Genomic DNA, 63,263 nt, shown 5'->3' on the forward strand with positions numbered 1-63,263 from the left:
TGTTTATCAAATTGCACATATTGAAAATAATTAGGTAACTACCAATCTTTTATTATTTTTTTAACTGAAAAATTACTTATGTCTGGTATAAATCTGAAAACTCTTAACAAATTATTTAGTTTAATGTGGGATATATAATTTAAAAGATATATTTAAATCCTCTTCAGATGTCTTTCTTAAAAAATACCTTCATAATAGTCTCATTGATTAGTATTTAGTAGTTACACACTTCCACTTTCAGCCTACACACGTTTTGTATCGGAGTTCGCTAAAAATAGGGTTTAGTCAAATTTTATTATATTAATGACCTATCACCTATATGCATGCATGTAAGATAAGTTGTCTTTCAGAGTTACTACTATATGATGCACCACAAGAATAATTAAGCAGGAGTGGACTGGGTACCAAGGGACCCAGGGTGTTAATTAACTGAACCTATTATTATCGCATTTCAACTAATAAATATTTTTAGTTATTATTACTTAATTCATCAATGTACAATGTTTAACACAAATTAACAAGTAAAAACAGAAAATATATCGATGGTGCTTTGTTGAAAGGGCGTATACCACATAATTGAAATTGTTCAGAAGGAACAAAATAGTGTTTTTAAAAATGATACCGCTAAGGTCGGTTGATCTTGGATATACCTTTATATAATAGGCATGTTGATAATTTGATAACAATTATCATTCAAATGCTTAGTTTATTCGATAAAACCACTAGCAATTCCTGTAGTATACGCCCTTTTAAAATTCTCCGTTAAAATATATATATATATATATTCTTTAGGGCGTTTGGATAACTTATATCCGCTATATAGAGAATAATTCTTAATATTTTTAACCGCCTCAATATTACAAATTATGCGCCTATTTTTTCTGAAAATTTTGATACCAAAAACTCATTTTTCGATTTTTTGTGATATACGACCTTTTAACAAAATGCCATTGATATATTACATTTTGTATACGAGTATTATAATCAAAACCAATCCATTATCGGCGTTCCGCGCCCGAACTATTTATAGATTTTATGTATAATTACTATAAACTTTGTACAGCCGTACTACTAGCACTACAAGTAGTCATTGTACACATTAATGTTATGATATTATTTTACGCGCGGTAAATGAAGCTAAACTATACATTTATTAAACTATAATAATAGTATATTATAATATTAAACTAATATTTAACATCTTTGAAATTAATTATTTATATTATTATAATCAATACTTCAACATTGGCGAACCAGTATATGATCAGCCGATGAAGACATGGAGTGTAATTTCTCTACAAAATATCTTAAATCATGAATATTATGTCCATGATTCTAATTTTCTCTATTATTGTTAGTTGGCATTAATTTATTGACCACCATCTAATCAATATTAAACAAAACAAAAATTACTCTAGTCTAATATTAATTGTGTGTAGTGTGTGTTAAGATGGGCGACATTTTAATTACATATGGATTTCAAACCATTTATCTATAATTTGATTTACCAAATAATAAGGGACAGCATTTATTTGAAAGTGGACACGTAAAAAATTTTCAAGAATTAAAATTAGCAAATGTTTTTTCAATTATCAGTGGACATGTTATAAGGCAGACTTCAGTAACATTAACCCCCTGGAAAGTGACCCTTGAAGTAAATACAAAGTAAAATAGATAGAACAGTAGCTATTTTTAGAATGGTTAATGAATGTCTACTAACGATTTCATATTCTGTACAATTTTAAATTGATAATTTAAGAAAAGTTAACCACACAGATTGTGGATGCCCTGCAGGAGCAGGAGGTATATGTAAACATATATGTGCTGTATACCATTATATTAATAATGAAGAAATTTCATCAAAGACTGACTTACTACAACAATAGGGCAGACCATCCAAAAATGGAGAAGAAAAATATAAAAAAGGCAAACGACTTAATCAGCTTTTTCCAAACAAACATAAATGTTTATTGATTAATGATGAAGTCCCAATTGAACATCAAATGTTAATTGATAATTATAATAATTTGAATATTCCCTGTAGTCTTAGCAGAATGATAAAATCAGAAAGTATTACTGAGGTTGAAAGAGAATGTAAGTTATGTATTGGTAGTATTATAGATAAATTAGAATGTGAAATAATAATTAAGAGAAACAGAGTATTCTTATCATCCATATTTTACAAACAAAATCAACATCTTGAAACTCAAAATTATGTTATATTTCCCCTCAATTTTAAAGAACATAATCTTTTCTATGAAAAATTTTTGGTACTCGTCTAATATGCTACCTACCGCTACTTCGTTGGTGTAATATGCTACCTACCGTAAAATAAGCTACCTACCATAAAATAATAACAAATTAACAACAATTTATTACTAAATAATTTATTAATTTACCGTTGTCAAGTACTTCATAATATTTCAATACGTCATTATATATTATTATACATTATATACTATTTTTTTATAATATTTCAATTCGTCATTATACATTATTATACATCATATACTATTTTTATATCATTCCAGAAAACTTCTAATAAATCGTGTTGGGTATTAACGGACCGCCACCATTCTTCTATTGATTGTCGGTCTAACAAATCTGTCGCTCCTCGGGTTTTAATTCCGTATTTAGTTTTAACATGTCTCCATATACACTCGATTGTTTGTGTTTGGGCGCCCGTTGTAGGATCAACAAAAAACTCGGAATGATTGACGGTTTCGTGATGATAACCTATATCTTTTAAGGTACTATATGCTCGCCATTGATCTGAATAAATAATTGATCCTAGTTCTATTTCATTTTGTATTATTGGTAATAAAGTTGCCTTATCTCTTTTTTCCACTTTAAAAAATCTTCGTTCTATAACCCTATCAACATTTTTACAACACATACCAAAAATCCATGGACTTTGAATGCGAGTACCATAATTTCTTTGAGTCGAATGATCATCATCAATATCGTCAGCATCACTTGATACATTGTCATCTACATTTGGAATTATATCTCCATTTCTCAATCGTCCTCTATTATATTTACGCTTGCCTTGAAATAGTGACTCGTCAATTTGAACAATTTTCCCTGGACCACCCATTTTCTTACGTTTATCAAACATTGCAACTGCTACATTTCTATATAAATTATTCCAATCTACAATTGTATTACGAGTTTTTGTTGTAAATTTTTCGGTCATTGAAACTGGTATTTGATACACCCAATACCATACTAATTCAACAATTTCATTTAACGCTAAACCACTATTACTTTTACCATTTTTATCGTAATATGTAAAAAAAGGATTTTTTTTTCTTAAAGAGTGATAAGTTTGACAACCTTTTTATTGACATCGTAAATAAATAGTTTTTAATAAATCACCATTTGAGTTTCTTTTACGATTATTTTTTTGATATTCTTTCAACGTACCTCCACAAATAACACCAACTTTTAATTTGGAACAACTACCAAGTTCTGGGAGCAAGTTTCTCTCTTGAAGATATTTAACACATGTTTTCTCATTACATATTATATGCCCGTACAAATAGCACATTGATTTATTCATTTTATAATAAAAAGTAAAACTCGCAACGAATAGGATACTTACACGAACACAACACAGATACAATATAGACTAAAATAATATATCTAACAGTAAGTTATCATGAGTCTTGGTGGATCAGATATCATAATGGCTATTAAGATATAGTTTTGTACAACTGCTATATGTTATTTATCTTAATGACTCAAATGTACTTTCCTGTAATAAAATGAAATAAAATAAAAATAACTATGGTAGGTAGCATACTACACGCATACAGTGTTTTGGTAGATACCATTTTATGGGTAGGTAGCATATTAGACGAGCACCAAATTTTTTATAAGTAAACCTATTATGTTCAATATTTTTAATCAAACAATTAGCGCACATGGACATTAAACTTACTCAAAACGATTTATTGCTCGAATCCATTGATTTTTCAATTCTCTTTCTTACGGTCTATTAGGAAATCTAAAAAATTTACATTAGAAATATTCTTGTATGTGTTAGAACAATTAACAACACAACATATACGATTACTCATATTTACTACGGTTTTGAAGAATTTAGCATAACAAGTCGAATTAGGTAAATACTAAATTCGTACAATACCTACACATTACACTCTTTTGAGTGCTCCCAAAAATGTTATTTTATTGAAATTATGATATTATCATAAATATATTTATACATAAAAATATCATAAAAAGTACAGTCATAATTAAGGATGTGTAGTTCATGAGTGAGTTTTTTTGATTCCTACCATATGATAGTTACTACATGAAATAAAGCGTATACCCACGATTTATTTTAGCAATACATCACTGAATGTATATAGAACGTAAAAAACATATCAAGTTTTAATAATATTTATTACAATAAAGTAACGAAAAGGGAACCGTATTTTGTCATTTATAATATGGAAACATATTTGAATCAACAAAATTATTTCTTTAAATAATTATAATCAAATAAAAATTATTTGTAAATTTTTTTTTGATAAAAATATTTGAGTAAAATGAAACAATATATAAATTGTATTTAGATAAAAAAATAACTTTTACATTTAGAATTAGTAACACATATTTTAGTTTTATAATACATGGAGAATTATGTATGCTAAATGTATAAAAATATTAATTTCATGTAAGAAAAATAATTAATCGTAATTACTTAATGAAAATCATGCATAAAATCATAATTTTTTACAATTAATAAAAATTAAATTAAGACATTAATAATGCTAAACAGGACAAAAGTCCACACAAATATATATAAAATTATAGGTTAATTAAACACATTTCATCAGATTATAACTATTAAATTAGGACTGTCTTTAAGTATTTAATATTTCTTCAACTTGTTATAGCCAATTTCGTTGCCTGAAAAAAAAGTTTAAGTTAAAATGAATTGTAAGCTTATGAAATATGTTTAAATATCATAAGCAAATTATGAATAGATAAAAGAAACAAGTGACAGTTTTAAAATTAACAAAATAAACATATAACATAAAGAAAAAAACATACACATATCAGATTTTTAAAAATACAGTAATTAATCATAAAAGCTGAGCACATTCACCAATAGTTATTTCAGGTTTTTCTGTAAACTGTTAATAAACCAATACAAATTATTTAAAAATAAAGAATTTTAAAAATAAGAAAACACTATTAACTACTAAATAAAATTGTATTATTGTATATTGTATAAATTAGTGTTAACTAATAATTATAATTTAAATGAGTATTTTTTTTTTTTATTTAAAAAGTTATAACTAATAAAAGACAGAGTAAATAAGAATATATTTTCAAAATTTTTTCACAAAATACAGTGAATACTTATTTATAAGTATAACAGATTGTATTAGCAAATTATAGAAAATAAATAAAATTATATTTTAATATGAAAACCTTATGGATCTAAAATACTGTAAGTAATAATTGATTTAGAAACTATTTTAATTTTACTACAGTAGCAATTAAAAGGGTCATTTTTCCGAGTGTTTAAGTATAATAATAATTAATCTAGAACAATATCTATACTAATAAATGTATTTATTCTTTTTTTGATTTTCTCTTTGGAGAATTGCATGTAATTATAATTAAACAAATCATAACTCAATTATATAGTGAAAATAAATGAGAATTAAAATAGACTTAAAATACAAACTTAGAAATTGCAATACAACTGTATAAATAATGTACAAATTTAAGTCATTATATGATCTATAATAATTTGTTTTATTTTTCTTTTTTTAACTAAAAATTTATTAAAGAGAATTAAGTATTTTTTTTTTTTTTGCAAAGCCTTAACTAAGAAATATATATTTATAAAATCTCACTAAAAAAAATGAATATTATAATTTATTTAGATACCTCATGGTCAATGTAGGTTTTTGATTTTTTAAAATAGATGTCTTATTTGAGTCTTGTGTAGTTATCCTTGTATTTACTGTAAAATCAAAAAATATACATTATAGATATAAAGGTGAAATTAATAATATTATTTGGGTATATAAGTATTAACAACTGTTGAATAATTTACATTAATTATCAGTTTTAAAAATTATTGGAAGATGTAAAGTTCAATAAAAATAAAGAGCATATTTTATTTAGTAATCAACTGTGATAACTTTAAATTTTATTTAGTAGTCAATTATGATAATTTTTTAAGTCACAGTATATACAATATAGTCTAATATTTGTGTAGTTTATTTACAACAAATTTTATATTCAATTTAAACAAATTAATATAAAAAAACTCATGGTTTATTAATTTACATAATTGATTAAATAATTCTGATAGAATAAAATTTTACTATACATAATTTATAAACGATAAAATATATTCCATATAAATACCATAGAAAATGTAGTATTTATTAATATAAGTTGTTCAGTTTTTTGACATATTCTATGAATAAAAATAAAAATTATATCATTTATTTACTTGTCAGTTAGTTTTAGCTTTTTGCTGAGGAAAATATAAACTATAAGAAATGATTTAGAGTGAAGTATTACTTAATAATTTACTTACAACTATAATTTAGGTGTTTTAATTTGATATCTTTAGTATAGTACTATTTTGATTAAAATTTAATAAAAACCAAATTTTATTTATTTTTAATCAATTTGCTAAGACATAATTGTATTGAAAATTCTTAGAATCATTTTAATTTTATAACTTAAGGATTAATTTAATTAAATTAATAAGGTTTAACTACATTTGTCTATTTATTTAAATATGACCCGGATATTGTTATTGGTGAGTAAATGCCTTAGAAAAATACATAAATCAATTGCTTAATCTTATAATAAGTAATGCATAACAAAAAAAAATTTTTTTATGACCATTATTTTTTGGAATAATTCCTATAAAAAATGGTATGGTCCCAACAACCATTTTCTTGATTAATACATATATAAACATTTTTTTCTCCATAATTCATCAGTTATAATTTTAAAATAGTATAATAAAAATGTTATAATGAAATTTAGTTCAACTAATTTATTAATAAATATATAAAATTTTCAAACTTATTACTGCTTTTGTTTGCACAAAATACTATATTGGAAATACAAATAAGTGAAGAATCAATATATGCTGACCCTAAAATATAGAAATAAGTCCGCATTTTATTTATTATATAATATTGGATAAAATAATGAAAATGTGTATTGAAAATAGATGATATGACTATATAATAGTTAACACACAATTTAATAAATATAGCGAAAAAATTATTTTTATAAGCCAAAAATCAAAATTTCTATATTCAAAATATCTGTTCCAATAAAGTTAATGAATAAACACATATATTAATAAAAATAAGGTTAATTTAAAATACATATATTGTTAATCAAAACAGTATTATTTATTTTTTTATTTTTATTCAAGCTTTTTTTGTTTTTTTGTTAAAATAACTAATAAAAGATGCATAATACTAAAGAGTAGTTAAATTGAATAAAAAACAGACATAAAACAAAAATATTAAATTTAATTTGCAATATTTACACAGACTCAAGTATAATACAATTAGTATAACTTACCAGATTTAGGAGTTAATATATTGGTATTAATTCTTGATTTAGTTACAGCTTTGGCAAGAGATGGATCAGCCAATGTCTTAGTTGCAGCCATAATAAGAGGTAAATTTTCTTGGTTTATTTTTCTATTAACAAGTCCATTTTTATTATTATTGATTATCAATTTTTTTCTTTGAATGGCAGGCTTGGTAATAGATTTGGTTAGACAACGCATATCAATAGGAGGTTTATTCCGATGAGGTGTGGTTGTAGCTGACCGGTTAGCAGATACTTTATCTAAATTTTGTTTTAATACAAAAGTGTTATTTAAACTTTGTGCTTGTGTCGAGATAACTACAGTTTCATCAGATATAGACTCTGGTGATTTATCCATAATATTAATTTCTGGTGATGTATCAATTTTATTAATTTCTGGTAATGTATCCATTTTATTAATTTCTTGTTTTATTGTAATTTGCTGTAATTTGTCTTCAACCACCTGTAATGGACTCTAAACAAGAAATAAAATACATTTATAAAATACATATTTTAATTAAATATTCTTATTAATTTATAAATATTATATATGCTTACCATGCATTCTTCCAAATTTAATGGTTTTGAAAATTCAGGTTTAACACAGGTTCTTAAATTTTCAATATTAAGCTGATTTAAGTTTAAAAAGACATCTCTTTTAATTTTACATTGATTTGCAGGTGAAAAATCCCAACTAACCGCTTTCAAACCACCCAAAAATGATTTTGTTATACTCTGTATAAAAAATTAAAAATTTTATTTTATACAAAACTTTATGTTACTAGATATTTACTAATTGAAATAAACTAATAAATAAAAATGCATTATATCTTACAATATAATCTTTTTTCATATCTTCCGAAACTTTATTAGATGCTTCTAATAAATTATAATACTGAGTAGCTTTTTCAGCAAGCATGGTGATTAGTTCCTGACTTATATTAAGATTACTGTCTAGTATCATACCAATTTCATTTCTATGATCACTAAGATTTACTTCTTCTTCTATGATTATCTGAAAAATTATTCAAATAATTTTATTACTAATATTATATTTTAACAAATATTTTTCAATACATACTTGAGAACTACAGCGAACAATATCAATGTCCAAAAATTGTTTAACATTATTTGTTTCCAGTTGTTTTATAAATAAATTTAATTCATTGTTAGCTGCGATTGCTTCGTCCCACAAAATATTCAATTGAGCATTTAAACTAGTCATACGCCCTTCAAATTGTTGAATAGCTATGTTAATTCGATTCAACTCACTTATCTGTAAAATATATATAAGTTTTCAATAATATTATTAAATTAAAATATTAAGTAATAATAATTACAGACCACTTCATGAGAATGTTGTGCATTAAATAATGAAGCACGTTCAAGTAAATTTCTTTTTAAAAATATTCTTAATTCAGTTTTTTTCTGAGCAGATTCCAAATGAAGAATTTCAATATGTTTTTTTAATTTTCTGGTGAATAAAGACTCTAATGTTGATCTTAGATCTTCTATATTATTTGGAGGTACTGGTGCTTTAGACAGCAATGTTTCTTCATATCTTATTTTAAGATTTTTAATTTCTTCTTCTAGACCAGATATGATTTTTGTATAATGCGATTGAGGATGATTGACTGACATAACGTTTTCCTTCAACTTAAATAGTAAAATATGTAATGTAAAACCAAGAAACTAAATAAGCAAATAGAATAACTTACATTAGATTTAATTTTCATAGCTCGAGAAGCATATTTTAAGGTATTATGAGTATCCTCATAGGATGATAAAGCAGGAGATACACATGATATCATCAGAGTCTTACAATTTCCACCAAGAGAATCTTTTAATAATCTTGTTAACTTTGAGTCTCTGTAAGGTATATGTCTCAAACCATCTGATAAGTTATTGATACAGTTTCCTAAAAAAATATATAAATATTAAATATGTTTTTAGACTGTTAAATATATATTTGTAAACAAATACAATGTCTACAAGACTATGTATGTAAAATATTATAGATCTATCAAAATTATGCTATTGGCTAATATTAGTTTTTATTTAAATTAAAACAAATGATTCATTTAGAAGTATTATTTTTAAATGTGATTTTATGATGGATAAAGTATGAATACCATCAAACTGCTGTAATATTTTGTTTAATGTTGTTTGAAATTTCATTATAGAAAGACTTAGCCCAGCATAGCTTCTACAAATTATTCAACTGTTTTACAAAAATTAGCGATCTAAGAGAACTGTTTTTCATAAGTTTAGAGGAACTTATGGTTCACATTATCATCCTACAGAATAATTCTTATTATGAATAGAATAAACTTTTTTTTTTTTGTTTCACTAGGACTTTTTATAGCTGTCAAAGTTAACACATGAAATTCATGATAATTGTAATTAAAATGCTTATTTCAACAATATTTAACTGTTTTATTATATTAAGTGTCATAATAAAGAATAATATTTAAGTAAGAATGGATTTGTGAATAAAAATAGATTGAATATTATTTTAGAAATTAGAATAAATTAAGTGAAAATTAATCATTATAAAATACATAAATCATAAATAAAATGTTAATATTTCAACAACTTGATATTCCAATCTTTATTTTAAAGTATTCAGATAATATAAAACTAATATTAACATCATAATCTAATATTGTTTCAAAAAAAGTTCAAAAAAATTATTTACCGTTGACAAAAATATATTGCTATATTAGGCTATCATAAATGTTATATCTTTAGAATTAATTTTAGTGCATATATATACAGAATACATAATATTATTTAGTACTTAAAAATATACCAAGAGCAAGAAGAGACTTGTTAATATTTGATCCTTCTTTAAATCTCATTCCTTTATTAGATGAAGCCCTTTCAGAGCCAGCCAGGTCAACCATGGAGAGCTTAGCCATTTTTACTTGGTCTGTATGTTTATATGTCATTTGTATATAGACTTGAAACAAAGCATGTGATCTAGATGATTCTGCATTTGCATCAGTAGGATGTTGTGTACGATTAGCATTGCCTCTACGTAGCATTTCAATGAGTTCATCAACATTATTTACCATTTTTATTGTAATACCAGCAACAGAAGTTGTATTACCACATTCACGTAAAAATAAAGGTTTTTTATCACTTATCAATAAGTCATACACCATTTCATTATATACCTAAAATAAAAATATTATAATATTATTTAAATAAATTATTAAATAAAAATAGAATAAATTACTTCAAGATAAGAGACATAAATTTCAAATTTTTTTGAATCTTTTTGTTCATTTACTTTTGTATACAAATCTTTCATAGTTAAATAGGTAATACCATAGTTATTTTCATTACCCAACATAGTAAATGTTTTTCCAGCTCCTGTTGCTCCATAAACGAAAACTAATGCAACAAAAATTAAAATATTGATATAATAATTTTTATATAAATGTATACATATTTATATAGATAGTGAATTATTGATAATACAAGAATTATATTTCAAGTTCTACTTTAATTTTAAGTTAATATTAATTGAGTATAAATAAAATCACTAATAAATAATTTATTTTAAGGTAAAAGTTATTACAGATTATGCTTAAATCATACATTCAATACTATTATTAGTATCTATAATATATATATATATATATATATATATGCCTTAGTATTTTAATTAAATACAAATGCAAAAATATAGATTCGTAACATATAAAGAAGGCTCCTTTTGATTTTTAAACAGTAATTAATTATTAATAACTTTAAAAATATAATATAATATTGTTAACATGAAAAAAAAAAAAAATGTTTAATAAAAACTTTAAGTAAGTACCTAATAGAATGACATAGGACCAAAACAATATGGTAGTAAACTCTCAATTATTTTCAGTCTTTCATGGCATTGAATTATTTTAATTAATTAAAAATGTATACACTTAGCATCAGTATCAGACAACTCAAAAAATAAATGATAAAAATAATAACAATGTAATGATGTTATGTTAAAAAAAACACAATAACATCAATTTTGTGTTAATTTTCGGTCTATTTTACTTTATCTGCATTATTTAATTCAGCAGAGAATCAATTGCATTTAAACAAATTTAAGATTCATTAATTACTTAAAGTATTTACAATTTAATTAGTAATTTAATTCTAATAACTTTTTTTTTTTAATAAGTTTCACTGTACTTATTTTATACATACCAGAACAGTTATAACCGCTTAAAAGTTTGTCAAGCAAATCTTTAGTACTTTCATTATATATATCTTCATTGGTGCTCTGTGGTCCAAAAACTCTATGAAAATCATATTTAATTGATTTATGTTGTCTTTTTGTAATGTCTCTAGGATTTTGCTTAACACCATGGAAAAAAAAAGGTGTTTCATCTTGTCTTGGATCAAATATTAATGCATTTTCATTTCTTATTCGTATGGTCTTACTAAAAATTACAGAATAAATGTATAAATGTATTAAATATTTAATGACACACTCTTATTATCAATCTATTTATATTTTCTAAGTTGAGTGATTTCAACAAATTTTTATTTATATATAATTAATCTTTCTTTTTTGTCTATCAACAATATTTTAACCAGAAAGAGCTATCTGGTTTATTTCTTCATTAAAGGTCTATTAGAAAATAATGCACTTGGGTGGCCATTTAATGAATTGTTTTTTTTTTGATTTCATTAATAACAGAGAAAAACTGACGAAAAATAATAATAAAATAACAAAATTTAGTGGATAATTAACAAAACCAGATTTTTTTCTGACGTAACTTAAACAATGTAACGAGACTAGAAATGTACACTCATTCATATTTTTAATTTGTTTGTAATATTGATAGATTAGCATTTTAGATTCATTTGGCAAGATGGCATTTTTATGTTTTCATAGCTTTTCATCATAAATAGTCTAAAAAACACTTTGGTTCAGCGAAAATTATAAAAAATTGAATACAAAGATCCTTAGAATTTTAGGGTTGCAAGACTTCAAAATTCAAAATAGAGGACAAAAAAAGCATAATGTCTGTCCCGAAAAAAAAAACAACTGATCTTGTAGCATGATGCTTGTAGGTCGTAATGTTATAGATAAAATGATTACCATTGCATATTGTGATAACTTAATCTAAATTTAAACGAAATTGTAAGGATGAGTAGTAATAACGAACTTACTAATAACTAACAATAACAACTAATAAATTCAACTAAACGGACAGTGGTATTTTCACCCTAGTTTGAACGTCTTTTAAATTTATACTAAAATAGTAAATTTAAATGCATAGCACCACAATCAGGGGGGTATTTAGGGAGGGGGGGTGATATGGGTGTTGGAACACCCCCCCATCGACCGTATTTTATGGTATTTCATCAAATTGCAAACTTAATTACAGTATAATTTAACTAAATGTAGGTATATGTAAACATAATCATTTTCATTAATATAATAATTTATATAAATACATGGTATTTATAAATGTAAGGAGTAGGGGGGCAGAACCCCCACTTACTATAAGTCTATTAAATTTTAAAACATCCCCGTTAAATAAATCCTGGATACGTCACTGACCACAATCAACAGTTTTATCCTCCACCTTTGGTCACCATCACCACGACAGCTACAACGCCGTCGTACCTCATAAGTTAATACAATATAGTTTTGAATGGAAAATAACGCTTTGCGATAATTCACGGTTTATAAAAATTAAAAATTAAAAAATAATGACAGGTAAATGATAAAATATGTCGTTTAAAAACAATAAAATGATATTATATTTTATTTATGGGTAATTTTATGAAAAACGGGACATTTTGGTGTCTCAAAGAGTTGTTGGGACGACGGAATATTAAATTTAAAAACAGGATGTTCCCGTATTATACGAGACGTTTGGCAACCCTATATAATTTCCATACATATTGTAAAAACGTTATGAAATCTTTTCTTTTAAATATATTTTGTATATTACTTAAACATAAACTATATACCTACAGGGAAGAGGCCGCGCGGACGAACTAGAAATAGATGGTTGGATAAATTGGAAGAAGACCTCGAGAAAATTGGAGTAAAAGAGTGGAGAACAATAGTTCATAAAAGGGAGAAATGGATGCAGATCATGATGATGGCAAAAACTCTTCAAGAGTAATAAATGCCAGCAGAAGAAAGAAGTTATACATAAGCAAATATTTTAAAATTATTGAACTTGGTCACACTGCAAATTATCAATCGAGTTTTTATCGAATATGGAATCTAATAACAGTTACTATACGAAATAAATTTAACATTTTTATTACAAAATACTTAAAAATTTAATATTATGTAATATAAATAACTTTCTATATTAATGATCTATTGATACCAGATAAAATGAATATTCTAAAAAAATCAGCTATTAATAAAAATATAAAATTATCAATAAGAAAGTTAAATTCATTAAAAAATGCTAATGAACCTTCTTCAATGACTGTATTTGACCGAAAAGCTAAGATCATTCAAAAACAACGAGCGGCAATAGCAGAAGATAGTTCAGTTTATGATTACATCAAAGATGAAATTGGATATCGTTTATCAGATCGTCTTTTTGATATAAAACGACAATTTAATCTAGTTGTGGATTTAGGTTGTGGATATGGTCATGTATCCAAACACATTTCGATAGACAATGTAAAAGAGTTAATAATGTGCGATGTAAGCCAAGAAATTCTGGATAAGTCCCAAAATCCTGAACCTGATGTTAAGGTTAGTAAAATAGTGGTAGATGAAGAGAAATTACCATTTGATAATGATAGTATTGATTTATTAATTAGTTGCTTAAATCTTCACTGGGTTAATAATTTACCATCAACTTTCCTCCAAATTAAAAATTGTTTAAAAAATGATGGAGTTTTTTTAGGAGCTATGTTTGCAGGCGATACTTTATATGAATTAAGATCATCATTACAATTAGCGGGTATTGAGCGTGATGGAGGTGTAACACCAAGAATATCACCTTTTGTTCGTCTCAGGGATGTAGGAGCATTAATGCAAAGTGCAGGATTTTCAATGCTAACATTAGATACAGATGAACTGATAATAAGATACCCATCTATGTTTGAACTAATGTGGGACTTAAAAGGCATGGGAGAAAATAATGCAGCTTTAAAACGACCGTTGCGACTTAACAAGGATACTATGTTTTCTGCAGCTACTTTATACAATAAGCTTTATGGTAATCAAGATAAAGACAATAATACTCAAGGTATTCCAGCTACATTTCAAATCTTATATATGATAGGATGGAAACCAGATCCATCACAGCCAAAACCATTACCTCGAGGTTCAGGACAAATATCAATTAAAGATATAGGAAAGCTTGATAAAATTGTTAAAAACATGGGAAAGATAGAATATTAAATATAGTAAGTCTTGAAGATTATGTTTTCAATTTATTTAAATTACAACTAATCTAAATCACTTTTATACATATTTATAGTTAAATTAATATTTGTTTTAAATAAAGAAAATTATTTGTAAAGTTAAAAAATTGTAGTTAACATTTATTGAATTTAACCACTTACTGCTTTTATATATAATGAATTACTAATCAATGTATAGTTCTTAAAACAGATGATTTTGTACATAATAAAGGTATTCAATATCACTATTATAAATATTTTCCTCGTAGGATCCTTAAATATATTATAATACATATTGTTGAATAAAAATTATTTATTTGTTTACTTTTTACAGTTGAAGATTTAAGAATAGAATCTTTAATCATTGTAGAATATCAAAATTTTCTAAATATACCAACTGGCCATAAATATTTAAATATCTACTTATTTACTTTTTTTATTTTAACCAAGTTTATATGCACCTTAGTAGTTAGTATTTTTTTTTTTTATATATTACACACAATATATATTTTTGCAGTACATAATTTATTTTTAATTAAGATACTTACAATTAGTTATAATTTTTGCATAAAAATAAACTAAAATAATTTAATATTTGAACAAGAATATAAAAATTAAATTAAATATGATAAATATTTGATGAAACTCTGAATTCCATAATAATGCAGCGTTTCTCAAATAGTGGGTCGTGACCCACTACCAGACTACAAAAATATATTACCGAGTCGCAGAATTTAATAAAATTCTCATATGAAATTTGTTATTTATCATTTCGTTTGATAATTTGAACTTTTTAGTAAAAATAAATTCATTAATATGAATAACTATTATTTACAACATAAATAATAATTATTTAGATTATCATCTAGACTTCATGAAAATCCTTATAATATGGCATTCGCCATATATATATATATATATACAGTATAATAGTAACAAATGAATGCTTCAATTTTATTATAAAATGGAATGCAGACATTCAAATGTGTTTTATTTTGTCTTTTTTTATACAATGATAAATGTATAATATTTCGGTGGGTCACGAAAAAGAAAAATATTAATTACCGGGCCAGCCTCAACATGAGTTTGGGAAACGCTGTAATAATGTATTTAATATTAAAATAATTATTGTTTGAGGTATTTTAGATACATTAAAACCTGGCGTTTAGCTAACATTGGAATTATATGCATAAAAATGAAAATAGTATATGACATATCAGGGATTAATTAATAACTGATTTCTTAGATTTAACTCTTTTGCATATTTAGGTGGTAGATAAATATATTAAGTATTTAGTTAATAACCAAATATATTTACAAAAACTTTAAAATAAATTTTAAAATATTTATTTGAATTAATTTAATATATAAAAAAAGTGCTTTGTATTTACTAGAGTTTATTAAGTACACATCAAAAACTTCTGTATCATCACAATGAAATCTAAACTATTATGTTTTTTAAAACTGTTAAATTATATTGAGTTCCTATATTATATAATCAATGTCCATATTAACAAATTCAATAATTTATAAGGTTATAAATAAATATATTATATAAATACTGTTAAATTATAATTTGAAATAATTTATAAGTATAATATGTTATTTTAATATAGGTAGGTAGGTATGTAATATAGGTATATTGAATAAATAGGAAATGTAAGCATTTTAAAATTATGGTTATTTTTAGATCAATAAAAATTAATTTTGTTGCACTATGATTAGGTAGCCTATTTTATGTATATCAATGTTTTTAAATTTACTTATTTACATTGTGTTAAATATACACAAGTTTGGACAATAATTATTAATTCAATTTGTTAAATGGTAATAATAATCTTACGGTTTAGGTACATCATCTTCATCAGACAAAGGTTTAATTCGTACAAACACCCGCATTTTTTCTTCCTGAGTTACTACTCGTCCTCGGCCAGGAGGAGCTATTCTTTTTAAATTTTCCAAACTTCTTCTGTTAAGAACCATTGTAAATCTGAGCTAGAATAAAATAAAAACATTTTAAGGTAAGTAAAATATCTTTCATTTGTATTAAATATCCAATATAAGAAAACAGGGATTCCAATTTTTTCAAATTCGTTTTTGTTTAAAATGTATTTGAATTAAGCAATACGTTTAGAATATAATTTACAAATTGGAACATCAAATACGTATGTGTTACTGACGGGAATTACCAACTATAAACTCGAAAATAGCAAAAAAAAATGAATATAGATGTTCAATCAGTCTCAAATTAAACCAGTCGCAATCATATGAATAATGTAAAAAAGTAACTTACGATTAATACAGTGCTTTGTTTTTTTTTTATATTGCAGAAAGTTCTAAAAGTTTTAACAGTTTATATCCTGTTCATTTCCAAACATCAGTTAAAATAGATTACTAATAAAATTTGAACAATTCACTGTAAGCGAACAAGATTGACACGTCAAACTTAGATAGTATTCAACATACGGTTGATTTCCGTCAAGGAGCAATAAGTTAAAAATTTTCTATAATCGTACTACAAATTTATTAAAAATAATAATTCACAGTAATATTAATAAGCTCTAACGATGCGCGGGATGAACCACTATACTGTTATAATAATATACGTTATGTTTAAGATTTGAAAACAACGATTACGATAATAACAGATGGTCCAACTGACTAGTAGACAGTGCTGCCAGCAAACATTATTCGCCGGATCGCTTACTGGTTAGGATAAGCCTGCATTCTGAATAGTGATGGGAAAAATCGAATGATTTTAACAATCCAAATAATGATACCAGACATATTTATCAAAAGCAAATTAAATTATTAAAAATTAATTATTTTTAATTAAAAATTGCGTGTTTTACTCATTGGGCATTATTTCATTTAAGTACGATCTTTAACCTTCATTCTGATGGCTAGTGATGGAATATTTCGTTCTTATTAGTGAATAATTCCTTTCGTTCCAGGTCTACAAAAGGAACGATTCCTAGTAACTCGTTCCATCGTTCCTTTCTATACTTTTTATTATTAGTACTTATCGTGTTCCGGCACCGAACTTAAATACTGTTAACTACTTCAGATAGCGCTGCTATCGCTGTCTCAACTATAGATATTATATTTGGAATGAAATAGTAACATTTTCTTTTAAAAATAATATACAATATGTAAATTAATTGGAAAGTCAGTAATTTTTACTCCTAATATAATGCAGATATTTAAGTTTCATTTTTTTTAACATAATTTGTGACTTATAGCGCATTTTTAATTCAAAACCGCCTACATTTTTTTTTTGATTTTTCAAAAACAGCCACTTTGTAAAATTACTTTAAGATACCAAAAGAAAAAAAATTTGAAATTGATTGAATTTTGAATGTATGAGAACATTTTATATTTTTCAAAAACACAGCAAATTGTAAAATTTTATGGTTTTTAAACTTTTAAATAGATAACTAATATGATATTAGGTAATGAAGTATACACAACTCATTAATATTTTTCGTAATATTTTTTTTTATTTTTATAAATGTTCAAAATGCTCCCCATTGACTGCTATACAAAACTCAATTTAATACAACCATAATCTTTGTAATGATGTTAATGTACCTCTGAGAATATCTCTTACATTTGAATTGTACCTTCAACATAAGCGGATATTTGATTGAATTTTAGGGAGGGCTTAAATGTTTCTTTGCAAAATAAACCATGGGGACTTAGCTCCCACGCCCCCACTCTAATATCAATATAACCTTCACTCTTCAGTATGCATTAAATTACTAAATTACAAAATTCCTAAACACGCATTACTAACTATATATAATGCACTTTAAAAATCATTAATTTATTATACAATAAATATTTTATTATTTTAGTACAATAAACCTATTTTTATTAGCAAATATATCAATAACGTTCTCAATACTGATATTGATATCTTTTTCAATGTATAATATTGAAGAGTTATTAAATTTTTCTTGCAGCATACTCGTACGTAACCATGTCTTTGCGCATTGCAGAAAAACTTTGTTCACATGTAGCCGAGCTGATTGATGTGCTATATAATGGCTACCTGTAGTAGTTTGTATAAGTTGGGAAACACATTTTTAGAAATATTTTGTTTAATTGTTTCATAATTAATTTCATTTTTTGATTGCAAGATGCTGTTTTTTGCTACGGTCATCTTTGACTGAATATTGACATTCGATAAATCCAATAATCCCTGAAAACAGTTAAAATGTACTAATGACTTTTATCATAAAACTAAAAACTGAAGATTTAATTGATAATGATCAATAAAACATTGACTCTTCAAATTTTAGTTGAAAAAAATTATCAACAGATATATCCATTTGTAAACTATCATTCAAAAATCTTTCATTTAACTTTGTAACTAGTGTGTCAATAATCACAATGTATGCATTTATTCTGTAGAAATCTTCAGTTGTCTGTATGTACTTTGTGTAGGTTCTGTATACTATTCTCTAGTGCTAACCTAGTAGTGATAATACAATTTTTAAGATCATTTGGTTCTTTGGGATTCTTAGTGATATGAAGCATTAAAACTAAGGTTTTGTTGACCAAATTTTGTCATTGGATAAGACTGGAACATAATTTAAAAGTAGTAATCACTATAGTCACTCTCTGTATAATATATATAATATTATAATATTATATATTATTAATAGAGTTCATCATTATAAAATATAATTCAATTCAAATTAATCAATCTAATTTTGTTTTAAATTTCAATTTATTTATTTTTTTTTTTTCATCTACCTAAATCAAAATGTTCCAGGAGCTGGGGATCCCCCTTTTATTTTTACCTTTTCATTTTAAATGGTATAAATATGATAGTTTTGTAATATACTTAAAATATTATAGAAATCTAATAAAATATTTAAATTAATGCTTTATATCTAACTATTTATAAATCAAGTTTAAAAATTCTAAATAAATTTATAATCTTTGTATTATTACTCTTATTTAATAATCAAACAATAAAATTTTAATTCAATATAATAGCTACTTCTGGATCACTTTGGTTACTTAATATACCACTACTTGCCAAATGATATATCACTGCATCGAAGACACTTTGCACAGGAGCATTTCTGAAAAAGATTATTATTGATCAATTATTGCTGTACATGGTTCAAGGAGGATATAAAATTATTTAATGGTATTTTTTACCTTGTATGGTATAACAAATATATATATTTACTTTCTTATTTTTAATGGAAGATAAAGTTTAATATTTACATAAATTATCTCAAGTTGTCATTATACTGAAGAGTTGACATTTTAGTCGTTGAAGAAGTAAAAATAATTGTAAAATCAGGTGTAGAGGGAATAGAACGCAAGTTCTGGTATATCATGTGTGATGTTTTGGCCTTGTTCCTCTTCTGCTGTCCAAAAGGTATACTTAGTCAGTGACCTATAGATGGGCCGCTATGAAACAATGTTGGACAACAAGATTGGTTGACGAGGAACCATGATGTTTGAAACATCACAGCAACATAATCATACTATCGGTGTCCACGAAAAGACAATTTACGAAAGAGACCACGTGATTATGAATGTTGCAATACTACCCATACCAAAAAAGTATCGATCCTTTTCTTTCGATACAAGTATTTTTGCATTCGATAGCATGGTTTCGATACTTTTATCTATAAGAAAATACTGGTATCGAATGATCAGTATTGATCAATTACTAACCGCCATTTTTGTTCAAAAATCAAAATACTCGAATGGTATCGTACAATAATTATTTTCTAGTAAAATGGTTTGCGCGCGTTGTAGTGGATTTGTTTACATAGTTCAGTCATCACACTATAGTCTGTACTCAATACGATTATATTGTTATTTACACGGACCAGAAACCACGGTCCATAATAGAATAGCGTCAATAGGTCCTCTTAATCAGAACGATTATTGATATCGGTGGTTTTTATATTTTTAATCTTATCATTATTTTAATTCGATTCGATACGACGAAGTAAAAGGATCATTACTTTTCTTTCGATTTTACTCATATCGGTATTTTCATTCGATTCGATACCAAGTAAAAGCATCGATACTTTTCAATTGATACCACGTCCTTACCTACTGTGTCTTGTTAGTAAGTCTTAGATAGCAATGGTAATTTAAAAAACTCTGTCCATAGTAGCCCCTCCCGAAAATATTTTCTGTGTACGCCACTGCCATGTGACATCACACTACCATTGATTAAACATATTTGTATGTTTATACAAATGTGTTTAATCAATAATAGAACCGTGTCTAATTTCGCCTGTACCATGGTGACATTCGTCAAGAATAATGATCATGTGTCATGCGTCATGCGTCGTACATCTAGACTTGGATTCTTCAGTCGCGACTTGGTGAACGGGAGCGAACAATTACGCGGTCCAGACACGATCGGGTACCGAGACCGCGAACGGCGCAGTCGCACTGTTAACGCGGGGCTCATCGCTGCGCTCTCGGTGCGTTTCCCGATCATCGCGTTTCCGTTGCAGTGCGCATGCTTTGTGCTCCGGCGCATAAGTGGGATAGTGTTCTGCCGTTCAAAATACGAGAGAAAAACATTCAATCGTTTACGTTTCGATTGTCTAGGCGCCGCGCGGTCAACGCTGTGGTGTTTGCGTCTTTATAATGCGTTCCGTTGTAACAATATTATTTTTAACAAACCCATAACGTCGTCGTTGAAACACGACAGAATAGGTTGGCGATTGCTAGTCGGTTGCCCTCAACTCGTAAGTATTCAATGCGGTCGACCCAAATACACTGTATCATGGGAATGCTAAGCTTGAGTACAAATCGTCATACTTCAAACATCGTAGAGCACCACATAGGAATGGTAACGATTGGACGAACTTCCAAAACTTTACTTTTTATTTCTATTGCGTTCTGCATACTACGTTCATTTGGAAATCATTTAACATTGATTAGTTGCTGTTCAAAGTAGTTTCACTAGTTTGCCATTTATTTTGCATACCTTTTATTTCACCACGTAGAAAATATTATTTTAATAATAGGTACTCTGCTTACTACCTCGTAATTAGGCCCTGCTCAAACGTTTACTCACACCTAGGCAAACTAATGTTTTGCCGCCGCCCCCCTTACATGTAAATACTACATCAGATATTTGTTTCGTATTAGCAACACTAAAATAGATTTTATTCTGAATTATTTTTGTTTATTTATATAAATAATTGATTAGATCAATACATTTGTAATGACAAGTAAACCACTACTAATAAGACAAAACAATTTATAGTCATATTTTTTACTACACATCATTTGATATGAGTAGCTACTAGGAATTGTAATATTTTTTTTAAAAATTATCTATAGTTTAAAAATGATTAATGCCGCTGCCCTAGGAATGATCCTATGTCGCCTACCCTTTGAACCGTATCTGCTTATAATACAATATTATTTATTTACCTATAACTTATCTTTTTATTTATTATTTTTTTTTATGTAGAAACTAATTAATTAAATTTTATTTAAGTGAGATACTTTAAATAAAATATTTTAATTATTTGATGTATTTTAAACTTACAATTGTTTGTATATACATGTAATACATTTTTTTGTATCATTTAGAATTTATAGTCATTTTAATCAATTAGTTGAAATTATATTTATATTTGCCATTGTTAATTTAGGATACTTTTTCATAAAATTTTACAGATATATAAAAACATGTAGCATTATACAATTGTAAATGCGCCATCAGAATGGCAGTCGTGGTATTGGATAAATATCATTTAGGCATTAGTGCCATTATTGTTGTGGCTATGCAACTTTTATTTTTCACCATTGCTGTTACATTGCAGTATGATAAAGTTGCTGATTTTGCTGGTGGTATAAGTTTCATTTTAGTGGCTGTGCTAACATATGGATTAGCTCAGGTAAAATTTACTAAAGTAATATAATATTTAAGTATTTAATTGTATAATTTGTTTTTACATAATTCATTAGTATATCTAATGACCATTTTATCATTCCATACACTTAAGAATTGAGATAAATATTCTACTAGTATTTTTTTAATTTTATAGTTTCTTACATTTATTCTATTGTAATATTATATTGTATTGCTTTAAATATTATTATTTTTAAAGCTTCTATTTATATTTTAACTTGTATTTGAGTAAATTTCTAAATACATAAAATTATGAAATCAAGTAAGAATTATATTAAGTTGGTAAATATTAACCTTTATATTTCTTATACTTTTTTTTTAAATATATTATCATTGACTTCTTAACATGATTTGAGGAATTTTGTTATATTTTTACTTCTGTCCAACAAAATAAAAACTATATCAGGCTAATTGTGTAGGCAACTAAACTTAATTTAAAGTATTGCATATCTAAAATCTACATTTAAGCAAATATTAATTTTTCATACTAAATAATTAAGTATTAAGTATGATAAATAATATTTTAAAGTAGATTTTATACTATATTTCATTAACTATTAAAGATAAATAAAATAATTAAATTATTTAAAATTTTAATTTATTGTTTTTATTGTGCAAAATGTTTAAAAAGATTTATTGTATATTTGTGGTTATATTAATTACTATTTGTTGTTATTTAGACTCATGATAACCGACAATTTATGGTTACATTATTTGTATGTATTTGGGGTGCCCGATTAAGTTCTTATTTGTTTTATCGGATAATGAAAATTGGAAGAGATGCTACATTTCCAGATCGGCGTAGCAATATGATTCGCTTTGCTGTATTTTGGACATTCCAAGTAAGATCCAATTTTATTTTTGACTGAGTTTTTCTAAATTTAATATTATTATTTTAATATATTTTAGGCATTATGGGTACTAATTGTTAGTTTGCCTATTATTGTAATCAATGCACCTCATAATTCCATCAAAGCTGGAGCACCTAAAACTATGACAACTTTAGATACTATTGGTTGTTGTGTGTTCATTTTTGGTTTCATTATTGAAACTTTTGCTGATTTACAAAAATATGCATTTAGAAGTGAAGAAACAAATAAAGGGAAATGGTGTGATGACGGTGAATACACATTTATTTTCTAATTTTGAATTTATGTATTTGAACTAATATATATTATAAATGGCTTAATTATTATTTAAGTTATTCTCTATAATCTTATTATTATGTAGTTTTAAAAATAAGAATGAAACAGTGTTAATTGCAATAATCAAAACTTACATATTCATCCATTAATGTTGTTTTAAGATGAAAAATAAAACTAATTTATAAAGTTATATTTTTCTACAGGTTTATGGAGCATGTCTAGACATCCAAATTATTTTGGAGAAATAGTACTTTGGTGGGGTGTTTTTATTGTCTCGTTGAATGTAATTAAAGGTCCTGAGTACATTGTTGTTCTATCGCCAATATTCACAACATTTATAATACTTTTTCTTTCTGGTATACCTCACTTAGAACGTGTTTCAGATCATAGATTCAGGAAGTATGTAAATTAAATATTTAAGTATATAGTTTTATTTTTTTATTTTTATTTATAATAATTTATTGTTTTATACTTTTTAGTAATGCTCACTATCAGCTGTATAAACGTTCTACTTCACCGTTAATACCTATCCCACCTTCACTTTATATTGAAGTGCCTGGTTTTATTAAAATGCTCTGTTGTTGTGAATTACCTTTATATAACTGGATGAGAGCACACCCTTCAGATCCACCAGAAGCAGCTCCTGCACCAAAATCATCCTAGCAAAAAAAGGGAGCGAATGTAACAATGGTTCAGATTACAGATCGCTCCCAAGAAGGTCCTGTATACTCAACAGCTACTACATATGTCTAAAACATAAGTATTTATTAATACTATTATGTAGATATATATTATGAAAAAATAATTTATTTAGGTAGAAATTAATAACATTAAATGGATTGACTAAAAGGTTGTACAATTTTTGAGACTTATTCTAATATTATAGTATATTTCTATTCTATTCATTACCTTAGTAATTTTTGGTTTATGATAAAAGAATAATGAAAATCACAATTAAACAACTATAAACCATTATTATTTTGTATTTCAATTAATATTTATAATGTTAGATAAATAACAATTACTAATTATAATTAAAATACTATGATACAGTTACTATTGTTTCATCAAAGTTATGAGATGATGATACTTAATCATGTTTATTAAGGTAATAGATTTATTTATTGTAATACAAGGGTTGAAAAAATTACCAATTATTTTATTATACATATTTTGATAGTAAAAATAATTTAAGATTACCTCAATAATATTTATCTTACTGGTCAAAAAAATATTCTCTCTTGAAAATGAGATTAAAACATTTTTAACAATCTTAACTATTCACTGAACTTGTTATAAATAATTATATTGGAAATTACATTTTCATTTTATTAATTACTTTAAACCTATCAGTTTTCAATTAAAATAAATAAGATATATAAATATCAATGTATTGAAATATGAATAACATTGGCATACATTATAAAATATATATATATATATATATATATTTAAGTAGCCGTGTAAATAAAGATTAAATTATAAGACATTGTCACTAAACAAATAAAATAGATGCTTGAATTAAAAAAAAAATAATAGTAGGTATCTACTGAAATAGTTGTAGACAATTATTATTTAGTTAGATATTAAAATAAAAAAGCAAACCTTTTAAATGCAAATTTTTCAACTACTGTGAAAAATGATACCTAATTATTAAATTAACTTGTTGCTTTTTTATTAAAGAAGTATGATTATCTACTATTAATTTTAACATTAATATCAATTTAAAAAAAATAAAGAAAGTAACTATACACTAATATCAAAATGAGAAATATTTCATACAAGTAACTATTGTGTGTTTCACTTTATAACTACCAAACATTTTTAATTAAAACTTGGTATCTTATCATAATTACTTAATTAAGTAAATTGCAATTCATCAATAACTATTTTTAAAAAAAAGTACACATTTCATTAATAGTTCCTACATAGTCATATAGTTACTTTTCAGTATTTGAATAGAGTAAATAAATAGCTTATAATAATAATCTTATATTGAATTTTATAAGATATAACTATAAACTTTTATTTTTAATTATTGAAGTAGACTATATAGCCTACAGTTTAAATCAATTTCTTATCAGAACCTTTAATAATAAAAAATAATTAATTATTCTTGTAGTTATAAATATACTTTAAATAAATAAATAATTATATCATATTATAATAATATGCCTTAGTTATTAAAATGCATTGCACATCTATAATTTTAAAAATCATATTTATTTTTTATTTTCAGCAAATTGAACTGGTATTAAATTAATTTTAATTTTACTATATCTATTTCTTGGTTAAAGTTTTTTTTTTATGTATACTTGAATTAGTTCACTGAATTTCCAATGTTATGTAATGTTGTTATATCTATATTTATAAGAAGTACACTTACACAGTACACTCTAACGTATATTACGGGACATTATTATTGAGATAATTAAATTATAGTACCTTTAATCTGTTCATAATATAATAGTATAAATTATTATAAAAATATATTTATAGCTCAAAATGAATTGTTTAGTAATGATAATTTAGTTAGTTTTAAATGAGTTATGTATAATTTGTGATATTAGAATTATTTCTTGATCTGTGATTTTATAATTACTTCCTGTACAATTATTTTCGATACTTTGGAGAGTTTTTGTTAGTATATAATTTATCATGTGTTATGAATAATATGTTACCTTAGTTACAATACAATTTTAGTCAAATTAATGATAATATTTTAATTAAAATAAGAATAAATCTGGAAAAAACCCAAAATGGATCTGATGATTAACCCGTTCACTGCTGATGACCTAATTGGCGTCATTTAGCATTGTTCCCGTATGCCGATGACGCCAATTGGCGTCATCAATATATGATTTTTCTTTTCTTTATAATTTTATCAGCGTTACGGATAAACAAATAAGTTTTCATTAGCGTTATCTTCAAGTATCGTTTAATGGTTTTGTGCTAGTCGCACCTTGATAATTCTAATTTTAGATCTTGGTTTATCCAGTTGAAGTAGGGTAGCGTCATTAAAAAAAACATCCCAATTTTCGTCAGCGTAGTAACTGATATCTCAAATTATGGTCAGCAGTGAACGGGTTAAACTTGTGTGTTGAATACAGGGATTATTAATGATTGAAGTTCAGCTTATAATAATTATTAATATGATTTAATTAAAGCATAAATTATTGTTTAATTCTCTAAAAAATATATTTTAAAATTTTATCTACTTAATATATATATATTACATATCTAATATCTACTTTTTCAGCTTATTTTCACTTTAATGATAATTTATGATATAAAATTATAACTTCACTTTTATATCACATTTAAGCTTAAATTGACACCATAAATTGCACCATATATTTTGTTAGAATAAGAAAATGCAAATATATTATAAATAACAATTTTATTTTTTCGATTAATTATTATGATTAGGAAAACCACACTAATTTAAATACATTTTGAATTTTTTATGAGTCATGTCTTACAATTAGTTGTACTATTTTAAGATTTTATGTAATTAAAAATAGTTTAATAACTTATATATAACTATAGTTATATTGTTATTTACAAATTATAATTGTTTTTACTTTTTAAATAATTTCTCATTTTTTTCAAATATACCAATTGTAATATTTAAAAGTTCTATAATTATTTTTCTTTGTAGAAATTAATAAGGTATATATGTAATTACTTTGATTTTGATTGCTCTTTTGGTTGTAAATCATATTTAAACATTTTTATTTTATTGATTTGTATTGATCTAATAATTCAAATTTTATTTAATTTAGTTGTTATTCTATTTTCCTTGATTATTATATAAATGAAACAATATGTATAACTTAATTATTGATGTTCCTTAAATAATTATTAAAATTCCTATTTTTGTTCCTTGAAAATTATGACAGGAGTGATTTTCTACTGTATTACCCTAAAACAAAAGTAAAATTGTTATTTTGAATTATTATTGTCCTCTCAAATCTACATTGTTAACAAATATTTGTTATTAATATTTTAAGTTAAAATGTAAAATATAACCATATTTCAATGATTGGCTATAATGAGCTTAAAAATAGTATACATTTTAATTTTGGATTATATTAATTTAAAATGAGAACTTTAAAATTTTTAATTTATTAATTAATGATTTGTTTTAATACTTATTGACTTATTTAAATGTTTCTTAAGATTGATCTTTAATTGAAAAATTAAAGAACCTAAAACTGCAAAAGACTATTGTAAATTAAAGTTTTTTTCTGGTTGTACCAATTATCAAAACAAAGATAAATAAATATATTAAACATTATTCAGAGAAATATAAATGGATATTGAATACTTTTATAGTGTAATATTTGTTGGATTGTATGTTTTACAGCACAAGGACTCCACAAAAATTGTCAAAAAGGGATATTTTAAAATTCAAATCAATAACCGATAGTAAAATGTTGATATTTAATTTTTATATTAATTAACAACTTATCTCATTATTACAAACGGTAACAACTACAAATTATGTTTTTAAATACCTGTCCTTAGATTGCCTATACATAGCGCCGTTTAAATACCTTAATTTTGCAATTTAAATTATTTTGAACAGATAACATGTGAAATTTAAATTCAGTACTCGTATACTTTAAGAATTGATATGATTGGATTTTAAGTGACAATGAGTGAAAACTTACGTAAAAATATATTAAAATATACTAATTTAGGATTATAATATTTATCTTTTTCGTAATATTAGTATTTAAGAAATAATAGGTATCTACCATTAATGTATATTTACAATTTTTTTTAAATCACTTTATACCGATAAATTATTAACATTATATAACTTGATCAGTCAGTCACTTATAAAATTATACTTTACTTTATAGAAAAAAAAAAAATGTCCATTAGCACTAAATATAAGTGTACCTACTATAGATATTTCGATTTATTATAAATAATACCATAATATTCATACATGCGTGTGCGCCACGAGGAGGGTGTACTTATACGCCTTGGCTTTTTAAAAATAAGAATACAAATAAGTGATCATTAAAATATTACGTTTTTGGATGGTCTTCTTCAATTATTCTCTTGTTATTCATCTGTTAATTTTTTTAGTATTTGCTTATGGTGCGTTAGCACAAGTTGAACATATTGTTATTTTAGTAAAAACAAATTATTACAAACTATAATTTATTTTGTACTTAAAAGTTTTTTTTACCATATTAATGATAATTATAATTACAGTTAAAAATATTACAACAAGCGTATTTTTATTATTCTATGTAAGTATATTGTTATGGACGATCCTTATGGACATATCTATACTCGTATATATGTATATATTATTATTAAATAATTGATATATTTATATTTATATATACATTAAATATATACTTGCTTACATAGTATAGATACTATGTAAATATCTGTTATTGTATATAAGTGTATTATAGTTTATTTACTTATGCCCAAAAAAGCAACAAGTATAGTATCAATAGTTAACACATTTTAGATTAAAATTAATTTATAATCATAGCAGAAAAATATTATAATATAAAAGAAAACAATCAAAACAGTAGAGAAAATAATAATAAAAAATAAAGAATAATAAACTACATAAATAATTATTTACATGAATAGCAAATTATAATTTAAAATTTATTTAATTTTTTTTTTTATTAAATATACGGGATAAATCTTTTAGAACATATATACATATTATTTTACAATTTATGATAAATATTAAAATTAATAACTAGACAGTAATTTATAGCTAAAATACTCCCTCGTTAATACGAACACGATGGGACCACAAAATAACCTGTTTGTGTTAAAAAAATTTGTGCAAACCGATACGTTTAACACGAATTTGTTCGTGTTATCAGATAAGGTCAAATCTAATATGTTATTTTACTCACAAATAAATTTTTTTTTTTATTTATGTCATCTTCAAAATATAAATGTGCATTATTTTGGTACATACTACATATAAACAAATATTTTTAATACATTTTTTCAAAAAAAAATTTTTATTACCTAATTTAAACCTCACGTCGGTTTAAAAAAGTCAGTGATACAAATATTAGAGCCCTGTATGGACCGGGCTGGCTTATTCCTAGCTTAAGCCCGGCCCAGCCCATTTGATACACTGGGCCGGGCAGGGCTGCATATTTCTTTCAAGTGTACGGGGCTGAGTGGGCTTTGCTTTTTTAAATTAATTTTAGATGGACTCTGGTATCAAAAACTAGAATAGTGTTGGGCTTTAATGGGCCGGGCATTTTATATCAGGATACGGGTTGGGTTGGGCCTATATTCTGTAAATTATTTTAGTGATTGTATTATTTGGATTATTTTTAAATTTATTAATTTAATACTCCCACTACATACTAATATCTAATAGCTATTAAATATAAAGTATAAACAGTATAAATATACCAGATCGTTATTAGAAATAGTGTTCGTAATCGTAATGTAAGGATATTCTAGAAATAATAATAAATTATTAACTATAAACTATAAATATCACTACCTAGTACCTAATAGCCATATGTCATATCATTATCGTTGTATGGCCATTATGAATAATAATAATTTTATATTAAAATATTATTATAATAATATAGTTTTTTCATTAACGACTTAACGTCATTACTCATTTGTCGTTTGACTATTGAACATCGAACTACATAGTACATACTATCAGTACGGACGTATGAACACGAACAGTCGAACAAGTAGGTAAGTAACAAGTAACTTATTTTTATAATATATTTTAATTAATTAGAATTTAACGGTGGTGGGTATGTGCTACTCTGTTATTAGTATTTATTTAGTATTAGATTTCTGAAATTATTAAGCAACTTATGGCTTGTGACGGCTGTAAACATATCGCCATTTGCGTGTTCAAATAAACCATCTAATATTAGTTGTAATGATTCTGTTATTTATATTTATAATCAATTCGTGTGATAATATTTAGCAGTGACATATTTTGTATTAATAAAAAAAAATTGCTCGTTATTGCTTCATGTTTGAGACGTCCTGAGAAAAATCTGATGTAAAAAGACATCACAACACTAAAAACAAGTTTGCTTAGATTTAAAGCAGCAGTTCTCAAACTTTTTTTTTCGCGTACCACATGTGTATATTATCAGTCACGTACCATTAATTATTAAAAATAGAAGCATACAAACTTCACATAGTTAAATATATTTATTTTAAATAAAAAGGCAGTAAAATACTAAAATAAAATTATTATTTATGTATTACTACAAATTTATTAGTGTTTTAAATTAATATATTAGTTAAATATTGAATTTTTAATATCCGTTCTACCACCATGCGGCCTTTCGCGTACAACCATGTAGTCTTTTGCGTACCATTAGTGGTACGCGTACCACAGTTTGAGAACCACTGATTTAAAGTATATAATATAATATGGTATTGAAATTTGAAATATGGTGTGGACTGTAGTAGGTTTCATACTTAAACAATAATTTTTCAATGAGACACAGGCGTTTGAAAATATGCATGTGACGTCATAGAGCAGAAATCGGAATTGCGGCGTATGTTTTACGTACAAAAGTGTCTAGATTAACACAACCATTTCAATCGTTAAATGTAATATTTTTAAATTTTTTTTTATGTAACCTTAAAAGTTATTTTTGTATTTATGATACTAGTGTGATTATAATTTTTGATATACTTTTTAGTTTTTTCATAGTAGATAGAACTAATATCGTAAATTTCATAAAATTTGGTTTGTGTGGTAAATGGCAATATGATGCTGGTTGCGAACTTATTAATTTTACTAAATTATAATTCATAATAAGTATGCAACAACAATCTATTCAATTATAATCAATTTTAAATTACACCGCCGTCTGAAGTACATAAATATACTTGGGATTATGAAAAAAAAAAAAAATTCTGAAATACTATTTTAAGTTATTAAAATATTCCTTAATAATCGGAATTAATTCAACATAATTTATTACCTAAATTTCCAGTTCACTGTATAGTATATAATATACATTAACGTTATACACCATATTATGCTAAAGAACAGATATGGACTGTTGCTTGATACTAGTAGTCTATTCTCTTCTAATATTTGTTTGCGTTTGCTGTTTTTATCATAGTATCACCTATTCTTCTTCTTATCATTATATAGTCTTAAAAGCAAAATATTTGGTTTATAATTTAGGTAATATGGAAGGCATTATTGAATCCCCGGTAAAAGAGGATTTTTTAGTCATCGAAAAAAAAAATTAAAAGTGGAGAATGTTTCGTATGTGGTGATACTTTGTATCAAATGTATCAAAAGTATACAAATGTAAAATCTTACTAAGTAATTTACCTAGTACTAGTACATCCCACTTAAAACAGCACAATTGTGCACTAGTTATAAAGGGAAATTCTAGTATGGATGAGTTTGTGACAAAAAAAAATTAAAACAAAGATTTCAGAAAAAGTTCCACATGATGCAATCAATGAATGTGTCAAATGTTGTGCTTTAGACTTGAGGTCATTTGAAGCTATCGTTGGTGATGGATTTAAGTCATTATGTCAATTTCTGGTAAACACAGGTAGGTACGAAATATGGTGCGGTGGATGTAAATGACGTGTTACCTAACCCAACTACGGTATCGAGAAATTGTTTAAAAACTACAACAAAACTAAGAAAAGAACTTATTTCAAAGCTCATCGTATACATTGAACAAAAACGATATTTTGCCACTACGAATATGTGAATTGATAGTTATAAAAAAATTGGTTACACTGCTGTAACTATACATTACATTGATGATAATTGGGTTCTCAATTCTAATATATTATGTGTTAAACAATTCCCTATTGATCAAAAAAAAGAGCGGTGAAAATTTAAGAAGAAGTCTTAAAGATTTTTTTAGTACTTGACCACAATATGATGGTGATAATTGGCTATCAAATTCTGTATGGGTAACTGATAAAAGTTCAAATATAATCAAAGCTTTGAAACCAAATATTCAATTAAATTGCTCTGCACACATTATTCATAATTTATTGCAATATACATTTAAAGGCATTGAAAACAACGATAGCGGTCAAACAGAGAAAGACATTGCCCTCGAACCAATTTCTAACTTAATAACTGCAATCAAATCATTGGTACGATACATGAAAAAGTCAGGTGAAAATAATCTACTATCAAAAGCTCTTCTACAGTCGGTTGAAACAAAGTGGAATTCAAACTTGACAATGTTATAATCATTGTTTGATGTGTATAGTGAGGTTATACAATTATATGGTCAAGATAGTAGAATAATTAGTGAAATAGATTATAATATTCTTTCAAAATTAATCGATTTTTTTAGTGCCATTCAAAAAATGCATCAGCCCAGCTTGAAGGGACTTCATATCCAACAATTAATTTGGTTATGTTACACAAAGCAAAACTAGTAAAGCATCTTCTGTTATATAAAAACAATAGACGTGACGATAATATACTAATCATGTTTCCTCAATTTGCTTCTCGTTCTTTACATGCAGTTCAAAAAAAATTCAAACTCGATAAGTACCACGAAATAGCTTTATTCTTATGGCCTCCATATAGAAAATTAAAAATGGTAGATTTGCAAATTGTTAGACACTGAATAATTGAAAATGTTAAAGTTCAATTTCAGAACATTCAAGAACAAATGCCTAATAATCCTCCAGAAAATACATCGCAAACAGGAAATCTCAATTATTCAAACGAGGACATGTTCTCAGAGTGGACAGATATTGATGATGGATCAAGTACCAGAATCTGACATACATGCGAGGATGAATTATCCATGTACCAATTGGAACATTATGAACCTAATCAAAATGTATTGCAATGGTGGAAGGAACGACAAATCAAAATTCCTATGATGGCAAAATTGGCAATAAGGATATTTGCCATACCTGCTACAAGCGCGGCAAGTGAACGTGCCTTTAGTACTTCCGGACGATTAATCGAAGAAAGGAGGACGTGCTTTAAAGGGGATACAGTAGAATCAATTTTGTTTTTAAATGATTATTATAAAAAAAAAAAAAAATGTAAATACAATAGTATATAAGTATAATAAATAACAAACAAATAACTAAAGCATTGCTCCGATAAGACTTTACAGCTTCGACGCAGTTCCGAAAATTGTACATAATCTCCTTATTTCCAGTACTTTTATAGCGTCTACGAATCTTTCTTTTTTTTTTAATTATTTTATTACGTAAGTTTTTTTTCGAACCAAATTGGGAATTAATAACTATTCAAATCAATTTTAGGAGTAAATAAATCAAATAAAGCGTATGAAATATCAAAGAATACAAAGACCGCATTATTCACTGAAGAATGTTTAAGAACCGTTTTCCAGTTATAGATAGCTTTATGAAAATTTCAAAATTAAAGTAGATATCCGCGGCGAAAAGATTTGCTTGAGATGTCGGTCCACGATGATCGCACGGCTGGATGATACAAATCGATGGGAACTATAGTATTAACGATTCCATCAACCTTTGCGCGAGAGCTGTTAAGAAAAATGTAATCAAACGTGTAACCTGAAAAATGTATTTACTCGAGTGAAATTATTTGATAAAAAAAAAAAAAAAATCGAATAAGATATAATCTACGCACGTGCGTTGTGCGTACACTGCACGCACGCCGTTCTACTACAATAGCAGCCAAGATTGCTGGCGCTGCGGGACGGAGGTAAAACGCATGTACTTGATTGTTACTTGCAGCGCACCGTATCTGACATAATCATCGCGCGCGTACACGATTTGAAAACAGCACGGGGGGGGAGGGAGGGGGATTGAGGAATAAATCGGTATTTTTTGTTTTTATTTTGATTTAATTGCGTCCTTGAGCCGATGCCCATGCCCTAAATCGCTTGTGCGCGTAAACACGCTCACGGGCGGGCGCGCGCACGCACGGCTAGTACACACGTGCTGCGCGCACACGATCGCCTCGCCAAACCGAAGTTCACCGCTCCGTCATTCGGTATCGATAATCGAACGCGCGCGGTCGGATGCTGCACGTTCGTCGTTCCCGCCGGGATTTTATTTTTTCCGTACCCAAACCGGTCCGACGTCTCGACGAGTCCAGTGCGTTCCGGTGCTCGCGTCCTCCTTCCGCACCACCGCGGCGCGCGACCGTTCCGGCGCAGTTCCCGCCCGTCCGCCCGCAGTTCCCGGCGATCGGCGCGCGCGCCACCAGCACGGGGACCCGGTACAACCGATGTCGCACGTAGCGGATGGATCGTCGGCGGCCGCGACCGGCGGCGACCGGTCGCCGCGGCCGCACCACGTGCAACCGGCAGACGACGACGGAAGCCTGTCCGAGGTCATAGTCGGCGGCGACGGCGACGGCAACCTTGAACCCTGCGGTGAGAATGCGCGTCCGATTGTTTATTGTTGTCATCGGCCGCGCGCGGCCGCAAACCTTAACACTGAATACCTAACGGATAATGTTATTATTGCCGCGACCGGGGATTCCCGTGCGTGTCGAGGCACGACGGGATCTAGATCGTAGGCGGTTCGACGTTTTTCACCGAGTGGTCCGACCGTAGTGGATGATACCACCCACCCGTCTACCGAGAAGTCATATTAGGTACAAAAGTTTATCTGATTTCAATTGAATTACCAATTTTACATTACCTACCGCTACCGGTTGCCAAGACCAAGTGTTCGCCTATTAAAATGACACCGACCACGAAATTCGTGATCAAGCCGCCTCTGGTCTAGATATGAAAGAAATATGGAGGGGGCTGAACGAAAACGTTTACCTCGAGTGCATCAAATCGCGGGCATTGAGTTTCAAGTTTTTAAAGCGAATAAAATAATAATCATACGTGTGTGTTATAAAATTATAATGAAAAACTTAAATAACAAAATTACCTTTTATTGCGTTTATTATACGATAACGTATAAATCGCAGTCTATTAGCAAATTAACTTTACCAACCTTCTGTTTTTGTCCTTTAAGGTTAGTAAGACTGTTGAGGACTATTAAAATAATCATGATTATTAATCACCGAGGCTTTAATATGTGCATACGTATGCGTTAAGAAACATCATAGTATGCGATATAATATGAAGTAAATATTTGGAAAATGTGCGAAAATATGCGATTTATTGAATAAAATACAATTTACATATATCGAGCATGTAGGAAAAATAATAAGAATTAAATTAAAAAAATAATAAGCACTGCACGCTTGTGTATTGTAGTGTCTTCCTGTTATACAAGCTATACAATCTTCATCGTAGGTACTTTAATTATCTTGAGTGTTGAGTTTGTATTTGACATCCGTGTACTGTGGATCGAATTTATATCGAACCAGAATTTCAATATGCACTTTCTCGACAAATATGCAAATGCTAAAATTCGATAAAACTTATATTGATACAATGAGTACAATATTGTATCGAGTAATACAGTTTATTATTGCGCTTTTATTCGACTACAAAGGAACAAAAGTGCAAATTTGTGTGCGCATTTGGGTCATTGAAAAAAAGGTAATTTTGCGATTTCGGGTTTCACCGCTCTCGGCAGTCTTGGTTACATTTTATTATTTTGACTAGTAATATGTAGCATATTACATATCGTTAGACTTCTACGTCCTACATTTTTATTATTCTAACTGGTTATATGAGGCATATTACAGTTGAGTGTTACAAAAAAATGTGTAATTAAAATGTTTCTTAATTTTTTCACATTTTTTAAAATAGAATATCAATATTCTTTGGATAAAAATAATTTTCCTCCCCCCTCCGGTACGTCATTGGGTCCAAATTTAGATATTGTGGTCTCTAAATATTTTACACCCGATTAGGTTTTTAGGATTTCGGCGCCACTGCTAATGATAGTAGGTATAAACTATAGTATAATTATAAGTGATAATCTCATATTTTACAATAATACTATAGTAATATTTTACTTTATTAAACAAGTGCCGCGACGTAATACGCAAAATGAAAACGTCTCACGTAGCTATCATAGCGGACGATGCGCGACGGAAAACGCAGCGTACAACCAATGGTGTAATTTGAGGGGTGGGGGTGACTTCTGCATTTGTAACAGTCTAGAGTTTAGCTATTCCGAAATCGGCACATCATCAAAATATTAATACGTCTTTTATAAAGCCATTAGATATGTTGTAAATCAGAAAAATGAGACGTGCACTATACAGATATATATGTATAAAGTACAAATCGTTATATTTTGAACGGGTTTAATATCCTCCTCCTCCAATCGACACTGATGAAATGAGTCATGAAGATTGCCCTACTCTAGAAAAAAAAACTGTAAAACGCCACAGTGTACAGCCCCAGCCTTATAATTGTAAATCGGCTGTTACACGCCATTAACTGTCTCAAAAAGTATAAATATTTAGTACATTATGGACGTGCCGCACTAAATTATTGTTGTCGGCGATCTTTGATAACATGATTTATTTTTACGATCGTTTCCGTCTGAACCCGAAGCTAATAATAACACATTAAATTATCACATATTTAACCTATTCACCTTATGAATAGATAAACATTAAAATTTTACAACGCCATGTATAACTGACAAAAGAATAATATAGCATTATGTGAGCTCAAATTAAAATTAACACATAATTTGTTTTAACCAATAGGTCTCAAAGATCCCAAAAAAAATATATTTAACTTGTATCCTATTATCTTGCTCGTGCTGTTGTATATTTGCATGAACTTGTGCTTGGAACTATTATAGTAAATTTTTTCTTGAGATTATTTCTTTTATAAAAAGCAAACACATTGAAATATGAAAGAATCGGATACCTATTCAGATTAGTTATTATTTGTAATGGTTAATACATTTTAAATATTTATATACGTACACCGGTTTAAATTTAAAAATATTTTTCCAAATATTAATGAGTGATTTGTTCTGAATCTGATTTTTGCGTCGTGATGTATTATTGCTGCTCGGGGTGAAGTATTTACGTTGTTAAAGATTCCATCAATGTAGCAATAATGTAAAACGTAAAATTCAACGAGAATGCATTCTTCGTTGTAAAAACTAGTTTTATTTTAAGAACGTTTTCATTAAATTGGAATGTCGTCGCGCACTTTTGCAAGATTATAATTAATATTACAATTTAATAAATTCATAAGTTAGTATAAGAACATTTTTCATAAAAAAATTTTTTTTACCGTTATTTGAAATCATTTAATAATACTCTTAGATCATATTATAGCACTTTCCTCTGCAAAACTGTAGGTAATAAATTATTATTTATCAAATTATTCTACGGATTCTGATTATACATATAAAAGACCAATTATTATTTATTTTTTCTTTCCTTTTATTTCGATTATTACAATAACAAACTGTTAGTTAAGTTACTATGGTCATTTTTTGGTTTTCTCATTTACTTTTGTGTTAATAATTTGTTGGGTGTACATTTGGTTTGGAATTCCTTTCGATTTTGAATTCAAACATATGAACAGCGTTGGGTCGGTTACTTTAAAAAAATAATAAGTTACTTTATTCGTTACTCATTACTTAAATGTAATTAAATTACATTTTACATTACTCGAATAAAATTGTAATGAATTTACGTAACGCATTACTATAAAAATAACGGCGTTACAGTAAAGTACTCCATTCCATTATGTTACTACCTAAAACTGCATATGAATAATAATTTGCAAGTTACATACTTAATCGTACATGCCTGTAGAATTTCTTATAGTTTTACAGTCCATAAACATTGAAAATGCGAATGTGCAATGTCCTTTATAGCATTCATCATATTGTTACTATTCTTTTGAACGATGATCAAATAATTACACTAATAATTAATTAAAATTATAAACACGAGTTAATTAATTTTACTGAATACAATCGTCGAAATAATATAATATCGCATAATCGCAGGTCTGTTGTACTATGTCAATAGGTCAAAACTCAAAATTCAATTTTTTTTTTCTTATTGTTAATTGCTGATTAAAACAATTTTTTTTTTTTTTGCTACTTTTAAGGTCAATTTAAAACTTTACCCATTTGATGTTTGCGATGTAGTGTTTTATTTACATTCATGTTGCCATGTTATTAATAAATTATTCTTAATACTATAAATACTCTAACTAAATACTTTGTATATAATGTTCTTAATTTTAAGTTTTAACTAATACTTACGGTTTACGATATCAAATTTTAAATTTATCTCCTTAAAAAGGAAACAGAATTTAGTTTTTATACTTTTATCTAGTTCACATAAGTTTGTAAATCTTTTTTTTTTTTTTTTTTTTTTTTTTAATTAGCAAATATTCGTAATGAGTTCGGATTGTACACATAAATTAAAAAACATTATTTTTTCAAGTTGATGCTTTTAATAATATTCATGTAAATTTGAAACTTATTTAAAGATTTCCTTTTTCTGCTTTATGATAATATTTTTTAATGGTTTGTGAATACACATTTGTTTTTAATTATTAAAAAAGGCAAGACAATGGCTTTATAAATAAACAAATTTACCTTTTCGATAATTATAACTAACTATTTCTTAGGTTACCATAAGATATATATATATATATATATATTTAAAATTATTTTAAAAATATTTACAAGAAAATTATTTTATGGGTATGAACGCCAGTTTTAGTTGTGTAGAAAATATGATAATTACACATTCGTATATTTTACAAATACGTAAATATTATTAATTAACCTTGAAGTACCTGAATATAATTACGTTATATGAAAAACTATAGTTTATTATTTTCATATAAAATGTTGTAATGTGAATATGCGATTCGCCTATTCTAAATTTATTTATGAATTTCATAATATTAAACAATAGATATTTTATGTTACAAACAATATACTTAATTAAACGATTTTTATAACATTAACTGTACTAAAAAATTAACATAAAATACTTTTACTTTTTATTATATTCTTATATATGTATATAAAAGAACAGACTTTTTTTATGTTCCAATTTCGTGATGATACTATTTAACATATTTACAAATTTTTTTCACAAGGTTGTACCAAATACACCTACGAATGATTCTTCTTCTCTTTTGCTGGCATTTATTACTATTGAAGAGTTTTTGCCGCCATCACGATCTGTCTCCTACGAATGATATGTTATATTATTCACGATTTCATTTTATTCGTCATTTCAGTTAAAATTGTTTATGCACTTTGTCCTAAATAAACCTGGGTCGATATTATAAACTACAAATTAATTTAATAGTTTTTAATAGTTTTCATAATTTTAATATTATGAGAGTTGTATGAAAAATACCTATTATTTTATCTGTATACCACAACTAGATCAATAAAAAAAAAAAAAAATATATATTTTAAAACATAATGTGTGTTGATTTAAGAAATTCATTTAAAAACTATACACGGGCAAAGCCGGGTAATTCAGTTAATAATAAATAATTATTACTTAATAAGTTCTTATATCGATGACTCCACGATAAAAGGAACTATGTGACATTTATTAAAGTTTTCATGAATGCAAAAATCGATTTTTAAGTTTTTTTTTAATTTCAAACTAAAATAACATTTTTTTATTGAGTTTTCATATATCTTTATAAATACATTTTTAATTATATTTTTGTTGTTTTTGCGGCCGTATAGTTATATTTATCTTTAAAGTATAGAGAACATTTTGTATAATTTGAATATTTGTTGCTTGTATCCAAATTGTTAATTACTGATAAATGTTTTTATCACTTATCACTTACTAATATTATCTGCGTTTATTACATAATTTAATAAATAAATTCAACTATTCTATGTATATTTCTTATAATATACAGTTATAAAAACCATAGGTATGTAAAATATAAAAATAAATAGTGTAGGTTAGGTTAGGGGGGCTAATACAATTAATCACTGTGTAAAAACGATCAATTTTTAACAATTTAAATTTATAAAAATGAATAATCAATGGATTGTACTCTATATATTCTAAGTTGGTTAAAATATTAAACTATTACTGACAAGCCCATTGTTCATTTATAGTTAACTTGTTAAGGAACTTATGATATATTATAATGAATACAATATTAAATAAAACCCAACAGAAAAAAAAAGTAATGACTAACAAAAATAAAATAACTATCTCTTTTAACTTACTTTAGAGTAGGTATTCACTATAAAGTACAATGAAACATTTTCTTTTAAAATTATAATTTTATACTAATTACACCGTCCTCATAATTTATGTCTGTTAAGATATAATTTATGGTTAGGTCATAATGCATTTGTAGATATTCACCATGATACTTATGTGATATTATGCCATCATTATAAAGCGTTTTTCGCTTGTTATATGCAGTAATTACAATTAGTATAATTTCATAAGTGTACAAAACGTCATTTGGTCCACATATATTTTATGCTATTGATGTTTGGACCCTAAAAAAAAATAAAAGTTTTAGAACATAAACAATATGAAATCTCGTTTATATCCTAAATTTAAAATTCGATTGTTCGTTAAAAAATGGTGACACTTAAGAACCAGTCATAAATATTGATACACCTAAATATCCTCTAACCAAATAATAACTATGATGTTGCTTAGACTTTGATGGCATTTATTCCCTTTCGTCGTGGAGCAATCGATATTATGTATGCATTTAAATATTTTAATAGTTGTGATTTTTTTATTTTTATTATAAATAAACGACGCAAAATCTAAAATATTAAATTTATGACCATATACCGAGTATTTTAAATTTTAATATAAATTTATTATTTGTTTTTGTGTTTTTGTTACTGTTTTTTTTTTAGTTTCAAATTATAGAACAAAAATAGTAAAAAAATAATTTTTATTAATTAATATTACATAAACATTTTTTTATGTAAGTAACGAACAATTAAAGTATCCCATACTTTATTTACTATTCAGAAAATTTAAATTATTATCTATAAGTAAATTCTGTACAAAAATAAAATATTGTTTAATCTAGCATATATTATTATTGTACTAAGAATAATATTTCGTATGCATATAATTTTAAACTCAGTATTTTTACATTATATTTTAAATTCGTATTACCCTTGAATGGACTCAGTTTTTTATTTATGGTCCAAGGCAATGAATTGTTCGATAGTGGGTTAAGCAGGTTTTTCATTTTATTTTACGTTAGTTTCCTGTAGTTCATTTCTTTGCACTACACTAAACTCACTCATCAATCGACAACTGCGGTGCATACTTGAAATAAATTTGTAAAGTATGATGTTTTATGTGTAAAATTGTTTACTAATTAATATTTTTTTTTAATTTTACAGTTTCTGTGTCTTATAAATTCATTCACGAATTTCCTCAAACACCGACGAACAATACTGTTCCTGAATCTGGTATGTATAAAATATGCTTGATTTTTTAGGATGGATAATATATTTAACTTAATATAATTTTAACCTAATATAAATATTCTTGTTTGGTAGTTATATTAATACTTTAGTATTTTATGCAATTATTCTTTCATACCTAAAATATATTATTCAAGGTCTTACTTAATCAAAATAAAAAAATTATCATCATTTTTAGTGAAAAGCTTATGTGAAAAAACTTCAAAAATTATAATGTCATATACAAATATTGTTTTTGCTATAGTTGGTCGGTCTGCTAAATATTTCGTAAGATTCAAGGTCAAAAAAATATTATTACCTTACTATACAAATTAAATACTATTCATAGGTATCTATTTTATTTAAAATTCTATAGCTATTTTAAGGCTAATTATTATTATCTTGATATGTTATATTTCATCACATGCATTTCATCATTTTGATTTTAAGGAAATAGCTTGTTTTTTATGTCTTAATTTTTTTTTAAAACTTAAAATCATTCTTGTTAAGTATTGTTAAAATTTATTTGGCTTCGTCATTGATAGATTTGATGGGAAACGATCAATTTTACCAGTCATTTTCTAAATTACATTGCTAAAATTACTCATGACATATAAACACAGTCAAACCAAAATATATTACAAAATTTAAATGTAATGCAATAGTAAAAATTGTTATACCATTGACCATGACGTAATATAAATTATTCATTGTATACCTTATCTATAGATTATAACATTTGATAAAATTATTCATGAATAAATCCGTCCAATAATAAACTTTTAGATACCTTTAGTAAAAATATATGTTAGGAGTCCATTTTCTTTTGAATTATTATGATATATAATTAATCACAATTTGTAAAAAGTATCTACTACTACTAGCAATACGAAATCATATCTCTTCTGAAATAACTGGGTCAATGATTTCTTCTTTTTCTTTGATTTAAAAATTACTCATGTGTAAATTGATATGTCCTTCATGATTTTCAAATTTATCACGGAAGGAAAACTAGTTTAGGATAGACATTTGTATAATATTGACAAGAAGTCTTCAAATTTTGGCCCACAAACAAGTTTTAATGGATACTTTAAAAGTACGGTGAACAATCTGAAATAATGTGTACTATCCAAATTCGTTTTTGTGCGCATGTGATTTAAACGCCTCAGTAGAAGATATTAACTACATTGAAAAAATTATACGTCAATATCAATTGACAATATCTGTTGAATTTCCTATACCTACGTCTGCAGCAGTGGCGTAGCTATCATAGGGCAAAATGGGATAGTGCCCCGGGACCCCAGATTACAGAAGGCCTTGAAATCCTTGGACAATTCTGAGACTTGTTCCTTTGAAAGGTTATTGAATAAGCTTTTCTGAATATGAGTTAAATTTATATTACAATGCAATATAGGAACGATACAAAAATAATTGTTATCGATTTATTTACACGGACAAGTTTTCTTACAATTATCAAATGAAAATTTAAATCCTTGGACAGCAAAATTGAATTGAATAATCCGGATATGCCCACCACTAGGGGAATAGATATTTTACTGCTTCCACACATAAAAAAAAAACTTTCATTATTATAATGACTTCTTTTAGAAATTTCTATGTAATATCAATTACAGTACAATTTTTACATTATATGAAATATATATTTCATGTATTATATTATAATATACGAAACTTAAACTAACGTAAAGAAAAAAACTAATTTTTATATTATGTAGTGTATATACAATGGTTCATATACTATTAAGAATAATAATTATTACCACCAATTTTAAATAAATATTTAACAAATTAAAATTAAAAAACAAAATACAACTACATATCCATTATAAATAGATTATAAACATATTTTTTGTTTGACGTTTGACAATGTCATATATTTTAGCGGATAAACAATAAGATTGGTTTTTTTTCCTATACTTGACTATAAACATCTACGTCTAACTTAAAATGATATATTTCTGCTACAATTTTATTCTTACTGTTATTGTTATTTTTAATATCCTATGGAGTATATTAAACTACGAGTTATTGATTTAATAATATTATAAAATTATTGATTAATGATTAAATAATAAATGGGATCCTAGTATAGTGTTTTAAATATCCAAATGTATTCATATTAATTGTAATTCGTTATCGTGACTCGACGAGCCATAGCTTTTGAACGGGGGAATGGTGTCACGGGGACAGTTACTAATAACAGTAATTAAACTTATGTTAAGCATTTGGATATGGTTTCTTACAAAGAGTTTTTGAAATATTAATACTGATTTTACCTCAAAAGTTTATAATATTTTAAAAAGAGGTAGTTTATAGAATTGTTTTTATTTTTATGAAATTTTTGACGGGAGATTTTTTAAGACCATTTACATTTTTGGTTAAGGGACCCCATTTTGTATTTGACTTTGGGGCCCTCAAGAGTCTAGTTGCGCTAGTACTTAACAAATTATTTATTTATTAATATATCTATATTCATACAATATGTTTCACTCAAATGACAACTCAAAATATTTCTATCTAATTACCTCGGATTAAAAATGGGATTTCAGGTGTAATAAGGAATACTGAAGTATACATTTTTTTGATTTAAACATTTCTAATCCTTTTAATGAAAGCATTCGCATCACAACTTGCATTTTTTAAATGGTTATATTATATTTTAAAATAAAGTTCAAACCAAAACTGTGAAAGATAAAATCAACATACAAAATAAATAACCTACGAGCTATGGCTGCTTAACGTTTATGAATTATGATATTATTTTATTGTCGTTTTATTTCTTAACGCCACTAATGGAAATTTACTTAAACTGGATGTGTTCTAAAACATAATATTTAATTGGTTAATTTATGTATTTATTTTTATTGCATCAAAGTGTCAACAATATTTTATTTGTATCAACTATTTATTTGACAGCGCTACATCTACGTATAATTAATATTTTGAATGATCATTTTTAATGAAACATTTAAATAATGCATCTACTATGCCGTATGTCCACCATCGACATAACTAATTATACACGATTTTTTGTGACTATTATGCTTTTAAAATTTAAGTGGAATAAATTAAAAACATTAGAAAAATTAAAAAAATTACTATTAATTCTTGAACGAATTATAAAAATAACGTACTAGAATACAAGAATGAATTGATCAAAGCTCACAGCAAGTTATTTAGTAATTTCATGTATTAATATTGATTTTAAATTATAGCATTTCTACACATTGGTTTTATATTACAGTTAAAAATCATTGTGATTTTAAAACATTTTTAATTAAGTAAGAATGTGGGATAGTAATGTAGGTTACTTACGTAGGTAAGGTTTAAAAGAAGATAAGAAGGCCATTTTAGTATCATTATATATACATTTAATACAATTAATTTAATAATAATAATAAATTTAATTTAAACTAAATTTTTTGTACGAACAAATTACTTCTCCGGGGCCTTAACACACCATTTCATTCTCAATTATAAATCATTTTAGCAAATCCGTGTGCATCACTTCCGTGTCGATACGTGCACAAAAAACATTAATTTTTTTGCACTCGATCCTTTATAATCTTTATTCATAGTGCCAAGCATTTTTATTTCGGTTTTCTGCACGATCGATTCGTCGGGTTTTACTAACAATCTGACTCGAATAAACGAATATGAATAGCTGCAGGATTGTTCTCGTACTTTTTTGATTCTCCCCTAGAATCCTTAGGCGTGCCAACGGACATCATCAGCTTATTGCTCTTCGGTGGCTTTTTCGTGACAATTTACTGTTTTTTTGAACTCATGTTTATAGTCGGACTCTTCCGCTGTTTGTTGTTCTTGATGATACTCGTACTCTTGAATAATTTCAAAGGTTCGTTGATATCTTTCGGTGCGTCTATGAACGTAAAAACTTTACCCTTATCTAACCTTTACATTTAGTGCATTTTTCACGGCTGATTATACTGATATACATTAGATATTTTCCATTTCATGATGGAGCAAGATGTTCGTTTCATGAAATGGATGTTCATATAATGCATTTTCATTAGAGTTCACAATCTGGACGAATTTTACTATCTGAATATCTAGTTCATTAAATGAATGATTTCACTATATGAATGCGACATATATATATAGGTGCTTATAACTCTTGGTACATATTTGATTATAAGACCATAAATTTAAAATTATAAAAGATATCGAGATTAAAACTGAATCAGCAACAGTTTATAGAATCGGAAGTAAAAGTAAGAATAAATTGAAGACTATACTTGAGAAAAATAGTAGATTTAAAACGATTTTAACAAATTTTAAAATTCTAAATGGGAAGAAGTTTCATGTGAGTGTTTACCTGATAATTGTTGAGCTTAATTAACTATAAATATTATAACGCGTAATTCGATTTCGTTATAAAATGATCCTCATTAAAAAAATTTGAAATGTGAATCTCACATAGAATCAATTCCATAAATACGAATTCGGGGGGGGGGGGCGATCGCCCCTTCGCCATCCCCCAAAATATGCCCATGTACCTACGTCCGTCCGTCTCGTTCACTCCACGAGCTCCGAGAGCGTTACGTTCAACTCCGGCGCGCAGTGGCGCCGAACCCTACATTCAGAGAGGGCAGATCCTTAGCTCATAATATTTCAGTGGTGGAATGAGTGAGTTAAAAAATTACAAATTTCCCAATTAGGTACTTTCTAAAACAAAATTATATAATACTAATATTATTTAATTTGTTAATGATTGTCCACCTTATAAATAGATCATTCATAGGTAAGGGGTATGCAACCCCTCCTCGCACAACCGCTAACAACGGGCCTGACCTGAGTTGGTCCAGTAACCAGTGGTCGGGTCAACGAGTAATCGGTTGTTGTGAACTATCATTAGGCCGTAAATCCAATCGCGGGTCGGGTCTCTTAGTTTTTATGATCAAACGCCCGGATTGAATCGTTCGGTTTCGGCGCCACTGCTCAAGCGCGTGTTATGCACGCGCGTACGTGCAGCCCTTCCGCTTCTCGCACGAAAGTCACTCGACCACGTAATCACTTCCTGGACGCGTGTTAACAGCGCACGGTCAGCAGCTGGTTCTCTCCGCGCGGTTCCCGCCCGACTAGGCAACAACAGCAAGTGACGACGACGACAACAACAACAACAACAACAACAACAACAATATGTGATAATAATGATAACAATAAACGTTGCAATCAACGTACCATGTCGATACGTGCGCGCACCGACTCGGCTTCGGGAGTCGACTCGCTGACGGTTCAGTTTATTCTTGTCAATTACGGTGGCTGCTCGCCTTTGCTGTCGTTCGGCGGCGGTCGATATCGAGAGCGCGACGGTGACTGATGTCATTGTTCAGTGTGCGTGCGTGCGTTTTCGTTTTTTTTTTTTTTTAATTCCTTTCCCACCACTCGGTCAGCGGTGATTTAATTATTTGCTTAACGATCCCGACCAAATCTTGATCGTTGTAACACACATTATAGTCGTTGTACAGTGACCGATACGTGCTCTTTCCACTCAACGCGATCCGCGTCCCTTGTTCATTCAGTGCGTTTGATATCGATACGCATTGTTTTCATCAAACCCCTGCTGTAAGTATTATTACACTTGTACAATATTATGAACGGTATGTGCACGCGTTGCATTTCGTATGCATCGAGTGATGGGAATTTAAAACGAACTTTCTATTTCATACCGTTACACAATAGTGTTGTACCGATAATAACGTGATTATATATTTGGATTAACAGTTGAAATACGTCTAGAAAATGGTTCGACCGCCTCGATCATAGTAAGATCTGTATTACTTTTCGGTTTAGGTTCAACTGTATAGTGTATGTAAATGTTTTTCTATCGCATTTATTAAAAATGTAAATCAGTATTGTAGTTGTACATTGTTGTCCGTGTTGTATTCACAATTTGAAATGCTAATCCCATTGTGATTTTATGGATTTTTACAGGTGTAGAAACCAACGACATAATGGCCAACTATGCAGATGTAAATATCAAATGTTTAAACTATTCATAAAAACATTCAATGGTAAAATTAACAAAAATATTTTTTTTCTATTCTTATCGTCTAGATTGTGGAGAAAGCTAGGAACGCTTTCAATAGTAATCAAATAAAATCATTACAACTCAGAAAACATCACTTACGACAACTTCTCAAACTCTTAAATGAAAATTCGTCAGACTTACAAATAGCCTTAGCTTCTGATTTAAGAAAGGTTATAATGTCAATAATTGTTCATTAATTTGTCCATAGGTATAATAATAAAAAAATAATACTAAACTGAATTAATATACTTTAACAGAGCAAGCAAGAAGCAGTACTGTTTGAAATTGAATTCTTAAAAAATGACATAATTAATGCTATTGATTCATTAGCATCATGGATGAAAATTGAAAAGGTGTGTAAACTACAGTATTACATAATATACATATTTTTATGAATGTTGATGGTAACTAAATTTTCCATGTTTAGCCTGCTAAGCCATTGATTAATATATTAGATGATGTATTTATACATAAAGATCCTTATGGAGTCGTTTTAGTAATGGGAGCTTGGAATTATCCATTACAATTAACACTATTACCTGTAGTTGGTGCTATAGCAGCTGGAAATAGTGTGGTTATAAAACCTTCTGAAATTGCTCCGGCCACTGCAAAAATCATTGCTGAGCTAATACCTAAATATCTCAACAGAGTAAGTAAAATTAACTTCCAGTACAGTTTATTTATTTTTCTAATATTTATTTTTTTCTTTGCAGGATGCTTTCCCTGTTATTTTAGGAGGAGTAGAAGAAACAACTCAATTGCTTAAACAAAGATTTGATTATATTTTCTATACAGGATCAACAGCTGTTGGAAAAATAGTTAGGGCTGCAGCTAATGAATATTTAACACCAGTTACATTAGAATTGGGTGGTAAAAGGTATTATACTTATTGTATGATGTATCTTCTTTTATACTATGATATATTTAATTACTTGTTGTAGCCCATTGTACATTGATGGTACAGTAAATATGGATATTGCTGTTAAGCGTATAATTTGGGGAAAATGCATTAATGCTGGACAAACATGTATTGCTCCTGACTATATTTTGTGTACTCGTCAAGTTCAAAATACATTTGTGGAAAAAGCTAGAGAACTTTTAAAAGCGTGGTATACTGATGATCCAAAAAATTCTCCAGATTTGTGCAGGATTGTTTCTGAAAAACATTTTGTGTATGTAATTTTAAATTATTAAATTCATTAATTTTACCATATTAATTTATATTTCCTGTTTTTAGGAGATTATTGGAATTAATGAATAATAGTGGATCAATTGCAGTTGGTGGCAGACATGATAAAAAAGATCTTTATATTGAACCAACAATATTAACCGATGTAAAATCTACAGATCCCATAATGAAAGAAGAAATTTTTGGTCCAATTTTGCCAGTTGTAATTGTTGATAATGCATATGATGCTATAAATTTTATTAATAGCAGGTAAAATGTATAAGTGGTTTGCAATTCAATTACATTTTGATTTATCATCATAATTTATTTTTTTAATATTTTTTTAGTAACACCTTAGTTATATGTTATATAAGTAAATTGATAAAATAATTAAAAAAATGTTTTTGGTCTGTAAGGGATATATATACAATGTGTAAATGCTAATTGAGAATACTCAATATTTTTGCGTAGATACCTGCAATTTAAATTCTGTTTTTAGTTGGTTTTAATTATTTAAAAATACACATTTTATGATCATCAAATTTTTTTAATTTAATTAAATAAGATCATAAAAATGTGTATTTTTATGTAATTAAAACCAATTAGAATAAAGAATTCAAATTCCAAGTCTTTACCCAAATTAATGTTCTTAGCTTATACACACTGTCTATATATATATATATATATATATATATTTGAGTCAAACATATATATATATATATATATATATTTGAGTCAAACATAATTTATATAATTTGATTGTATCAAACAAATATAAATACTGAATTGTATTTAATTATCACTTATCTGAGTAAGAGCTATACTTTGTGTATTTTATATTTATATTTCAATAGTTATAAACGTTAACAATTTCATGTTAGGCATATTATTGATCATACTCTATAATCATAACAAATATAAAAGATAACTTTTTTCTATATTTTATTATAATTTGTAATTTATGATAACTACTTACATAGTAAAATTAGAAAGTTATAGCAAAATTTATTTTTCATTTAATTTAAATATTTTTTTTTTTTAATTTTATGTGGAATATGATATTTTCTTTATTAACTTATTGTTACACAACTTCCGATGGATGATTATTGAAACTTAATTGGATAAAAAGAAATGATTGCTTAAAAAGGGTAAAAAAATGTATTTGAAGAAAGATAGATATTAAATAAAATTTTAGATGTATGTAGTATTATGTTAACTTTAGTTACATAATTAAATGAAGATTTAATTGTAATAATATTTTACGGGGAGACAACTAATAAAAAATTAAATATAATTCTAATAAATATTTGTTTTATCCTTTAGGAGTAAACCATTAACATTATATGTATTCTCTTCCGACCAAGAAATGCAGAATTTATTTATGCAACAAACTTCTAGCGGATCTTTTTGTATAAATGACACTGTTAGTCATTATGCCGGTAATAATCATAATGATATTTTCAAAAGTTTCTTGTTTTCTTTCAATTATTAATAAATCCATTCTAACAGAACATAAATTAAATAATTTTGCTTGTTTACATAGAGTTATGGTATGATATACATGTGTCTTTATAATCCCTTAATGTTAGTGGTGACTAATTAACAAAATTAATAATACTTTAAGTATAGAAATAATTATATGAATTAACAGCTTCAACCCATTATTGTATATAGTGTAAAGTATATTTTATATTTTTAATTCTAATAATCTTTTAAGGTGATATTGTTTCAATAAAATAGTAGTAAAATCTTGAGTAAAAGGAAAGTTAAAATTATACAAATTAAATAATTATTAAAAATACACGTTTTTTTTGTTTTTGTTTTTTCAAATAATTATTTTTCAAGATTCTATTACAAAAATTTAAAAATAATCTTATGGTGATGGAAATTCCTAAATTTGTACAGAAATCATAGCCCATTGGCTTTATATATATTTACCAAAAATAAAGCAACCATTGACAATATGGTGGAAAATGTGATTGCTGGTGGAGTTTGTGTCAATGATACTATGACACATGTAACTGGTAAGTAATTAATTTAAATTTCTAAAATTGTATGTGTTTTTAATCAAATGTATGAACTAAGAATATACATTTGTATGTTAGTGCATGTATTACAATTAAGATTAATCAAAACATTTTATTGTTTAAATTATGTAATACTTTAATTAAAAAGTTTTTATATATTATTATTTTAGCTTTAAAAATATATGGTCATCTTTGATTTTTATTGTGGTGCTATATGATAGTATTTTTTTTTTTTGTATATTTTCTTTGTAAAATTATTTCTCATTTCACAATTATAGTTGATGGTTTTTGTGAATAGTTAATTCATTCAGCTCTCCCTCTTCCATTAACTTTTTTTCATGAACATGGTTTAAATAATATATTTATGGTTAAAGATGATTAATTAATAAATAAATAAATAGTTTATTTGCAGAAATATATAAATAAAATGCATAGCTTGTAATATTAAGATGTGTATTTTACATATAAAACACTCATTTAATAGTTAAATACCCATATCTTAATTCTCCAGGTTATGCATTTTATTTATATATTTCTATATTTAAACTATTTATATATTTATTAACAAGTATTAATTATTTACTAATTTTTATTTTATTATTTAATTAAAGATGATCAGTTCAAATTTTCATTATATCAGTCTCACAAGGATACTAACACTTAGATTTACATGTACAAAATAGTCAGATGTAATGCATGTAGAGTAGATGGGGAAAAATGTGTGTCTATGATTTTAATAATTTTATTTATTTGTTTATATATTATCTTATTTATAATATATGTTATATAATCAATTATAACAAAATTAGATATAGTTAATTATTGCATATCAATAAGTTATTAATAATGCCCCAGTAAATCTCCAGAAATTAAGTTATGTTAATCAGAAGTATTAAAGGTTACAAAAAAAAAAATTGTATTTATATTTATTGCAACCAACTTTTTGATTTTTATAATAAAAAGAATTTAGATTATTACACACAAAATTATTAAAGCAGATATTAATGAGATATAGCTTGGTATTCTGTTTAATTTTTAGATGTTCACCTTTCTGAAAACAAATAATTACTGACTGATAGCTATTTTATGTAGCTTGTAACAATCAATATTCACTGTGTTATATTTATACATATAAAATGAAGATTTAGAGTTTAAAACTTTAAAATAATGAGTTATAATTGTACTTAAATAATTAATAGGTGTTGGCTTTGGTTTTTTAATAATGTATAAAATAAAGATCCACCCGTTTCTGTGTCTACATAGATTGGATCAGAAACTGAGTTTGGTCTTGTCAGGTTAAAATATTTTCATCATTCTTGGGTTTGGTTCGGACTGAATAGTTATTTAATAAGTTAGATTTGGTCTGACCAGAATGTGTATCATCACGTCCGGTTCAATAATTTATATTATTATTAATTGTCATTATATTTATTTTTTATTCTTAATACAATATAAAAAATATATAATTTTTCCTAATCTAAAAAATTATAAAAGTTCTTGAATATTATGAATCCAATATTTATCATGATTTTTTAAATTAACCAACTACACTCAAAATGTAATCAAAACTTAATTATTTATTTTTTCACAATTTAATATACAATATAGATCTGTTAAAACAATTTTATATTCCAATTGATTAAAATCAACATATATATAACATTTGTTTATCAATCAGCCCTTGAAAATGTTTAGGTTCAGCACTGCTACACACACCTATGATGTGCACATAGCTACACTACAACAAGCTTTATTGACTTAAGACACACAACATACCATAATCTTGTAAATATTGCAAATTCATTTTAGCTTTATGTTCTGTAATAATTGTTAACTACTAATATATTCTTATTAATTTTTATTTTACTCATTTGATAAGGACATCTTACTTTCAGTATTATTAATATGAATAAATATTTTATAGTTGAAAATCTACCTTTTGGAGGTGTTGGTCTAAGTGGAATGGGAGCTTATCATGGAAAAAACTCATTTGATACATTTACACACAGGAAAAGTTGTTTGGTCAAAGATTTCAACATTATTGGAGAATCGTTTTCTTCGTTAGTAAAACACAATTGTTGTTTTATAAGGGATATTAATTTTAATAACATTAATATATTATTGAATTTCAGAGCAAAATATCCACCTTACTCTGACAAGAAATTAAGTATGGTGTCTTTTTTGATGAGGAAGAAACCGAGCATTAACTTCAAATTTTTACCATATGTGTTTGTATTTGGTCTTGGGGTTTGTGCAACCTTTGCATTCAAGTATTTAAATAAGGTACATTTAAGATCTAATTCTCGCTTTTAAATAGATCGTACCTCAAATTACATAATCATAACATTACATTAAATCAATCACCTTTGTTGAAAAATTGTAACCGAATTATAAAATTATTAGTTGCACTTTGAAAAATTGCTTTTATTTATTTTACTAAAAAGTACATTATTGGCCATAAATTGATATGTTCATTTGTTTAATGTAAATAATAATATTTTTGATATTTTCATTAATATATTTATTGTGTTTTACAATCAAAATTTGTAATGATTATAATAATAACTATTTCAATATTGAAATAATTTTTATTACAAATATTTTTTACCTATTCCTTATTTACATTTTCACTGTACATTATATTCTTAGAAATAAATTGTAATACACAAATTTTTTTAATCATTATTTTCAACTTGTTAAACATTTTATTGAATGTATGTATTTTAAATATACTTTGTTTATATTTTAAATGTTCTTAATAGAAATAAAAATAGAACAACAAAATGATTCAACGTGCAATTTAAAATTTAATATTTTTTACTGGGTCATAATTTTACTCTTAAAGCATTGAATCCATTATTGTAATTTTTAACTTCTTTATCATTGGAATTGGTTAGTTGGTTTATGGTTGTAATATTACGGTGGAAGTTAATTATTTGAATAGTAGGATCTTTAGATAAATTATATTTTTTGACATTGAGTACTAATCAGTGTGATTTGAAAAATGTTTCTTTCTAATAATATGGTAATGGTATCCATTGGGTCAGTTATTATGGAACATTTTACAAACAAAGCACTCAATAATTTCTATATATTTAAGTATTTAACTAAGGCTTATGTCTGGATGCATATTATTTTTAGAGTGAAATTTATTGGTTTTAAAATTAATTGTAATTTTTTAAATAGATTAATAATTATTTTTATTTTTTAACATAATTATATTTCTTTTTCACACTTTGAAAATCAATGCTTTTAATACTATAATAATTTTAAAGGTAGTAAAAGTTTTAAACGCTTAGTTTATACAGCTATAAATTAAATTACTCTTCAGTTTTTTTAATTACAATATCAATATAAAATTATTTATTTTTTTCACTTATAATTTACTATTATTAAAAATTGTGAGCAATTAAATTCATTATGATAAATTTGTAGTCAGTATTTATAATTTTCATAGTTGTCAACAGTATTTTAGAGGTATTATAAATTAATATCATCAAGGTGATAAAAACTTTGTTCCTCAAAGTAAGATTTGGTTGTTTTATCTAGTTCTAGGTTGTTTCATATAACATGATATTGATTTTTAACAATGAAAATTGTTGTGGTTACCCATGGATTTTTTAAATACTTTTTTTTCAATACTGATTCTTATTAATTCTAAAGATCATTGTAAATGTATTAACAGTTGAGTTATACCTTTTTAAGATTTAATTTTATTTTGTATGTGATAATATTAACTCTAGACTTATAAATTCTTTAAACAGAAAAAAAAAAATTATATTTTTACTTAAGTAAAATATAAAACAAATATATTTATTTTTAACTTGGATGTAGATTTAATTTAAGAATTTTTCATATTTTAATTAAGAAAAATCATTATATTTTTCCAGGATGCTGATGGAGAAACAAATTAATATATAACATGATAAATTAAGCGGTTCTAGGTTGCTGATAAACTGAATTGTTTTCTACATTTTTTATATTTTAAGAAATGTAATTTGTAATATCAAAAAAAAAAAGGGTCAAATTTACTGCCATAGTAATATGATTAAAATTTTAAAATCAAAAGTAATCTAGAGATTTTTATTTTAATCATTATTCATGAACACGAATAAATATAGTTAACTGTAAAAGGACTTAAATTATTTAGAATAATATTTAATAAATAGTTGGATTATTATTATAAGTTAAAATATTAACAGAATAGTTACCGGTAATAAGTTATAGTGATTTATTAAGATTTATTATGAAAACAATTGATAATTTTATTTTTATTTTTTACTTAATAAATAGGCAATACACAAAAACAAGTAGAAGAATCAATATTTTATTAGAAAAAAATAATAAATAATATCCACCTTTACACACAGATTTATGTACACATCAAATCTAAGCTACATTTTAATTAAATATTTTTGTAAATTTATTGAATACTATTGTTTTATATTAAATATAATAAAAATTATATAATTGTTAACCAATGTAAATCTTGTTTTTCAATAGTTAAACATATTCGTTCAATATCAAAGGAAGTACATATGTTTACTATAAATAATTTATATTTTCCAATGTTTAATACATGTACAAAGTTATAAACGATTGAGAATTCAAAACTTAAATAATGGACCAATACTACAGTTCGATATGTGAGTAATCAGAATGAAAATCACTTGGGTCATCCTTATGAACAAATATGCCTTCTTTAACGCGCCAATATGTTGAAAATGATCCTGGGTTTTTGACAGCAGCAATTTCTTTTTGCCCGTTAATCGGTCGACCATAAGATAAACTTGAAGCCATTAAGTACCTAATAATGAAACAGTAATACAAAAACTAATTACTAAGGTAATGTTATCATTCACTTGACTTACGATCCAGTGTCGACATGCTTCAGTCGAATATCATCGTCTCTCTCCCAATAATCTCCACTACAATCCACATACCAATGATCTCCAGAATCTCCTACACCGTCGCTGCCATAAGCAGATACTTCTTGATTCCCAGACAAAGGGGAACTGAACAGGTGAGAATGTAAGTTCTTTTTGGTCGTTAAATGCGTGAGTCTAATGATACTACCACATTTAATTGGCTCGCTAAAGAATGTTTTACAATTTATCACAAAATGTTTTAAAAACAATTATGAATAACAGTTGTTATACCCTCTTTTACAATGTTTTCCTGTGGCTGCTTTAATTTCCCAATGAGAATTTATATCTTCCGATAGGTCCGATCCAGTAACGGACTGTTGACCGCTGCCAGCACCATATTTGACGTCGTGCGAGTGCAGCCTAACCTTAAGATCGATGTTATATAATTTCGTAACGGTCCCGCAGGTCACATATTCAGAATTTTTACCTGTTAGCCAGACGTTCGTTAATAAAATATAGAATTCAAAGCGTAGGTTCACTTACTTTCGATCCACTGGACGAGGGTTAACGTCAAACAACATATAAGATATGTTTTTGTAAAAAATTTGTTCAACATATCCGTATTTTATACACAGTAAAAACAACGTAATGAAGGTCCGAGAAATGTTACAGAAAATTCTCAAATAAATTATTGTAATTGCACGGAAGAAGTCGGTCGCACAAAAAATAATAATAAATGGTTAAGACTAAATAGGCGAATTCAATTTAAACACATCAACCAAAATATTTTATCTGCATTTTGAGTGATACCGGTCCGGAGAACCATCATCGAGCGAAGAGATAAAGACTGTGGTATATACCGGATCGAGTGATAAGCGATCAGAACTGATAACACGTCATTGATGATAAAAGTACCGTGATAGGTGTACACTGTAGCACGGACCGAATTGGAATATTTCTCGGACGTCGTACTCGCATGTGTTGTCTCCGTTCTTACACACGTGCGACATGGTAGATTTTCGTTCACCAGTTCCAATGGTGTGCTTTTAGTTTTGATAACGGAGTGAATTGTCCTATTATCTGGGTAACTTTGAAATGTATAAAACAAAAATAAATACCATGGCACGAGCCATGGTGCCCCCCCCCCACACCTTACCAGCACCCGCGTCCATCCCCCTGGGTTCGCCGCTGTACGTCATAAATGTAAAATGCAAATAATTTTAACTAACCTTTTTTTCTTTCTTATTCCACTTCTCACTGCCGTCATTAACTGTATTGTTTCAGTCGCATATCGTTATGAAACGTATTTTTCATATCGGTCGAAAAGTCATAAAAATTGGTTTTCGGATTTTGACACGATCTCCGCCACTCTTCTTGGTGTTGTCCACCTGCACCACCCATTATTTTTAATATTATATTTGGATTTATGGATGAAATTTCTGGTGGCCTTTAGTGAACTAAAAAAACGGCTGTAAACACGGCGCACCATTATCGTTAACGTCAACGTTACCGACTCGACTGCTCGTAAAACCGTGTTCATAGCGACGCACAATTCGTACAGAGCCGCGTTTATGGTAACACGTCTTCGCGCCGAACGGAGTCCGGGCAACGGAACCGGGTGAACAGGACACGGTGATGACGCCCAGTGGTCGCGGCTCCGCGGGTTTCCGTAACACGATCGCGCACGGCCAGGGACCGGACGGGGTGAATGTACTCGTGGACGCTGTTGAAACGGAATTCGCTGTTCGGTCGGCGATACGGCACGTCAATGTCGCCGATGTATCCGAACGCGTTTCCCCGTTTTGGGCCGAACACGCGCTGCGATGCGAGTCGGTCGATTCGGAGCGGAACGTAACATACTATGCCGCGCACGGAACCATCGTCGGTGCGGATCAACGGCCGCCGAGGGGGAAGAAAAAAAGCCATCCGGTTCGTATGCCGTTTCACTCGACGTCCCGGACCCGTTGCGAATCCTGACGACAGCGCGCGCAGTGCGCGGCAACGCGATCCACGAAAATCAATCGAATCAAAATCAATTGTGGTACGATCGACCGAAAGGGTTGTGCGCGCCATACACGGATGCGCGCGGACATGTCTTGCGCGCTTCACAGACGGGCGAGGAACGAACCGTTTATCCGGCGCGTACGAGCCTAGCAATACCGCCGTGGCGAGAAAAAGTTATCCGTGTAAAACACTACTACGCCGGATAGCGAAAAATTACGGAAAATTGCTCTTCTTGGCGGCGGCGCGGCAAGCCCTGTTGTACATGATTCCGAACGAACAATCGTCAGTAATGATCGTGTGCGATTTGTAATTACGTACCTCGCACAACGCGGCGACAATTACGTTTGGTATCCGTTATTATCGATACGCCGTTTATTCACGATGGGAAATTGTCTACGGAGGACGGCGAAAAGGGACCCGGGACTGTGCGAGGAGACCGTTGTCCATCCCCGTAGTCCGTACGATTTCGAAATACACGACGCAGAAGTAAGATTCATTCATTTTTCCGTAGTTAATGTTCGTGAACGTAGTTGTCCAGGTTGCAAAAACAATTGGTCGAAAAAAATAATTTGACGTTAGAAAAATGTCAAGCATAAAATTGCAAAAAACAATCGGGGATCTTCTACCAAATGTGCACATTCCATAAGAAATGTGTAATTGTAGGTTGTATCACCTATCACGGGTGATAATATGCGGTATTCTTTATGAAATTATCTGTCGCTTGCGATAGACGAAATTCTTGAAGTGACTTTTTTAGTAAAATCTTTTAGTTGAGGTAAAAATAGAAAAGTGAACTTATGAATAATAACAACTTTATTCTTTCGAGTAAATATTTGAAATGTATTTAAAAAATATGTTGGTCAATGAAATATAAAAATTCGTAAAATTGATTTTTTTGAATTATTATATTTTATGATGTTTAAATTTATTCTTAATATCAATATATCGAAATCAAACTAAAAATTCTTATACTTCCAGTCTTGTTAAAACTTTTATAAAAGTATATTATCATTATATATATCATTATATCAATATATGATTATTCATGGCAGTGGCGTATTTAGACTTACTTCTAGGGGGGGGGACTCAAATTTTTCATTAAGGGGCTGGAGCATAGAATGTTTTAAAGAGTAATATTTAGGCATTTTATATCACATGAACATTTTGGCTTTGTCAATGTGTGAGTAGAAAATGAACATTAATGTGTGTAATCCGTTATCGCGTTTATCATGCCACCGTACATCGAATTCCCGGAACTACAATAAAAATTAAAATGAACATTTTATCTTTACATTATATTAATTTGCACAACTTCACGTTTTGATGATCCAATATTATAATATAGGCAGTAGTTTGAACAGAATAGTGCTATAAGACATAAATAATACTGTGGGAGCGCAAATAAATCTGGACCGTATATATATGGAATTTAAAATCTGGATTGTATAAATATGGACTTTATTTATTTGGACTGTACAATCGAATGTACAAACCTGGATTTTATATATACATATATATTATTATTTTATTACCTACCTAACTGTTTAAGCCTGCTGAGAGCTGGTCGTTTTTTCGCAAATTCGAATCAAAAAGAAGAAGAAAAATTCATCCGGTAACTAAATCCTGATTTTAATTTTGAGAACACATTTGAATTCTTTATTTTCTTGTCTATGTTTTGTAGGAAATAATTGTTTTAATTTATTCGTTTTTTATAAGCATACAGTAAAAGAAAATTTAAAAAAAAAATGTATTTGGTACTATGATAAATAAACGATACAATATTTATGTTATAGCTAGAAATACTACAGTTCTTAGAAATGTTCTAGCGTCCATACGCGCATGCACAATTCAATATATACTAAGAAAATACTTTTGTACTTTAAATGCTTATAAACAAAAATTGTAACTAACGATTTTTGATTTTTTTTTACTACAATAAGTAAAACTTATAATAAACCTTTTATTAAATTTGAAAGATTTTTTTGGATTGCTAATTTTTTTTTATAGGCACAAAAAAACTTCAAAAATTTCAATTGTCTTTAAATATCTCAAAAAAGTCAAAATATTTTAAAAATGTAATCGTAAATAGATACGGCTAATATAAACATTTGATGAAAATTTCAAGTATTTAGAATAATTCGTTTTTGAGGTACAGCAAAATAAAAAAATTGATTTTGTCAAAAACTGATTATACGTAAAAATTCCCGTTTTTCCGTTACTTTTTTATGATTTTTCCTAACGCTTTTGAAAACTTCTTGATCTTTTACTTTTAACTCCCCAAAGTACCAATTAGATGAATTTTCCCTTTCAAAGAGGGACTGAAGTAAAAAATCAAAGCATTATTTCTACTCAAAAACGTTATAAAGTTGTTATAAGTAAAAAGTAAAAAACATACATCATTGTAAAATCAATAAATTTATCAATCAAAATAAATTTATAAAATTATTTTAATTTGAAAATTAATACAAAAAATATATTCACTATATATCAATCAACATACATTATAATTACCTCATCATTATTTATCATGATTTGATATTTGATTTATTATGATCTTCGCGTTTTTTGCGTTTCAAGTTGGCCAAATTAGGTTTTTTCCGTAATGCAAATAGCCTGAGACGTCCTTTTTTACTCAAACGCCAGTCTTAATTCATTTTAAAATTGAAAAAAAAAATTACTGACGAAAAAAATTAAACTTGACTTGCTGAATAGTTGAAAACAACTAGTTCTATTTGATTAGTGCTAACATAAATTAATTTATTATAATCTATTTTATACTTTGCAATGATTGTAATTGTTACAATACATTATTATTTTATTTCCGTAGATATTAGTTCTAATTGACTGATAATCGTTCGAAATGCAGAAGTATTTATTATTAATGTTATGGCTTGGTACTAAAATTCTTAGAAATGTTCTATCGCCAATACGCGCATGCAAAGATCAATGAACACGAAGAAAATTTACACCACGCTAATAAAATGTCAAAAACACCAAAAATCTAGACAAAATTGGGAGACTAGGGATTGATGAATTTAAATTTTGAAAACAGATTTAATTAAGTCACTATGTTAACTAGGGATTGACCAAAGGCATGTGAAAAAATTTTCATTGTATTCAAACATTTGTTAATCCCGCAATATATATGTTTCAAATTATATTGATCAACATTTATTTATCGGTAAAAATGAAAATGTTAGCAACATTGTCCATGAACATATAAATTCATTATACAATAGTCTATTTAAAATTAAGTTCATTTCAACAATCATACTTATCAAACATGTTATAACTGATACATATGGGAAATTTTCATGTCCATCGAATTTGTTTCATATTATTTTGTTTATTTTTAGCATTTCCTATAGCTGTTTCAAAAACAGTCAGTGAGAAAATAATATCGTACACACTCTTAATGTGGATATAAAATTATAAATTTTTTCATAATCCGTTTAATAAAAATCTCCATTAACCGTGATTATCATTTTTCCGTGTGACTCTTCCCCACCATTGCCCCAGATAATCGAGGTTTTACTGTAATAAAGATTATAATAATTTTTTTTATTTATTCCAATATGTCTCATAACAATAGAGTTTATAAATAAGAAATTTGTTGACTAAAGAGATACCAAACAATTTTTACTTTGGTCGTCATTAGTTATCACGTTTCGGAAACACCGACAAACACAAAACTTGGTTACGAATATTTAACATCATGATAATAGTATAGAACTATGATATCAGTATAGCAACAAATAATAAATATAAGTGATAACATAGTAACAGCATAAGTTTGGTATAAAAAAAAAAAAATAGTTTTAGATTTCCCTATTCAACCTTGAAGTAACAACGTCAAAAACTAAAATCTACTACGGTGAAATGGGGGGGGGGCAACCGCCCATTCACCCCCCTCTGGATCCGCCCCTGCAATGACCACACTATCTAGTATATTCTTGTATAGAAAAGTCAACGGCCGCTTGTAGATATTATAATTTGATACCTAAAAAATATAGTTAGACAATAATCGATATCTATAAATAATAATCAATTATCAATGTTATTATAAACCTAACAATAGTAAATTTTTTAAAAATAAACGTATGTCCTAAGGATTTTTTTCTTTTTATGAAGTAGGTATACCAGCGTATACGTGCGTAAACGTACGTATTGGTGTTACTTTTATAAAGTATATGCTAAATCACCTTGATGGTTCACGGGTATATGTCGTATACCAACTAAAACACCGCTGGTTATATCAAGAATATTGTATATTGAACCAAAATAAATGGTCCAAACATAAGTATGAACAAGGACTGTACAATCGCATAGTATAGGTGTTAAAGTATATGAAAATAACCATGAAAATTACATAATTAACAGAAATTGTCGGAAAAATATATATAAAAAATGAAAATTTTCGATTATTCCTAATAAATTGGTAAAGGATAAGTATTATACTAAAATTCAGCATCATTTAACAAACCATTATGTTTTTGGGTTACATTTTTATATCATAGATACATAGAAGAAAAATATGTTTCCATTCTAGACATCAAAGTGATAAAGTATAATTTTACTTGAAAATCAAATAAACTTATCTAGTATACGAAAAATACCTTAGTAAATTATTGAAGATAAGTCCAAGTGTTATTTGTCGTAGTTCATGCATTTGAAATACACAAGTGTAATATTCCAATATTTAATTAGTATATTCAAGTGTT

General features: G+C 27.1%; 6 protein-coding genes across 17 annotated transcripts; 3 read left to right on the plus strand and 3 right to left on the minus strand.

Annotated features, from left to right (window-relative positions):
• Nucleotides 1–4,781: 4,781 nt before the first annotated feature.
• Nucleotides 4,782–17,720, minus strand: LOC112685165 (kinesin-like protein KIF18A). 4 transcript variants are annotated; one of them, XR_003148763.1, is made up of 14 exons: nt 17,285–17,719; nt 16,835–16,981; nt 11,803–12,038; nt 10,841–10,998; nt 10,412–10,778; nt 9,318–9,517; nt 8,944–9,255; nt 8,681–8,875; nt 8,435–8,614; nt 8,158–8,334; nt 7,588–8,074; nt 5,914–5,989; nt 5,065–5,147; nt 4,782–4,920 (listed from the first exon to the last, which is right to left on the minus strand). XR_003148763.1 is itself a non-coding variant. In XM_025556957.1 (13 exons), the coding sequence occupies exons 2-13, from the start codon at nt 16,972–16,974 to the stop codon at nt 4,902–4,904; spliced, it is 2,547 nt and encodes an 848-aa protein (XP_025412742.1). In that variant the 5' UTR covers nt 16,975–16,986; nt 17,285–17,717; the 3' UTR covers nt 4,784–4,901. The 4 variants fall into 4 exon arrangements, 2 of the variants coding, with proteins under 2 accessions (XP_025412743.1, XP_025412742.1); XR_003148762.1 differs by having other exon boundaries at nt 4,783–4,920; nt 16,835–16,986; nt 17,285–17,718; XM_025556957.1 differs by lacking the exon at nt 5,065–5,147 and having other exon boundaries at nt 4,784–4,920; nt 16,835–16,986; nt 17,285–17,717.
• On the plus strand, nt 13,854–15,024 carry LOC112685166 (arginine-hydroxylase NDUFAF5, mitochondrial). Its single transcript, XM_025556960.1, has one exon. The coding sequence runs from the start codon at nt 13,964–13,966 to the stop codon at nt 14,987–14,989; it is 1,026 nt and encodes a 341-aa protein (XP_025412745.1). The 5' UTR covers nt 13,854–13,963; the 3' UTR covers nt 14,990–15,024.
• A 1,055-nt stretch (nt 17,721–18,775) lies between the features above and the next one.
• On the minus strand, nt 18,776–20,628 carry LOC112685177. The gene is made up of 4 exons (XM_025556978.1): nt 20,531–20,628; nt 20,167–20,196; nt 20,003–20,087; nt 18,776–19,195 (listed from the first exon to the last, which is right to left on the minus strand). Exons 1-4 carry the CDS (start codon nt 20,626–20,628, stop codon nt 19,031–19,033), a joined length of 378 nt encoding a protein of 125 aa, XP_025412763.1. The 3' UTR covers nt 18,776–19,030.
• Nucleotides 20,629–21,158: 530 nt separating this feature from the next.
• On the plus strand, nt 21,159–25,001 carry LOC112685170. Of its 2 annotated transcripts, none has more exons than XM_025556966.1 (6): nt 21,159–21,835; nt 22,675–22,895; nt 23,590–23,751; nt 23,819–24,029; nt 24,258–24,453; nt 24,534–25,001. In XM_025556966.1, exons 2-6 carry the CDS (start codon nt 22,722–22,724, stop codon nt 24,715–24,717), a joined length of 927 nt encoding a protein of 308 aa, XP_025412751.1. In that variant the 5' UTR covers nt 21,159–21,835; nt 22,675–22,721; the 3' UTR covers nt 24,718–25,001. The 2 variants fall into 2 exon arrangements, with proteins under 2 accessions (XP_025412751.1, XP_025412753.1); XM_025556968.1 differs by having other exon boundaries at nt 21,646–21,731.
• A 10,028-nt stretch (nt 25,002–35,029) lies between these two features.
• LOC112685155 (aldehyde dehydrogenase, dimeric NADP-preferring) lies at nt 35,030–55,650 on the plus strand. 8 transcript variants are annotated; one of them, XM_025556936.1, is made up of 13 exons: nt 35,030–35,432; nt 42,340–42,408; nt 48,379–48,416; nt 48,502–48,645; nt 48,733–48,828; nt 48,903–49,124; nt 49,189–49,352; nt 49,417–49,647; nt 49,713–49,913; nt 51,549–51,667; nt 53,595–53,730; nt 53,803–53,953; nt 55,561–55,650. In XM_025556936.1, exons 1-13 carry the CDS (start codon nt 35,285–35,287, stop codon nt 55,582–55,584), a joined length of 1,743 nt encoding a protein of 580 aa, XP_025412721.1. In that variant the 5' UTR covers nt 35,030–35,284; the 3' UTR covers nt 55,585–55,650. The 8 variants fall into 8 exon arrangements, with proteins under 8 accessions (XP_025412721.1, XP_025412718.1, XP_025412726.1 ...); XM_025556933.1 differs by lacking the exon at nt 55,561–55,650 and having other exon boundaries at nt 53,803–54,144; XM_025556934.1 differs by lacking the exons at nt 51,549–51,667; nt 55,561–55,650 and adding an exon at nt 50,967–51,082 and having other exon boundaries at nt 35,031–35,432; nt 53,803–54,142.
• Nucleotides 55,651–56,211: 561 nt separating this feature from the next.
• Nucleotides 56,212–57,329, minus strand: LOC112685156 (stromal cell-derived factor 2). Its single transcript, XM_025556942.1, has 4 exons — nt 57,082–57,329; nt 56,830–57,025; nt 56,542–56,763; nt 56,212–56,477 (listed from the first exon to the last, which is right to left on the minus strand). The coding sequence occupies exons 1-4, from the start codon at nt 57,152–57,154 to the stop codon at nt 56,303–56,305; spliced, it is 666 nt and encodes a 221-aa protein (XP_025412727.1). The 5' UTR covers nt 57,155–57,329; the 3' UTR covers nt 56,212–56,302.
• Nucleotides 57,330–63,263: the final 5,934 nt, after the last annotated feature.

Source organism: Sipha flava, unplaced genomic scaffold (assembly GCF_003268045.1).
Source record: "Sipha flava isolate LNK unplaced genomic scaffold, YSA_version1 268_pilon_pilon, whole genome shotgun sequence".
Classification (NCBI taxonomy): domain Eukaryota; kingdom Metazoa; phylum Arthropoda; class Insecta; order Hemiptera; family Aphididae; genus Sipha; species Sipha flava.

Coding starts and splice junctions, on each gene's coding strand:
- LOC112685166 (XM_025556960.1), top strand. CDS start 13,964: ATGAATATTCTAAAAAAATCAGCTATTAATAAAAATATAAAATTATCA.
- LOC112685165 (XM_025556957.1), bottom strand. CDS start 16,974: ATGGTTCTTAACAGAAGAAGTTTGGAAAATTTAAAAAGAATAGCTCCT. Junction 10,999..11,802: donor AAGCGGTTATAACTGTTCTG/GTATGTATAAAA, acceptor TTGTTGCATTAG/TTTTCGTTTATGGAGCAACA. Junction 10,779..10,840: donor TTTATGTCTCTTATCTTGAA/GTAATTTATTCT, acceptor TTTTTATTTTAG/GTATATAATGAAATGGTGTA.
- LOC112685177 (XM_025556978.1), bottom strand. CDS start 20,628: ATGCTATCGAATGCAAAAATACTTGTATCGAAAGAAAAGGATCGATAC. Junction 20,088..20,166: donor TATTTGTTATACCATACAAG/GTAAAAAATACC, acceptor AATCTTTTTCAG/AAATGCTCCTGTGCAAAGTG. Junction 19,196..20,002: donor GTAACCAAAGTGATCCAGAA/GTAGCTATTATA, acceptor AACTGTTTTCAG/GGATTATTGGATTTATCGAA.
- LOC112685170 (XM_025556966.1), top strand. CDS start 22,722: ATGGCAGTCGTGGTATTGGATAAATATCATTTAGGCATTAGTGCCATT. Junction 22,896..23,589: donor TAACATATGGATTAGCTCAG/GTAAAATTTACT, acceptor GTTGTTATTTAG/ACTCATGATAACCGACAATT. Junction 24,454..24,533: donor TCAGATCATAGATTCAGGAA/GTATGTAAATTA, acceptor TATACTTTTTAG/TAATGCTCACTATCAGCTGT.
- LOC112685155 (XM_025556933.1), top strand. CDS start 35,285: ATGTCGCACGTAGCGGATGGATCGTCGGCGGCCGCGACCGGCGGCGAC. Junction 42,409..48,378: donor CAATACTGTTCCTGAATCTG/GTATGTATAAAA, acceptor GGATTTTTACAG/GTGTAGAAACCAACGACATA. Junction 48,646..48,732: donor TAGCTTCTGATTTAAGAAAG/GTTATAATGTCA, acceptor ATACTTTAACAG/AGCAAGCAAGAAGCAGTACT.
- LOC112685156 (XM_025556942.1), bottom strand. CDS start 57,154: ATGTTGAACAAATTTTTTACAAAAACATATCTTATATGTTGTTTGACG. Junction 57,026..57,081: donor CCTCGTCCAGTGGATCGAAA/GTAAGTGAACCT, acceptor TCTGGCTAACAG/GTAAAAATTCTGAATATGTG. Junction 56,764..56,829: donor GGAAAACATTGTAAAAGAGG/GTATAACAACTG, acceptor AACATTCTTTAG/CGAGCCAATTAAATGTGGTA.